Source organism: Protomyctophum parallelum (assembly GCF_964188405.1).
Source record: "Protomyctophum parallelum genome assembly, chromosome: 15".
Classification (NCBI taxonomy): Eukaryota; Metazoa; Chordata; class Actinopteri; order Myctophiformes; family Myctophidae; genus Protomyctophum; species Protomyctophum parallelum.
In genome coordinates, this window is record NC_139710.1 from 21,642,188 (window position 1) to 21,714,276 (window position 72,089).

A 72,089-nucleotide genomic window follows, 5' to 3' on the forward strand; every position below is an offset into this window, starting at 1 on the left:
GACGAGCGTCTAAAAAATGGGATTAAAACGTCTAAAAATAGACGTCTAAAACACGTCTAAAAATAGACGTGTTTTAGACATCTATTTTTAGACGTTTTTTATCCCATTTTTGACCATGGGCTATAGCTCATACCGTACAGCATACTATAGCACGCCATTTTTCATCATTTTTGAGGATTTGAAAAAAAAAAATAATAATAAAAAAACAATGGGCTATAACCCATCGTTTTATTTTTCTTCATTTTTTTCAAATCCTCAAAAATGATGAAAAACGGCGTGCTATAGTATGCCGTACGGTATGGGCTATTAGACAAGCGTCTAAAATGGGATTAAAACGTCTAAAAATAGACGTCTAAAAAACGTCTAAAAATAGACGTGTTTTAGACGTCTATTTTTAGACCTTTTTTCATCCCATTTTTGACCATGGGCTATAGCCCATACCGTACGGCATACTATAGCACGCCGTTTTTCATCATTTTTGAGGATTTGAAAAAAAGAAAAAAAAAAGAAAAGAAAACGATGGGCCATAACCCATCTTTTTATTTTTCTTCATTTTTTTCAAATCCTCAAAAATGATGAAAAACGGCGTGCTATAGTATGCCGTACGGTATGGGCTATTAGACAAGCGTCTAAAAATGGGATTAAAACGTCTAGAAATAGACGTCTAAAACACGTCTAAAAATAGACGTGTTTTAGACGTCTATTTTTAGAAGTTTTTTATCCCATTTTTGACCATGGGCTATATCCCATACCGTACGGCATACTATAGCACGCCGTTTTTCATCATTTTTGAGGATTTGAAAAATAAAAATAAAATAAAAAATGATCGTTTTTTTTTCTTCATTTTTTTCAAATCCTCAAAAATGATGAAAAACGGCGTGCTATAGTATGCCGTACGGTATGGGCTATTAGACGAGCGTCTAAAAATGGGATTAAAACGTCTAAAAATAGACGTCTAAAACACGTCTAAAAATAGACGTGTTTTAGACATCTATTTTTAGACGTTTTTTATCCCATTTTTGACCATGGGCTATAGCTCATACCGTACAGCATACTATAGCACGCCATTTTTCATCATTTTTGAGGATTTGAAAAAAAAAAATAATAATAAAAAAACAATGGGCTATAACCCATCGTTTTATTTTTCTTCATTTTTTTCAAATCCTCAAAAATGATGAAAAACGGCGTGCTATAGTATGCCGTACGGTATGGGCTATTAGACAAGCGTCTAAAATGGGATTAAAACGTCTAAAAATAGACGTCTAAAAAACGTCTAAAAATAGACGTGTTTTAGACGTCTATTTTTAGACCTTTTTTCATCCCATTTTTGACCATGGGCTATAGCCCATACCGTACGGCATACTATAGCACGCCGTTTTTCATCATTTTTGAGGATTTGAAAAAAAGAAAAAAAAAAGAAAAGAAAACGATGGGCCATAACCCATCTTTTTATTTTTCTTCATTTTTTTCAAATCCTCAAAAATGATGAAAAACGGCGTGCTATAGTATGCCGTACGGTATGGGCTATTAGACAAGCGTCTAAAAATGGGATTAAAACGTCTAGAAATAGACGTCTAAAACACGTCTAAAAATAGACGTGTTTTAGACGTCTATTTTTAGAAGTTTTTTATCCCATTTTTGACCATGGGCTATATCCCATACCGTACGGCATACTATAGCACGCCGTTTTTCATCATTTTTGAGGATTTGAAAAATAAAAATAAAATAAAAAATGATCGTTTTTTTTTCTTCATTTTTTTCAAATCCTCAAAAATGATGAAAAACGGCGTGCTATAGTATGCCGTACGGTATGGGCTATTAGACGAGCTTCTAAAAATGGGATTAAAACGTCTAAAAATAGACGTCTAAAAATAGACGTGTTTTAGATGTCTATTTTTAGACGTTTTTTGAGGATTTGAAAAAAAATCTAAAATTCAAAAAACGATGGACTATAACCCATCGGTTTTTTTCCCCCATTTTTTTCAAATCCTCAAAAATGATGAAAAACGGCGTGCTATAGTATGCCGTACCGTATGGGCTATTAGACGAGCGTCTAAAAATGGGATAAAAACGTCTAAAAATAGACGTCTAAAACACGTCTAAAAATAGACGTGTTTTAGACGTCTATTTTTAGACCTTTTTTCATCCCATTTTTGACCATGGGCTATAGCCCATACCGTACGGCATACTATAGCACGCCGTTTTTCATCATTTTTGAGGATTTGAAAAATAATAATAATAATAAAAAAACGATGGGCTATAACCCATCGTTTTATTTTTCTTCATTTTTTTCAAATCCTCAAAAATGATGAAAAACGGCGTATGGGCGTATGGGCGTATGGGCGTATGGGCTATTAGACAAGCGTCTAAAATGGGATTAAAACGTCTAAAAATAGACGTCTATTTTTAGACCTTTTTTCATCCCATTTTTGACCATGGGCTATAGCCCATACCGTACGGCATACTATAGCACGCCGTTTTTCATCATTTTTGAGGATTTGAAAAAAAATCAAAAATTCAAAAAACGATGGACTATAACTCATCGGTTTTTTTCCCCCATTTTTTTCAAATCCTCAAAAATGATGAAAAACGGCGTGCTATAGTATGCCGTACCGTATGGGCTATTAGACGAGCGTCTTAAATGGGATAAAAACGTCTAAAAATAGACGTCTAAAACACGTCTAAAAATAGACGTGTTTTAGACGTCTATTTTTAGACCTTTTTTCATCCCATTTTTGACCATGGGCTATAGCCCATACCGTACGGCATACTATAGCACGCCGTTTTTCATCATTTTTGAGGATTTGAAAAATAATAATAATAATAAAAAAACGATGGGCTATAACCCATCTTTTTATTTTTCTTCATTTTTTTCAAATCCTCAAAAATGATGAAAAACGGCGTGCTATAGTATGCCGTACGGTATGGGCTATTAGACAAGCGTCTAAAAATGGGATTAAAACGTCTAGAAATAGACGTCTAAAACACGTCTATTTTTAGAAGTTTTTTATCCCATTTCTGACCATGGGCTATATCCCATACCGTACGGCATACTATAGCACACCGTTTTTCATCATTTTTGAGGATTTGAAAAATAAAAATAAAATAAAAAAACGATCGTTTTTTTTCTTCATTTTTTTCAAATCCTCAAAAATGATGAAAAACGGCGTGCTATAGTATGCCGTACGGTATGGGCTATTAGACGAGCGTCTAAAAATGGGATTAAAACGTCTAAAAATAGACGTCTAAAACACGTCTAAAAATAGACGTGTTTTAGATGTCTATTTTTAGACGATTTTGAGGATTTGAAAAAAAATCAAAAATTCAAAAAACGATGGACTATAACCCATCGGTTTTTTTCCCCCATTTTTTTCAAATCCTCAAAAATGATGAAAAACGGCGTGCTATAGTATGCCGTACCGTATGGGCTATTAGACGAGCGTCTAAAAATGGGATAAAAACGTCAAAAAATAGACGTCTAAAACACGTCTAAAAATAGACGTGTTTTAGACGTCTATTTTTAGACCTTTTTTCATCCCATTTTTGACCATGGGCTATAGCCCATACCGTACGGCATACTATAGCACGCCGTTTTTCATCATTTTTGAGGATTTGAAAAAAAGAAAAAAAAACGATGGGCCATAACCCATCTTTTTATTTTTCTTCATTTTTTTCAAATCCTCAAAAATGATGAAAAACGGCGTGCTATAGTATGCCGTACGGTATGGGCTATTAGACAAGTGTCTAAAAATGGGATTAAAACGTCTAGAAATAGACGTCTAAAACACGTCTAAAAATAGACGTGTTTTAGACGTCTATTTTTAGAAGTTTTTTATCCCATTTCTGACCATGGGCTATATCCCATACCGTACGGCATACTATAGCACGCCGTTTTTCATCATTTTTGAGGATTTGAAAAATAAAAATAAAATAAAAAAACGATCGTTTTTTTTTCTTCATTTTTTTCAAATCCTCAAAAATGATGAAAAACGGCGTGCTATAGTATGCCGTACGGTATGGGCTATTAGACGAGCGTCTAAAAATGGGTTTAAAACGTCTAAAAATAGACGTCTAAAACACGTCTAAAAATAGACGTGTTTTAGATGTCTATTTTTAGATGTTTTTTGAGGATTTGAAAAAAATCTAAAATTCAAAAAACGATGGACTATAACCCATCGTTTTTTTTCTCCATTTTTTTCAAATCCTCAAAAATGATGAAAAACGGTGTGCTATAGTATGCCGTACCGTATGGGCTATTATACGAGCGTCTAAAAATGGGATAAAAACGTAAAAAAATAGAGGTCTAAAACACGTCTAAAAATAGACGTGTTTTAGACATCTATTTTTAGACGTTTTTTATCCCATTTTTGACCATGGGCTATAGCCCATACCGTACAGCATACTATAGCACGCCGTTTTTCATCATTTTTGAGGATTTGAAAAAAAATCAAAAATTCAAAAAACGATGGACTATAACCCATCGTTTTTTTTCTCCATTTTTTTCAAATCCTCAAAAATGATGAAAAACGGCGTGCTATAGTATGCCGTACCGTATGGGCTATTAGACGAGCGTCTAAAAATGGGATAAAAACGTAAAAAAATAGACGTCTAAAACACGTCTAAAAATAGACGTGTTTTAGACGTCTAATTTTAGACGTTTTTTCATCCCATTTTTGACCATGGGCTATAGCCCATACCGTACGGCATACTATAGCTGAAACACGCGGAAAACAGCAGACTTCCTCGGGTATGTGTAACGCTAATAAATGTCAGGCGGAAAAGAGCAAAGGTTTCGCCATAGAGAACTTTGGTTCCTACGTAAATAAATAACTAAAAAATCACGCGCTGACTGACACAGAGGCAGTTACATTAGTGTTAGAGCTTTGTAACATGATGGGTAATTATTTGTATATGCAGGTGTGATTTATTGGCGTGGGTGTACAGAGGCTATAGCTGTTGGGATTTATATTCAATTGTATGGAATAATTATGCATTCAACAGGGTACTGTAGATGTGCGCATGCTCGAAGAGCGAAGACCCGTTTAGTGGTTGTTGCTGTGAACCTCTGCATTTGATTTATGTTTGAATTTATAACACTGTTGTTTGAATGAGACTCATATTATGAAATACACTTTAGTATTTCATGTTCTAAGACAATGAATGCATGCAACTCTTTTCTCGTGCATTTTGAAACTGTCAAGTAAAAATCTACATATTGCCTAAAATCATACTTATTCAACAAGCATTTTTTTTTAACTTTTTCTTTCATTATTTAAAACATTACAATTATGCACGAGATCAAATAAAGTATTTCATACATTCATTTTGAATGTCTTCTAAAATGTACAACTTACACCAACATAAACAACAGCAACTCAATTGGCGAATCAATTCATATCAAATTCACATAATATTACGACAATGACTATTTTTTGACCGCAATGTAATTCAAAACATGTCACATTATATTTTATTAACCTTGAGACCCCCAAAGACGCCCCTGGGGGGGCGACACAATTCAAATGAGCCCACCCCCATCCAAAACGGTAGAGGAATGACAGAGTTACCATTTGGGGGTCCCTGGGGGTCCCTGGGGGTCCCCGAACCTTGAGACCCCCAAAGACGCCCCCAGGGGGGCGACACAATTCAAATGAGCCCACCCCCGTCCAAAACGGTAGAGGCAACGACGTAGAGTCTGTGGGGGCCACGGGGCCACAGCCCCCATGAAGATTCCCAGGGCCCCTTTAGGCCCCCATATTATATTTTACATTTACATTACATATTTTCTGGGAATTCCGAACATTTTGGACCTCTCCGCCGGCAATCTGAGAATCCCATCGTCAAATATTCGGGAAAACAGCGCCTCCCCTGTTGTTCCTCAATTGTTGCGACACCGGCCGTCCAAGAGGTGTTAAAAAGGCTTTCTTTTGTAGTTGTTCTTGAGGCGTGACATAATAACACTGATCAAGAATTCACCAAAGAGACCTAACCCTACACAGACTAGTGAGACTACACACTGACTCGAGAAAAGACCCATATCGTCCAAAATAGGCTGATCAGTCGCTCTGTCGCTGTCTGTGTATAGGCTAATTCATTGGTAAAAGTATGCTAAATAACTCATTTTTAGACCATTTGGGAAATAAAGAAATAAAGAAATCCGCGGCGGTCCCCCCCCAACGCAATTCTGTAGCCTACCCAAAGGTAAAACGCACCCGCCGCCTATGATCTCTCTCTCTCTCTCTCCCTCCGTATCTCTCTCTCTCTCCCCCTCTCCCTCTCTCTCTCCCTCTCTCTCTCTCTCTCTCTCTTTCTCTGTCTCTCTGTCTCTCTCTCTCTCTCTCTCTCTCTCTCTCTCTCTCATAATAATAATAATATAGTCCTGAAAGTCCTCACCTTGGCTTGGACATTGGCCTATAGAAGCTGCTTTAAAAGTACCAGCGAAAAAACAACTTATTTTTTTCCGCGCTGCGGCGGGGGGGAAGGACGGGCTGCGGGGAGGCGGGGCTGCGGGGGGGGGGGGGGGGCGGGCCCCCTTGAGGATTGATCAAACTCTTCGGCTCTGGGTAGAGGAATGGCAGAGTTACCATTTGGGGGTCCCTGGGGGTCCCTGGGGGTCCCTGGGGGTCCCCGAACCTTGAGACCCCCAAAGACGCCCCCAGGGGGGCGACACGATTCAAATGAGCCCACCCCCATCCAAAACGGTAGAGGAATGACAGAGTTACCATTTGGGGGTCCCTGGTCCCTAAGTAGCCATGTGCTTGTTTGGTTACGCATGACAAGTAGCCATGTGCTTTTGTTTGGTTCAAAGTCTTGCACACGAGTTTCAAAGTCGTGCGCATGACTTTGAAAGAGAGGTGGGGTTTTTTTAGGAGATGAATTTTTTTTTTAGATGATTTTTTTTTCTGCACAAAGTTGTCATCCCCTCCAAAAAAAAATATGTTTCCCCTTTAAAAACATTTTCATCTCCTAAAAATGTTTTTGTCATCCCCTCCAAAAAAAAATATGTTTCCACTTTAAAAACATTTTCATCTCCTAAAAAAAAAGTCACAACCTTGATTTATTTTTGTCAGCCCCTCCAAAAGAAATTCCCCTTTCAAAACATTTTCATATCCTAAAAGAAAAATGTTATAGCCTTCTAATGTTTTTCCATACCAGAAAACATAAACCACCAGCTCTTAAATAATCTACCTAGTAATGTCCCCTAAGGACATTCGTACATTCGTACATTCGCTCCGTACAAGTCTAATATTTTCTACTCAATGTCTTGCATGTTATACCATATAGCCTATTGTATAGCCTGACATACATTTTGTAGTTTGTAGTGTGTGTGTGTGTGTGTGTGTGTGTGTGTGTGTGTGTGTGTGTGTGTGTGTGTGTGTGTGTGTGTGTGTGTGTGTGTGTGTGTGTGTGTGCGTGCGGGCGTGCGTGCGTGCGTGCGTGCGTGCGTGCGTGCGTGCGTGCGTGGAGCTGCCTGCATGCGTACTGTAGCCTACGCATGGGTTTCTCAGCTTGTGTCGGGGGGGGCTTCCAAGAAAAGGTTGGGAACCTGAGTAATGATCAAAAGATGAGAAATGAATGATAAGAGATGTGTGTATTATTATTATGTGATTGTGTATTATTCATATTCTATCTAGAATGTTCTTGATGTCTTTGGTTTTATCTTCAATTTCGTTGTTTTCCTTGAATGTTTTGTTTCTGTGACAAATGCCAGTAATTTCCTTTGTAAGAATGGTTTAAACACTTTATTTTGTTCACCAGAACACACTTGTCCAGTCATAATTCATGACACATTGAAAGCATACACCAAAGGGCAATTTAGGTTGGGAAAAGATATTAGTGACCAGATTTGTCTGAGAGCCTGCCATCGTGCAAAATCCAGCTTTACACCATATGAGTTATGAGTTATGAGTTAATAGCACAGGCAGCATGTCTGAAATAAGTGTCAGAGCTGAAATCGACGTGTAAATATGAAATAAATGCTTAAACATGTAGCTAGGTGTAATGGTAGAGACCACAGAATTGAACCTTTCAAGCCTGTTTTCTCAACTCGCTGTTTTCTGCAAGACATTACTCAATAAGCCATATCTCCAAAACTGGTGGGTCAAACTGAACAATCAATGTAAATTTGAAGCTATGATTCCCTGCTTTCACATGACAAAAAACGAAAATTCAAAAAAAAAACAACAGTCAGATTTATAATAACAGAACATCACACATTTTCCAATGACTCACAGGTCATGACATGAAACATATAATACTATTAAAACTAATTCCTCATCTTCACAGATTGCAATTATATCAGAATGAAACAAGGTAAAGAGTCTAATTCAGTGGTTCTCAAAGTAGTGTCCATGGACCCTCATGGTTCCTTTTGAGGGTTTTCCAAATGGACTCTTACAAGTCTGTCACTCTTTAGAGTTAAGGGGTCCTTAAGTTTGAGAACCACTGCTGGTATAAAATAACCTTTAGCCAAGCAGACCAAGAAAGGAAGAGGCCCTGCTCTGCACTCTGCTCTGCACTCTGCGCTGCTCTGCGGCGACATGGGCATAAGGGCTATGCTTCCTTTGTCTAAGTCTCTAAGACAAATTTCTTCCTCGGGAGACAAATAATAAAGAACCTTGAAGAACCTTGAACCTTGCTCCACCTGAAATAAATTACACATTTCCAGCATACTGCAAAAATGCAACAGTTTGAAAAGGTTCTGTTCACATTATTCCAGCTGCATTTCAAGAAGATGGATAAGCCTTTTGGTCCCTTGGATGTTATATTCATGACTTCTTGGGTTTAGATTTTTTGAAAGTAACACATACAGTACAGTATGGGCCAGGATGGCTTCCTAAGAAATCTTTAACATTATGTATTCCACTGAACACTGAACTAGAAAAAGTGGAAAGAAATTTCACTAACAGAATAATTGATTCTCCCATCCTGAATAATACAGTGGTGGAAAGGAACTGCACAATTATTTGAAAACTTTAGTTACACGTTTCTTTGTAGATTTAGATTATTAATAGCCTACAAAACATACATTAACCAATTAAGCCCCATTTGAAATAGAATATCAACAATATCATAACGTGCCACAATATGATGCGTTGTGAGCTTGTATCAGACAGCCATGTTTTTAAAAGTAAAAGTAGAATACAGGTTACTTGTAACAGTGAATGCTATATGCACAAGATTGTTCACAAAGGGAGAAATACACCTTTTTGTGAGATTTCCATTGGTGCTGTACATTCATAACAGGATTGATCTTTATCCAAATTAACCTTTATATATCCCGTATCGATCTGACATGCCTCCTTGTGTCACAGAGCAAAGATCAATCATTCCAATTTCCTCAAAGAATATGTTGAATGCTTATCAATATTTACATGACTGCTAATCAATACCAATGCAACAAATTGTTTCCATAACATCTTTGGCTTTATCTAGTTGCCTCCTAGTTCCCTATAGCTTGAATTTGATTAACCCATTCAGGACATGCAGGAACCCCTTTTGGGGTTCTTGTTGCTATAGTTATGAGCTAAACGTTTATGCAATAATGGTATTTCATGACGTCTTAAAGTGTAAATACGGTTAAAGTGGTTGCATTGATTTTGATGCTATACTGTACAAATTTTGCTGGTCCCCGTCCGCCCGGACTGCACTTTAAGAAACACTAACAACATGCGTGGCCAGTTAAGACTCACCCGTGGCTCCAACATGCGTTGCCGGTTAAGGCACATATGTGGCCGGTTAAGACTCAGCTGTTGTTTGTGGTTTATCTTGATGTACCACTCACTTCACACTCCTGTGTGAAGTGAGTGGTGCAACTCTGTGTGGGGTTCCCCGGGGGGTCCCTGGAAGTTCCAAATCCACAGGTTCCGGCAAGCCAGAGTTACCATGTGGGGGTCCCCAGGGGGTCCTTCTACTGTACTGTACACTGTACTGTACTGTACTGTCACACCCGAAATATAATATATACAGTTAATGTGTGTGTGTGTGTGTGTGTGTGTGTGTGTGTGTGTGTGTGTGTGTGTGTGTGTGTGTGTGTGTGTGTCTCTTAGGCTGCACAACAGTGACACTTGGTGGTGAAAATCAACCAAACGCTATTTTCGTGGGGTGCAGTACTTTAGTTAGACTAGTCATTGGTCCGAAAAACGACAACCCACCTCAAACCCTAACCTAACCATAACCATAACCGCAAGCACAGGAGCAGGTGCTAGTCCGAGATGTGGACGCATGTCGAACTAATGCTCCGTCGGATTATAGTATGCCTCCCATTTGCGTGCTCGCCTGCTCGGACAGACAGACCCAGCCAGGGACCCAGGGACACACATAGCTGTCTATAGGAGTGGTTGCACCACTCAAAAAATGTACAAGCTCACAACGCATTGCATCGCCGTCATATGACAGAGAGTATCAAATAAGCAAAATGTTTCAAATCACGCCTTATTTTTAAAATGTGTTCTTTCGCAGGACAGGTAAACTTTTCTCCAACCTGTCAGAGCTGAGAAAACATGTGGGGTTTGTGCTGTTTCACCCGACCATGAATTGTCCAAACTCAGCATCTCATCACCTCCAGATGAAAATGTACTTTGCCTTAATTCTGGCACTGCACTATTTGACACAATTGCAGAATTGTTGTGTTTATTCTTTTATACATAAATACATTTCCAGCTAATTACAGTCCAGGGTAAAACTATGAAGTGTAGGGATGCTCTTATATGTTCTTGAAAACAGGATGCAAAAGGATGTTGAAATTAATTGGAGCTAAAACCGTCCCGCCACCCAGCACAGCAACACAGCAAGTACTATGAAATATTCAGTGAATCAGACTGTGTAAAAAGTTAATTAAGAGATTATTCATCTCCACAAAAACACCATCAATGTATGAGATGAGATTTTTTCACTGTCCAACAAAAAATGAAAAGCTAAATAATAATATTCATTACTACTTCAAGTATGCAGGTGCACTGTCTGGGAATGTAATTGATTGCGAGGTTACTGTGATCGGTAACATCGATAGCTATGCTTGAACTGTGGCACCAATCATTGAATTATTATGCATGCGTGCAGCAGGCTGGAGAGGAGAGCTATTTAAATGTAACCTATCAGTCTGCAAATGTAATTTTATATATATGTGCCAAGCAATTATACTACTACACGTTTGATGAAATTTTTATTCACTTAATTTATTATATAACAGATGGTGAAACTGGTCATTATAGCATCAACCTGGTTGTTCATTATGCCCAACACAGCAACTGAACAGAATCTCTTTCTACCGACTTTGTCATAAGATTTATTTCAGGGATGATAGAAGAGGTCCATGTGGCCTGCTCTATGGGTGTGCTAAACAACAAATACATGTATTCATTCAGTGCTGAATTAGTCAATTAAAACAATAACTCCCCTATTTACATGTTAGCTTTGCCTACACAGCGCATAAGATGTCGTCTATATAAGAAAGCTGCATGACAGCCACCACATCACGGTGCTAAACTCATAGCAGTAGGTGCAGTAGGTGTGCTTGTTATTGTTTGTTTTCTGTATAACTGAATCTTCTGTTTCTCTGAATCTCCAACAGTAAATTGGGAGGCGCAGAGCCTTCAACTATCAAGCTCCTTTCTTGTGGGACCATCTTCCAGTCTGGGTCCAGAAAGCAGACACGCTCTCAGTCTATATTTAAGAGTAGGCTTAAAATCTTCTTTAAACCTTCCTTCCAAAACTTATAGGGACTTCATGGTTATGCTGCTATAGGTGGGGGACTTCCCCGAGCTCACCAAGCTCCTATCCTCTCCTCTCCCTCTCATCTGCATGCATAGTCCCATCAATACATTTTATCTTACCCAGTTTATGTGCTTTCTCACAAACCCCCCCAACTGCAGATCAAGTCATTATTAGTGTGGTTGCTGTAGACACACTATTGTTCTAGGTCCGAAAACGTTTATGCCAGCTATAACCCTGTTTTTTGTTCGGTTTTTGTTCATTGAGTTCCCCCCGTCAGCTGGGTTATCTTTTTTCCTCCTCCCACGCAGCTCATCCCACTGGAGTAGAGCTTTTTTAGTACTTACAATCTTACTTGAAATGTGATGTCTTCTTACCCCCCCACCCCCCCACTATGCACCCCCCTCTCCCCCCACCTCTGTTTTATTTTATTTGATGCAAGAAAGATGTATTTTGGCGCTGCACTGCGGCGACATAGGCATAAGGGCTACGCTTGCATGCGGGCCCTTTGTCTAAGGCAAATTTCTTCCTCAGGAGACAAATAATAAAGAACCTTGAACCTTGAAATGGCAAGACATAATTCATCGAGAACAGAACTTTCTAGTATAAACCCATGAATTACAAGTGTGCTTCCCACATGAAGAAGACTGATAAAATGAAGACGGAATTCATTTCCCAGCAGGTTCTTCATGATCGCTTCATTGCAACCACAATTACAATTTTCCAGAATTGCACCTTTCTAGTTGTTGCTCTGCCTGCCTGCCTGCCTGCCTGCCTGCGTGCCTGCGTGCCTGCCGTTGTTTGATGCTGTTGATGTCTCTTCCTGTTAAAGTGGAGTTGCTCATGGGGGACTTGATCAGTTTCAGCATGCTCTACATGTAAAGTGTCATGAGATAACTCTTGGTGTGATTTGGCACTATGTAAATAAAATGTACTTTGTAAGTTACACCTCTCAGTCTACAGTAGCCAACATGTTCAGTCATACTATTTATTCCACTCGTATGTGGTTGCCATCAGGCAGGTCCTACAGTACAATGAGTATACATACCATTAGGGAAGTCCTACAGTACATAAAGCACAGAGCAATCCAGATTTCCCTTGGGAATTCTGCCCACAAGGAAACCTTACCATACACCTTCAGGCAACCACATTAAATCTATCTAAGAATGAAATTGTCATTGTAAAACGTCCCTCGTAAATGAATGATATGTCATAAAACTGTAACAATAACAATATCTATGCCAAGCCACCATCTTTGGTCATTTTCTTTTGTGTGTCTATGTAGGCCTATCTTGATCATTTCCAGTACTGTGTTTATTTTGAGTACTCTATTGTCAAATTTGCCAGTTTGTTAGGATAAAGCCTTGAACTTGCAGTGTACCTTTCTTAAGCATATAGGACTTCATTGTTGCATGGTGCAACTAGTGGGCTTTCTCAAAAATTAAAAATCATTTTGCCTATTAAGAATGCTGATCTGTTTGCCCTTAAATCGACACCACAGTGACGCCACCACTGCTCGGAGACACCTTATCCAAGTCCTCCATGACCAAGTCCTGCTCATTGACATGGTTAATTCGCCTGGAGACATTATTGTCCAGGCTGTTGAGGGAGATAGGTTCCATGTTCGCTTGAAGATTGGCGGGAAGCACCGAGTTCCCCTGGAGCCGGTGCGAGTAAGGCTTTCCGCGCTGGCCGCCGGCTGAGCATGCACCGAGCTTGAACGCAGCTTGGAACCCTCGTCGGAAATTCTCATTGAAGAAGCCATAGATGATGGGGTTAACGCTGCTGTTGAAGAACGCCAGCCAATGGGCGAAAGGATAAATGTAGATGTTGACAATCCTGTGCTGGTGCTCGGTTAGACTAGCATAGTCAGTCAACATCATGAGGGTCCAGAGGGGCAACCAGGACAGGATGAAAAGCAACGCCACTATCAGCAGCATCTTAATCACTCTCTGTTTCTTCTTTGACACAGTATGGCGATTTTCGTGGCCCGGCTTTCCCTCCAGAGGGACAGCAGTCTTGAACAGCGTAATGCCAATGCGGGCATACATGATCACGATGAGCGACAGAGGAGCCAGGTAGATGTTTGCAAATAGAACAGTGGTGTATATCTTCCGCATGTCCTGGTTGGGCCAGTTCTCCCTGCACCAGAACAAAGGCCTTGTCTTGTTGTCATATCCCAGTAACACCCGTACAGTTTGCTCTTTGGTCACTTGCAGCATGACACCGGAGGGACACATGATCGATACGGCCAGGACCCAGATGATGACTATAATCAATGTTGCAGTAGATATTGTCAGTTTTTGCTTGAACGGGTAAACGATGCATCTGAATCTGGAAGGAGAACAAAAAAAGAAGAATGTAGATGACTTAAGTCGAATCAAACATTACAATTCAAAAAGTCAAGTGCTCAACGTGTCAAATAAACTAAAAAAAAGCTGACGGAGCCATCAGCTGCTGCAGCGGAACAACCATCCTTCTCTTCCACCCAACGCATGTTGTGCTTCCACCCAACGCATGCATGCTTACCGTGCTTGCTGCCCAAGGCAAGCACGGTAAGACGTTGCGTTGCCATAATTATTCATCCAATTCATAATAATACGTTTGGGAAAGTCAAATCTCCCTGCCATAGAGTTATAATATCTGCCGCGGATCGATTGAATAGTCTCACATAATACGTGACGTAGGCCTATTCAATGTGCAACTTTCTCAGTCTATCGTTGCCGAAAAGGCAGAGCTACAAGCTCACAACGCGATGCAACCAGGTGCAATGTGAGCTGGTAGATTGGCTATTTTTGGTGCGTGACACCGTCGTACGATGATGTATACATTACGCTTTTAAAGTGACGGTACACAATGAACAGTTCCCTCTGTATGTTAGAAAGGTAATGTATAAACCGGTGCAGGTTGTAGGTTGGTTAAAATAAAGAGAAGATTATTAGATTAATAGAATAAGATAAAAGTATATATTCTGTTTCTGTGTGTGTGTGTGTGTGTGTGTGTGTGTGTGTGTGTGTGTGTGTGTGTGTGTGTGTGTGTGTGTGTGTGTGGGGGGGGGGGGTTGTCAGAAACAAACCTACTGTGACTGTCAAATGTGTCAAATGTATTTGGGTGATTAACTGAAATGGATTATTATTTTGAGACTTATTTTGAGTCCTGCTTAGTACAAGTAAAAAACACTTTTGTTAAACTTTTGATAATAAAATACTTAGTTTTTTTTGTCCAGCTCATGAATGTAGCCTGTGATAGTGTGATTAGTGAGTAACAAGTAAGAAGAAAACAAAAACAATCTTAACCCATGGTGCATGAATGCCCCACCACTATTGTGTCGGGTGGGTCCATCGTAGATCTACGATGAACCCACCCGACACAACAGTGGTGGTCCCCAGGCTGCTGCTAGTCAGAATGGTGGTCCCTGGGTCAAAACCAGTTGAAAACCCCTGCCTTAGAGAGCTGAAGCTTGTTCTAAATGCTGGAAGACAGAGGTTAGAGACAGATCACCTTGTAGCACCTCGTTGTGAGAGACGAAGATAATAATAAGATTATCAACACCACCTCCACCATGGCCTACAATAACATACAGGACGTTCAAACAGTGCAGTGTGACTCTGATCAGCCCATAGTGACAATCAAAGCAGATGGGGTGGGTTATTCTAGGAGCGTGGCAACAATCATGGACATTCTTAAGGAATATACCAGGAATGTCCCCATGAGGACTGCAAGGACAAGATTGTTGACCTTAAGAATGGAAATTACCGCTTTGAGAAATATAGACTCTAGCAGACTTTCGTGGCAAGAAATTGGTGTCATGCTCCCAGGAAATAGTCCTCCTGGCACAACAGTACTTGCGCGCTCTGCTTGCGCACTAGTAGGCCATGTATGGCCTACTTGTGTGTAACACGCAAGTATAGGCACTCGACAGAGTGCAGTTCTAGTTCATTAATTTTATTGATCGTTTGTCTTTCTTTTCAGACCTGGTTGTTTGTTCGTATGGGTTCCTTTCCTCATTCATTCCCTTTGAGATAACGTGCAGCCAGTGAGGTAAATGATTTGTTTATGTGTATTTTATTTCATTATGTTTATGTGATTGGTTTGCCGTTGTTTATTCTGATCCTTGTTTATTGTCTTTGTGTTTGTCAGTTTTTATGTGGGCTTTTGAGTGATGCTTGGCACAAAATAAAGCCGCCAGTATACAGAAACTGCCTCGTTCTTCACATCAAAGGGAGTGACAGTGAATGTCCATAATTGCGTTATTTAGTTAGCTGTGTGCATACTTTTCATTGTCTGGACTGGAGGACGGCAACATCTGTGAACCTGCGACATAATTAGTCAACTCTGATTCATATTACGTTGTCCGTGGGTTATATTCCCAGTTTTTAATGGGGCTTTTTTTGTGTGTGTGTGTGTGTGTGTGTGTGTGTGTGTGTGTGTGTGTGTGTGTGTGTGTGTACATGGACCAGGCATTCCAAGATAAACAAACAAGTATCAACCATTACTTGGAAGTATAACAAACCTGGGGTATCGCTGTAGATGTGCCATACTGATATTCAGAAGGCTGGGCCATGTGCATAAACTGACCATGAGTGGCCTAAGAATAGCTGGCATGACAAAAAGCAAAGCCAAACAACTTGCCAAATACTGTTCTGTTTTGGCTGTTATATGCAGTTTGTCTGTGTGGAGGAGTGTATCCTTAAGTTAACATGAACTGTCGACCCTGTTATATTTGTTTATTATTAAATTATTGTAATTTGTGGATTCAAATAAATAAATCGAAATGTGTGTATGTTGGTCGGTAAGAATGGTGGTGCCTTATTGGCTGTTGATGGTGACGTAACTAAAAGGTACACTTCAGGTAGGTATAAGGTCAATAACGGGTCTAAAACAGGTAGGCCATGTATGGCCTACCTGTGTAGGCTGTGTCCTTCAAATTTCCTAAAAGGTTAAAACATCCGCACACTGGTTTAAAGCTCCCAAACTATTTGAACGATGGCATTTCAACCTTATAGGTCTTCATCAGGCAAGTACTACTAGATATAATCTCCACACAATCTCCTTTTTGAACTTGAGATTTACACTTTGGGCATTGAAGTACATTATATCAATCCTTTTTGAGTGGTGCAACCACTCCTAGAAACAGCAATGTCTGTCCCTCCCTATGTCCCTCCCATATGTCTGTCTGTATGTATGTCCATATGTATGTTTAGGGTACCAACCTGGCGCTGTTGCACCACTCACTTCAGACAGGTCTGATTTTTAAGGGTCGCTAGCCCCTTCTATAAACAGCTTTTGTCCCCGTACGTCTCAAGATTAGCCATCGACAATGAAAGGGGAATTCCGGTCCTTAGGGCTTACCTTGAAATGAAAGCCCTGGGGATATTCTTTCCCCATTCCTTGGTTCTAGCAATGCAGCTAATCAAAAGGTGGGTATAAATCCCATTGCTTGTATGCTTGAAGTCTGTTTTACAATTGAAACACGTTTCTGATATGAACGTGTCTCAAGTAGTTATTTTCTTTTGTGTCTTTTCTGCTTTACCGTCAGTGAAAACCTTTTTAAGGATCCCATTAAAAATGTTCAACTAAATTGATTAGTCAGATTAACCACTTAAGCCCTACAGTATATGTCATAATTAATTGTGAAACATTATTGCACAAATAATTGCTGATCTACAGTGAGCTTCGATCAGGTTATTATTATTATTATTTTTTTTAACGTTTAAAAAAAAAGCTGGATCTGTCCGCCGCATCAGAAAGTGTCATCGGATGACACAAGGCCGAGTGGAGTGCAGTATGACTTCTATTATAATTGCTGCCTGCTTCATTAAACAGAATGTGATATAGGCACAACACAGCGATGAAATGTCATGGAATGCAAATTATCCCTATAACGATGTGCAGAAAGGTTTGTTTGTTTTAGCAAGAGCTTTGTTCCCATTTGAGCTTTATCATAAATAAGTAACTTATTACTATGTAAAATACCAACTATGTCATAAGTAGGGTGGCCAGACGCCCGGTTTCACGCCGGACAGTCCGGTTTTAGACCCACCTGTCCTCCTCCCACCTCAACCTCTGGCCGGACACATAATTGTCCGGTTGTTTGTGAAATACAGTGCTTGTGTCATAACTGTCATTTACGTCGTCTGCCTGGGTATTAAAATCTCCGCAGCGCTGCTCAGCTCCGCAGCGAGCCGGCCACACTGTCTTAAAAAGAGAGAGGCGAGTGGAGACGTTCAGAGTGTTGCCATGTCCGCTTAATTATAAGCGACTTTGGGCTTGTTTTATACTAGAATTTCGCGGCCGCTCATCCCAGAGTTACATTGCCGCGCACTATGGGAAGAAGGAAATTGCGGGAGTTGACTACACATGTAGTAACGGATGGCTTATTAGTTATTATTATGTGTCCTTTTTAGTGTAGTGTAGTGTAGTCAACACGTTATGGCTCATACACACTGCCCGGTATTTGCTCCGATTATGCTGTCGGGGAGCATTTTTGGCGCTGGCCGACAAAACCGCTGATCTGACGTTAAGCGGTGCCCAAAAGGTAGATCAGGATCTACCAGTATAGATCACAAAGGCTTTGCAGGTAGACCACATGACATGGCCCTAAAAATATATATAATTTTGATATAAAAAACGATTTTTGCATCTGCCGCTTGAGATGACCTGAGATGACTTGATTGATTGACATCAAAAAGTCAAGCCTGTCAGCTCAAACACACAATGCAATACTTGTTGTTGCGTACAATCATCAGTAGCAAAGTCAAATACCAAAAATAAAAACCCTACCATTTCCATTTCCCCCCGTCTATTTCCCATTCCATGTGCGTTTGTCTTATAGTTGCTCTGGCCTCTGTACTACTGCCACCTACCGTCCATTTATTGTATTACACTGCGTCCAGAGGTACCTTTGACATGACATTTTGTGTGTGTGTGTGTGTGTGTGTGTGTGTGTGTGTGTGTGTGTGTGTGTGTGTGTGTGTGTTTCGATGTGCAGGGCGTTGCTGAAAATGAGCACCTGTGCTCAGCTACTTCCCTGGGTAAATAAAGAATAAAAAATTAAAGGTACCTTTCAAAACCTATAGAGTCAGCCTGGTACAGACGAACGGGCCACCACTGTATGTAGCCTATGAAAGGCTCCTCAATTACATTTTGTAACTATTTTCAGCAATGGGATGATAGTTTTATTTGGTGGGTATATGAGCTGGTCGTTTTGAAAGTAGCTCTGAAGTAAAAAAAAGTGTGGGCAGCCCTGGTATAGATGATTATATATATATATTCATTCCGTGGGTAAATCCCTTATATTGGTAGCCTATATTAGCCCAATATTGGCGTTACGCATTTCACTTGAATAATGTTGTGTGCGCACGTGTGCGTGCGGAGAAAGACAGTTATTTAATGAAACTCAAGATTATAACGTCCTGTCTCGCTGCCGCCGTGTATAGCCTGCACGGCTATTCCTGTGTGTGTGTGTGTGTGTGTGTGTGTGTGTGTGTGTGTGTGTGTGTGTGTGTGTGTGTGTGTGTGTGTGCATGCGTGGCGAGAGAGAGAGAGAGAGATCGTGGCTTCCAGGCGTGCGTGTGCGTGTGTGTGTGCGCGCAATCAAAAGTACTCGGCAGTATGGCTGGCAGGCGAAATGGCGAATTTGAACGGTGTAATTGTAATAGTTTGGCACAAACCAACTACTGTCAAAGAACAATGTTGATGTAACTAAGAGATTCGCTGAGTGAGCGATATTTGATATACAGAGATTTAGAAGGAATAAGCAAAATCGTGAGGCGAAAATTCCTCTCCTTCCTTGTTTTTTTCTCCTGCGGAGTCCGGACAGTGGACAGGACTGTCAGGGAGACTCAGATCAGAGCAGCACAGGCCGAGAGCTAGTAGCCAATTAAAAGACGGAGTAGTAGTTGCCAGGTTCGCGAATTGTAAGCGAGTCGTAGTGTGTGTTGAATGGCATTTGAATGGCATTTGTGGGCTTGTGAATGAATTTTCTCACATGTAATTTGTGCTCACTTGCATAGACCTGGCGAATTTAGCGTGGTGAAAGGGCAACAGTGTTCCAGGGGTGTGGGTGCTTGGGGCGATAATGTTTGTAGGGTTTCTTGCCATGTGTTGGGTACAACTTCTCTAATGTTATAATAGATAATAGGCTACTAAGCCTATAGTCAGGCTTCTTTTGGGCTTGTTTTCATAGACATGGTTGCTTGGTTCTCTTCCAAAACCTGGCAACACTGACAGTGGGATGGTCGGTTTCTTTGTTGTGCTCTCACAATCATTTTAGTATAGTTAATGCAGAGATAAATAAACCAAATATGCCGAAATGAAAAGCTACATTTAATGAGCAATGGAGCAAGGAACTCGACATCATAAAGAAAGGGAGGCTAAAGCACTGTGAACATATAGGCTACTGGCATCATTCTATGTCCCACACCGATGACCATAAAACTGTATAAAAAAAACCCACAAGAAAGAGATTAAACATAAAACATATCTAAACATGAAATAAAATAAATTGATTATAAAATGAATGGCCTTTGTGGTACCCTATAATTTAAAAAGGTTAATTTAATTAGCAAATATATGTTCTCTGTGGACATAATGCTGGAGATGATGGTGGTGAAAATCAGGTGCAATAGTAGTAGACTAGTAGTAATAATATTAATATCTGGGGGGGGCGGGAGAATCTGGGAGGGGGGGGGGGGGGGGTCGGGGGAGCAAGCCCCGCAAAAGTGTCCTCCTTTCTGAGGTCTTGCAGGTGGCCACCCTAGTCATAAGGGCATAATGAGGGCTGCTGTCACTAGTCCACCCACCTTGGCACCATTTTGGTCGTCATCTCTAAGATCAGTGCCAATCACTAAGTACCTACTCATCATTAAGCCTTCCCACCGTTGTATGATAGAGGTGAATCATCTTCCACATCGCATGCTAATCATGTCAATAAAGGCAGCAAGATTAAGGTTATAGGTCGACAATGGAGTTGATTGCCACAGATCAGGTCTTCGACTATACGTACTTGGTCAGTAATGAGTGGAGACGGGCAATAAATCATTAAAGGGAGTGTTTGATAATGTGGTGGATGAAGAGCGGCACAACATGCTGTGTGAAACATGAAACTATATTACTGTACCTGTCCACTGCAATCGCAACCAGGGTGAAGACAGACGCAGATACGGAGATGCCTTGAACCATGCCGCTCATTTTGCATACCAGGCTTCCAAACGGCCATCCTGTCGAAAAAAGGGGCATTCAGCTGTTCGTAGAGGAGTATGGCATTGGTGCTCATTTATTTGAGCCAAAACAAGTCATAAATACCATAATGGTGACTTAATTACACAGGGAGGGAGAGAGGTTTGCCATGCATCCACACTAAAGTAACCAATAATAATAATAATAATAATAATAAATAATAATGGTCGTCATATAGAACAGCCTTTCCATTATAATTCTTTGACAGAGGCAGATTGCAGTCTGAATTGTAGGCCTATAGTCAGTTAATTATCCCTCTCTCAGTGCAGCTATAAACAAAAGCAGTGTCTTTCTGACACTATTATTTATAAGATTGTAAACAAATATACTGTGTGTGTGTGTGTGTGTGTGTGTGTGTGTGTGTGTGTGTGTGTGTGTGTGTGTGTGTACTCGCGCGCGTGTGCGTGTGTGCGTTGTGAATATGTGTACCGGTATATATTAGTGATGTGCGGGCCGACCCGTAGCCAGCAGGTTGAACTGCGGTGCAGGCAGATGGATTACAGATTCTGACGCAATTATCGCGGGGTGGGCGAGGCGGGTAAACCCATGAAAAATTTAATCCCGGTAGCTTCTCTCTCTCTCTCTCTCTCTCACTCTGTCACTCCCTTTCTCCTCCTTGTCTTTTTCTCCTCCTGGAATCACCTGATCTTGCACTCAATGTGTTGCTTATTTTGCCACACACTCAGTCCTAGATCAGGCTCATTGGACCAGCTTCGTGGTCATGTATCACAGCAGGTGACTGCCGCAGGAGGTACAGCTGGCACGGTTATTGGCTTAATTATTATCCCCCTGCCAATGTCTCCACATAATGTACAGTTACAGTTTTTCACGATTGTTAACACACAAAAATCTAAAACTTGGCACAATTTGCACAACCTTCACTTCATGTACCTAATCGCTCGTCACAATTTGCACTACATCACACTCCCTTATCTGCATTACACTCTGACTTTCCTGCTTTACACTCTGATGTCAATTACACATTGCCTTGTTGTCTAACACTACACACAATGTCCAGTTGTTGCACACACTTCTCACATAAAATCTCAAAGCATCAACCTACAACACACAAATAGTCAAATCTCTAAACATTCAGATCTGGTGAGCAATTTGCAATCAGGACTGCAGCATAAAAGGGACTTGAGAGCCTCTGCTTTGTTGGGTGAACGAGAACCTTGAAGAGATCGACAACCAGAGAAGGAGAGGGGAGAGGAGGACGAGGTAGAGGAGTAGGTGGACAGAGAGAAGGGGGAGGAGGAAGAGGAAAAGGAGAAAGAAGGAGAACGGTCATATCTAATGAGATTCGGGCAACTGTGGTTGACCATGTGCTCAATCATGGTTTGACCATGAGCCAGAGGATCCAACCCAATCTCAGCCACTACACTGGCATCATTATAGGAAAAAAATCTGTTCTATTCCTTCCACCTTATTCTCCTTTCCTGAATCCTATTGAGGAGTTATTTTCAGAGCCGGCTGGTTTACAGTAAAAAAAAAAAGTAGGCCTACACGTCATTTTACAAAAGAAGAAATAGCTCATTCTCCAGAGTCATTGTCATTCATGTGTGTTCCATTTCTATCTTGTGTTCTCAATTTTTCACTTCATTGTGCTGTAAATGCTTGGTAGTGTGTAGCCAATGCTTAGTTGTGTGTACTCAATGAATGGTATGTGTGTCATTTGAAAATATATATGGTTGTGTCATGTGTACCAAATGAAAACACGAGTTCCATTTTGGGAACAGTTAAGAGATTTGATGGCAAAGAGTCATCATGGAAAAGGAGAGTCAGGGTTTAGAATTTTGTGTGTGAGGTTTTCAGTTTTGTGTGTGGAGTTTTGAGAATGCCGTTTGTGTGTTAACAATCGTGAAAAACTGTAATATAAAACCATTTTATTCAGGCACCTTGCAGCCACCTCGTTGGGCCATTAGGACCCCCTGACGCAACGTCATCAAAACAGCGACACGCTTCTGAGACGCTACCATGGTTTCATCTGCGGGTTTGAGTAAATGGTGCGCTGTGACTGGCCAGTCGCTGTGATTGACAGCCTACACCTAAACCTAACCCTAACCTCAGTAAAGTACACATTTGTTACATACACATATAATGGACACATGTTTCTTTCTCACTTCAACATTTAACACACAATTTCACATATATTGAGGAAATGTGGGTGGTTGGAAAATGCAAACATGCATTATATTGGAAGGGGTCCTTGGGGCCTAAAAGGATTAACCTTTAAAATGGCTTTCATATACTCTTATCTTTCTAAGCCCCAATATTTCCACACATCTTCATAAGCACAGACACACGCAACCAGTGCCTTTTTTCCTCTTTTTTTAAGCAATTCTACAGGCCACGGGTTTCTGTATTGCACATTTTTCCCCCCCATGACATCGAGCTTCTAGTTTTATCAAGGATATGCACAGCTGCATCTCAACTCAACTCAACTCAACTTTATTTATAAAGCACATTTAAAAGAACCATAGCTGCCACAAAGTGCTGTACAGTACATAGGTAAAACAGTAAGTAAACACATAGACTAAAAACACAGAATACAAAGACAACACACAAAGCAAGAAAAGGAGGGGGGGGAAACAAGTTCAGGAACAGAGGTCTCATGCGGTGTTAAAAGCCAAAGAATAAAAGTGCGTTTTCAGTGAGGTTTTAAAAATGGCCAGAGAGGGGGCCTGCCTAAGTTGCAGGGGAAGGTCGTTCCAGAGCTTGGGGGCAGCGATTGAAAAAGCTCTGTCCCCTCTAAGCTTCCGCTTCGCCCTCGGGACCTCTAGCACAGGGGTTCCCAAACTTTTTTGGACCAGGTACCCCTTTTGGGGTAGATATTTTTCCAGGTACCCCCTCATCCTCGCAACACAGATAACAATATATTTACAACCACAAGCAGTGTTTCCTGCAGGAAAAAGCTTTGGCATGGTGCTGGGCGCAGGCCGCAGGGGGGCCTTCTTGCGTCGAACATTTTGATGAATTATTTAATTTGATTCAATAATTAATTAATAAGTATTTGTATTATTGCTCTTGTATTGCTATTGGAGACACTGGGGGAACACTGGGGGACACTGGGCAGGCACTGGGGAGGCACTGGGGAGACACTGGGGAGGCACTGGGGAGGCACTGGGGAGACACTGGGGAGGCACTGGGGAGGCACTGGGGAGACACTGGGGAGGCACTCGGGAGGCACTCAGGGGGACACTGGGGAGGCACTGGGGAGGCACTCAGGGGGACACTGGGGAGGCACTGGGGAGGCACTCGGCTGGGCACTGGGGAGGCACTCAGGGGGACACTGGGGAGGCACTGAGGGGACACTGGGGAGGCACTGGGAAGGCACTGAGGGGACACTGGGGAGACACTGAGGGGACACTGGGGAGACACTGGGGAGGCACTGGGGAGACACTGGGCAGGCACTCAGGGGGACACTGGGGAGGCACTCAGGAGGCACTCAGGGGGACACTGGGGAGGCACTGGGGGGACACTGGGGAGGCACTGGGGAGGCACTGGGGAGGCACTGGGGAAGCACTGAGGGGACACTGGGGAGGCACTGGGAAGGCACTGGGGAGGCACTGGGGAGAAACTGCAGCCACTGGGGAGACATTGGGGAGGCACTGGGGAGACACTGGGGAGGCACTCAGGGGGACACTGGGGAGGCACTCAGGGGACACTGGGGAGGTACTGGGGAGCCACTGGGCAGACACTGGGGAGGCACCATGGCGGACACTGGGGAGGTACTGGGCAGACACTGGGCAGACACTGCAGGGCAGACACTGGGGTGGCACTTGGGGAGGCACTGGGGGGGTACTGGACATTTCATATCACACACACACCATGATTCACTAGCCACTTAAAAAAAAAAAAAAAAAAAAAAACCCTTTTTTTTATTTATTTTTTATTTTTTTTGAGGGGGCTTGGGGTACCCCCTGGCTATGCGTCGCGTACCCCTAGGGGTCCGCGGACCCCACTTTGGGAACCGCTGCTCTAGCAGCATCAGGTCAGCTGACCTGAGGGAGCGGGCGGGAGAGTAGGGGTGGAGGAGCTCAGAGAGGTATGGAGCTTTAAAAGTAAAAAGCAGAACCTTGAACTGGATTCTAAAGTTCACTGGCAGCCAGTGGAGAGAGGCGAGGATGGGAGTTATATGCTCTCTCTTACGCGTGCCAGTTAGTAGTCGGGCAGCCGCGTTCTGAATTAACTGGAGCCGAGCAAGGGAAGACTGACTGGCTCCAAGGTAGAGGGCGTTACAGTAATCCAGCCGAGATGTAATAAAGGCATGGATTACTGTCTCAAGGTGCTGAGTGGTTAAAAAGGGTTTTACCTTTGCCAGTTGTCGCAAATGAAAAAAGCTAGACTTCACCACTGAGCTAATTTGGCGATCTAGCTTAAAGTCGTTGTCCATTTTAAAACCTAGGTTGGAGACTGTTGGCTTCACAAACTGTGCCAGGGGGCCTAGATCAAAGGGAGGGGGGTTACCAGAACCATTTGGGGCAAACACCACCACCTCAGTTTTCTTATCATTGAAGCTTAGAAAGCTTAGGGCCATCCAGGCTTTAATGTCATCCAGGCAAGAGAGAAGAGCTTTAGGATCAGCGTCTTTCTTCTTTAGGGGAACATAGATCTGACTGTCATCAGCATAGAAATGGAACGAAATGCCATGTTGTCTGAGGATGGACCCTAGCGGCAGGAGATATAGGGAGAAGAGCACTGCGGCTAAAATAGAGCCCTGTGGAACACCATACGACAACGGCGCCGGGGAGGATTCTGAGCCAGCAGCGCTGACGGACATGGTTCTGCCCGTCAGGTAGGACCTGAACCACCCTAGCGCAGTTCCACAGATACCCACTAGGTGCTGCAAGCGCCAGAGCAGGACGTTGTGGTCGACTGTGTCGAACGCAGCCGTCAGGTCCAGCAGGACAAGAATTACATAGTCGCCTGCATCATTAGCTATGAGGATGTCGTTAAATACCTTAACTAGGGATAACGTCGTGAGGCGAACCTGAGGCCTTTAAGTGGCTGACTACATCCTCCAAAAAGGACAATGTTACAGGTTCGAACGAGCTGAGCACGGCGGGACATGGGACACAGACAGAGGGGTCAGAGGCAGGAGCAGAGATGAGGGCCCTTGTATTTTCCACCTTGTCAATGAAAAAGTGCAGGAAGTCATTACATATGTCAGATGATTCAAAACAGACAGGCTGAGCGATATTAAGAACAGAGTCAATGGTTTGATAAAGTACACGTGGATTAAGACGGTTAGACTCAATAATATTCGCTAGGTGATCTCTTTTTGCCTCTTTGACAGTGTTCTGGTAGAAGAGCCAGGATTCCTTTAAAATCTGAGAAGAGACCTGCAGCTTATCCTTCTTCCATTTACGTTCTGCTTTTCGGCACTTTGCCCTGGGCAGCTTGGATTTCAATGGGGCCACAGAATCCATTATAGTCCCACACGAAGAGTTAAACCAAGAGCACAGTTCCTCTGTGGGAACAGCCGAGACAGACGGGGCACACAACTGTTCAAAGGCAGCTGAAAAGCGACTAGCAGTGCGGGGGTTAAGAGTCCGACAGAGTCTAGCAGGAGCCCTAGATCTATTCTCCGTACAACCTACACCTACATCTAATGATATTCTCGCTGTATGTCAACTTTATCTTTGAATGTGCCATAGGACACTGAAGGCTATATGTTGTAAGTGCTGTTTGGCAGCTTTCAAACATTTCAATGACTAACCCACTGATGCACCCATTCTATGGGTGTAGGTTTACGCAGGCATGAAGAACTTCAATGTCCACAAGTTGCATTCATTTTGCTTTGCTTTTACTGGAAATAAAGTGCATAATACAAACATTTACTTATTCTTCTCTGCTACCATAATTAAAGCCTAGGCCTGGGAGGTGTGGCCGTTTGTGCCCAAAACAATAGAGAATAGAATATACTCAAAATGAATAAGGCTAAAATAATAACAGAAATAATACTAATGGCTTCTACACTCCAGCCCCTAATTGTGCATAATATATAAACACAATTACTGAAATTCATTTCTAAAGAAACATTGGTGTGTGGTATGTGTCGTGTAATTAATCTTGAATGATTCTTCTGATTGACACTGCAAAAGAAAGAAATAAGGGAAAGAGTAGTGAAAGAAAAAGTCAGTTATCAGTCTTTATTCTTCGGTCTGTTGCCTCCAGTAGCAAACAGAGAAGGTAGATAGGGCTTTCGGTTTACAGTATTCATACACTGGTACAATGGTACATGGTCAGATGTTTGTGTGGTTCCATTTATTTTTCCACCAGGAATTTGTGATGGGGAAGGATAGTCTTTGACTGCCCCATAGTTTGCAGCATAATGTTGGTCCTTCGTTTTCTGACATTCAATCTTTGGGCAAGGCTCTCTGTGCAGAATGTTCTGAGCTGCCAGGATCCAGAAAGGCATAGGTTTGTATGATTGTGTCACATTTTTTGGACTTTACCTGGACTGGCACAATTGAAAAGGTACAATCATCGTTTCCGGCCCCAATATGACCACATAATGTTGGTGCATTATTTGCATCGCTAACTGCTGGTTCAGCGTCCTTAGATGGCTCAGCTTGTTCAGGGAATTCTCTTTTGTCCTCTTTTTCAATGTGGAGAATTTCTGGGTGTTGTTGGCTGCACACATTGCAAGTCAGTCTATTGACACATGTTTTGCTAATGTGGCCCTCTCTTTTTAGGCAACCGAAACATATCCCCTTCTCCTTAATGAAGTCAATCTTTTCCTTGTGTAATTTTCTTTTGAACATGGTAGCACTTTTCCAATGTGATTGCTCATTTTGCCTTGGGGTGGGGGAGAGTGTACCTTTTTTCCTCCACCACAGCAACATTAGTGGCAAAACTTCTGTGGCTCTTCAAACCCTGACTGGGGATGCATGCACTTCTACTTGAGGAAGCGTCGCGAGTGGGGTGTCCTGTAGGTTGCCAAACAATGGATCTGTGGATTCTGACCTGCTTTTCAATGAATTGGACGTAAAAAGAGAGAAAATGCCTGTAATGCCTGGACATCATCACTTTTAATGGGTGCCCAACTGAAAGCCATTTCCATATTATGCAGAAGTGATTTTTTTGTTCATTACCAAAGTGCTCTTTCAAAAGACCTTTTGCTCTTAGATATCCCTGTTGAGGAGGCAGATGCTGACAGCTATGCACTATCTCCTTTGGCTGACCCCTGGTGTATTGTTCAAGGAAGTGCAAGCAATCACCAAAATTGTTAGTTTTCATTTCAACCCCATTTTCAAAGGCTTGCATAAAGGCATAATATTGCAGAGGGTCGCCATCAAACACAGGAATTGTTCTCACTGGACGAGCAGATGAAAGGTTAATTCTGTTGAACTAATAAAGAGGTTATTTCATTCTGTTTTTGCATTATATTGACAATATCATTCTGACTGTGGTCATACAGCACTGTGGCTTGAGAAACACAACCTGGCACTGGCTGTGCTGGTGTGGTAGAAACCCTGGGCAACATTTCAGTGTCATTGGTTGCAATTGTTTCTTGAGCCTGGGAATAAACAGTTTGTGAATTTGTAATTTGCATGTTGGGTCTTTCTTTGGGCCGGACAACCTGTGGGAGAGCTACAGAGTCAGTTATTAGAGTCATGTTGTAATTCACCTTTGCAGAATTATAAACTGTTGCATTATGATTGAACTGTTTTGTGGTTTGACTTTGAACATTATTGTCATAATAAGAGTGCATTCCATTCGATGCTCTTGAGCCACTCCTTGATCCATTTTCTCAGTCTAAAACATAGATGTTTGCATTAAATGCTGCCAACTCTGTATAGTGTATCTGAGTATTAATTGTTCCCTTTTTCTCCACAGATCCTCCTCCTGTCTCCTTAAAATGTCCTCCTCTGCCTGCAGCTCATGTTGTTTCTTTAAGGCAGCAGCACGCTCTAGAAGGGCTGCCTTTTCAGCTTGAGCTTTGAGAAGTGCAGATGATGTTGTTGATGAAGTGCGTGAGGTTTGGGACTTGGAGCGGGACTTGGCCCTGCTTGGGACATTGGAAACACTGTCGTCTGGTCATCATCAATTTCTGTCACATGACTAGCAGCAAGGGTTTGTGACATAGCTATTAAAGTTTTGTGATGATTGACCAGCCTCATGAAGCCACCTTTTCATATCCTCCTCAAATGCACAGTATTTTCTTTTTTCGTTCAAACCATTCCTTTGCTCATTAACCTCCTCCTCAGTTAGAGGCAACCTAAAACATGCATCATACACATGGCTCATTTGAATTTCATCAAAGCATGTTTTCAAAGTGTTCATTTCAGATAGCATTTTTGTGACATTCTCAGTAGAATTCATAAGCCCTCTGACTTTATCAATGCACTGGCCAGTGGCCAGTGCATGTGCTTTTTGTCTTCAGTGTTTTGAGACTGTTTTCTTTATGCAAAGCCATGCCCTTTTCCGTTAATTTTTGGTTCCTTTTTTCCGGTAGTTGCGCACCATTGCTGCTCACAGGCTTCATGACATCGGACATAATTGCAAATTCCCCTTTTATCGCACAATTAAGTGCGGTGCAAATGTAAACTTCAAAGAAAGTGCAAATCGCAAAGAAAATGTCCAAAATAAATAAAGGCAGTGCAAAACAGGCGTCTGTGTAATAAAAGTCCGGCAGTGACAAAACATCAATAATAAAACAATGGACGGCAGTGCAGCAATTGTCAGCAACGGTGTCACCAATAAAAGGTAGCAGTGAGTGACACACGAAAAATAAAATAACTCATAACAGTAGTTATATTTGCTGTTTTCCTGTACAGCCTTTTCAGTGTTTCGTTACATACCATGGGCTTGATATTGATGAGGCTTTTTGCTGCGTCGTGCTGCGCGTCCACTTAATAGTTTGAGTTTGTCTCTCGTCTTGTCCTTGAACTATCCTCCCAGACTCCAATCCTCGATCCTCTTGTTCCAGTCCAAATGGATAGGTTTGTACGGTTGTAGTGCTGTTTGTCAGCTTTCCAACATTTCAATGACAAACCCTGATGCACCCATTCTATGGTTTACGCAGGCATGAAGAACTTCAATGTCCACAAGTTGCATTCATTTTGCTTTGCTTTTACTGGAAATAAAGTGCATAATATAAACATTTACTTATTCTTCTGTGCTACTGGTAAAAACCATGTATCCACATAGGTGCATGAATTCTCCCTCCACACCTGTCCATAATTAAAGCCTGCCTGGGAGGCGTGGCCGTTTGTGCCCAAAACAATAAACCAATTATCCAATAATCAACAATATACTCAAAATGAATAAGGCTAAATAATAACAGAAATAATACTCAGAAAATACAAAACACAGTAAAATGGCTTCTACACTATCTATCTATCTCTAGCGTTTAATGTTCTCTCATACAATTACAAAGGGCAGGAAAAAAGATGAATTGACTATATATAATTTGGGGGTGCATACGTTGGTTACAGTCTGTTACAACTAACCCGTGGCTTCCTGTGAGGTTAGGTCAGACTGTTTGGTCAGACTGTATGTCGGACCAAACTCATGCACCCATCTAAACCGCACTGCTGAATATGATTTGCGTCGCTGTTTCCTAAATGCTGTTTCCTAAATGCTCTCTCTCTCTCTTGTGCTCTCTCCTAATAGTAATATGAGTGATTGATACAACTTCTTGTAAAGTGAGACAAGACTGCAGCCCCTGATCAAGAACAAGCTCAAGAAATGTCATTGTGGATTAGCCTATACTACAATATGGCTTGGAATGGCATTGAAAATGAACTAGAATACTAGATAGTAGGCTACAATGGAAAATTATAAATGAATGAAATGCTGTGCTGATATAGGCTATATGAACTGGACCAACAGTGCCGGAGATTAACTGTACACGGACGGACGGACAGACAGACAGGGTGCAAAACATGCTCGATCCCAACCTCCTGAGCCCCAATCCCCCACGGGCGGGGGCTAGATTCTGTCCACCTCATGAACAGCTCTCAGCGGGTAAATGGGGCTGGTCAAGGTCTCAGGTTCCAACTCCGATATTTTAGATTTTCCCTCCCGGACCCCCGTGGGGTTTAAAAGGTTTTAAAGGGAGTGCAGGCTATGAGCAGGCTACATGCCTTCGGCCTGGTGGAGACAAAAACAATTAAAGTCTGACAGTATTCCTGACCGTGGGAAGTAAGAGCATAGCAATTCTTTACTGTTTGTAGCCTCAAGGCTACAAACTCAGAGATACAGTATACAGAGGTGGAAAAAGTACTCTGATTTGTGTAAAAGCAGCGTAGAAATACTATGGTACAAGTAAAAGTCCTGTATTTAAACATTTACTTGATTAAAAGTACAACTATGTTGGCATCAAAATATACTTACTAAGCTTGTAGAGATATATATATCTACAAGATATACATTAGGTCTTGAAGGTTAATGAATATTTTGTAATAATCTAAATCTACAAAATATCTATATTTTCCAAATAATTGTAGTGGAGTGAAAAGTGGGCCTACAACATCTGCCACTGAGATGTAGTGGAGTAGAATTATACTAAAGTAAATTACCTCAAAATTGTATTTGAGTAGGCCTACAGTACTTGTATACTTAGTTACTTTCCATCACTGGACATATACATCTAACGATTCCCTCAGAAGTAACTCTGCAGTTTGTCTCAAGGCCTCAGAAATGTACACATTACAGCAGAGAGGCAGCCATAGAAAACAGGCCATGGCCATTGTTATAATCTGATCGCCCATGGCTGTGTACTTGTACGTGAGTACACAGTGTACTTGATATGTATTGTGTACTGCCTGAACTGTAGCATACTTTTAGTTAGGCTACAAGAGACATCTCAGACAGCAAGGTCAGCCTTGCTGCAGTTAGCGGTTATGTTAAGGCCAGCTCTATGTTCATGTATGTGTAATAAACTTTGTGAACCTTTAGCGTGATACAGTCTCGTGTCGCGTTATTGTTCTCCCGGGCCCGCCGCCACTGTCGCCGTACCAAATGTATACTTCAACCGGATTGTCACACACCACCCAGCCGGCACACACTACCTGTCTGTCAAACCAGACGAGGGTCCAGTACTTAGAGTTTACAACAGCCATGTGTCCTGGTGTCCATGATCAACTTGCGTAACCCCTAACAGCTCCACTTCAGCCTCTAGCACTCCTCTGTCCCTTCTTGTCACCTTTTTGATAGATGCTATTATGCAGATGTTGTGTACTTTTTCACATGTTTTGTTTTGAGGACCACAAATGTTTTTTTTTTTTTAAGATATTTTTTTTTGCGGCTTACGCCTTTATTGATTTTTTAAGGGATAGAAAGTAGGCTGACAGGAAACGGGAGAGAGATGGGGGGATGACATGCGGTAAAGGCCGTGTCGGGTCCGGGAGTCGAACCCGCGGCACACCGCGACTGGATCACCAGTCCGGTGCCCAGACCGTTACGCTACGGCCTGGGCCGACCACAAATGTTGAGAATGACATTTGATAGCATGTTGTTGGACAGAGCTTCCAATGTATACCTAGTTTCTTTGAGGCACTAACTTGCTCTCTCTCCACTCTACTTATTGAATTGTTGCATAGTTGTGGGAAGATGTTTAGACTATAGGTGTTGCAGGCGGTGGATGACAAGGGCTATATCTTGCGCCACCCCTTAACCCTTATCCCTAAACGTATTTGCCATTTGTTTACTATTTTGAAGAACATTTTAAAATAGTTTAGCCCATCGACATGTTGTGATCGGCTATTTTAACTATTCTAAAGGGGATTTAAAAATTGTAAAAAAAAAGGGATAAGGGGTAAGGGGTAAGGGGCGCAACATCTCCCGCCCTCTGAGGCGGCAGACTACCGGTATGCCCTCCAGAACCATGGACAGCGACTGTGTTGCAAAGATCACTCTGATGAATGAACTAGGGAATACATGCAGGGCAGGCCATGCAGTTATCAGAATATCAGAAACAATTTGTATTTAGTTCATAAAGTTAACATAACTATAACTAAATTAATTTGAAATGATTTTTTTTTTAACTTTTCAGGATTCCAATTAAAAAACATTCAAGAGACGTAAGGTAAATAGCACATTTTGCCTCTCTTTCTTTCTCTCTCTCTCTCTTTCTCTCTCTCTCTCTCTGGTGTGTAGGGAGCGAAAAGCAAGACACATTTAAAAATGTACCCTTTGATTGCCTTGACACTATCACCATATGGCGGCCCAACAGAACATTATACAGCATGGCATGGTGGACTATCAACATGGTGGACTATCAACATAATACAGCATGGAATGGCAGCCCATCAAAACATAAACATTGCGAGCTATATGGCCCATAGGGGCACTCTACGCTCCACTGTGGGTTTTACAAATTATTTAACCACTTAAGCACCATCTTGCACTTTTTGTCTATAATAACATGCCCAGAATAGGTATGCCAGGTTTAAAGTGGTTAACCAATGTAAGGTATTAGATGACTCCATTTGATATTGGAACAGGGTTTTCTTTTAATAAACTGTGACAATACTGTCCTTTTCTTTGTTGTAATGTTTTGTTTGTCCAAGAGCAAAGCCCACAATGGAAATGGAAAGTCTTTGACTTTATTGTTTTTTGATAGCCTTGACATTTCTTTCTGTGTGCTTTTCTTTTAAACATAATGTCTAATACAAATGTGTTTAGAATGTTTTTATTGTGCACTTCCCCTCAAATAAACTAAAGGCAGGTCTCTAATGTCTCTAATGAATAATAGTGTACACACCTACCTTACCACTTACTGCCAATTTGCCAAATGTAAGTCTTTAAGTATTACAGAGGCTTAGTAAGGATTAGAGAGTCTGACCATGGACGAATTATGGCTTGTGCCAAGTGTGCACATGCACAGGGGCCTTTTGATTTTGTGCACAGGGCATGCTTTCACTTTAATCCGTCCATTGGTTCTGACTCAAGTACTTTTGTAAAAGTAGCAATACCAATATATAAAATATAATATATATATAAAATACTCTACTCTACTCTAGTAAAAGTATTATTACATTTTTAACTTTGATACTTTGGTTTCCAAATGTGCAAAGTGGTTACTGTACAGTAGTATGTTTTGTAATTATGACCAAAATGTACAAAGTAACTATAGTAACTATAGCTGTCAAATAATTGTAGTCGAGTAAAAAGTTCATTATTTGCCTGAGGTGTAGTGGAGTGAAAGTGTAAAGTATAAAAAATAAAATAAATTTTTAAATGCTCAAGTAAAGTAAAAGTGCCTCAATATGGCCATGTATAGTATACTGTATACTGGAAGCAAGCATCTCTAATCATGCAGCAAAGATTCCTTAGAGACATGCGTGCTCACCTGTTATTATGTTGTCAAGAAGCGTTGTGGGCATACAGAAGATTCCGACTAAGAGGTCACTAACGGCAAGGTTTAGGATGAAAAGGTTGGTGACTGTTCGCATGTTCTTGCTCCTCAGTACAATGAAACACACTACTCCATTTCCTACCATGCAAACCAGAAAGATCAGCATGTAGGACACAATGAAGATGGCAGCTATGGACGGCTGATGCAGGTAAAATCCAACATAAGTGACGTTTGTCTTGGGTGTGAAGAATTCATTTGAGGAGTTCGAAAACATCCAGTCATCATACAAAAAGGTGACGTTGTTCTCAAATCCTTCCTTCATCTTAGACCTATAGAAAACAAGAAAAGAAGTTGATTGACTTTTTCACTTCATATACCACAACACTTTCTGTTAGAATGCTAGTCGGTTAAGAAAGAGGGAGGTTTAAATAGCTTTGGGCAAATGTAAATGGTGACTTTAGTGCTTTTATCCAAAGCGCTTTACATAGATTGTCATTACATGCACGCATTCACACACACGTTCATACACCAATGGCAGAGGAAACCATGCAAGGCACCAACCTGCACATCTGGAGCTATTAGGGGTTTAGAGTCTTGCTCAAGAAAACTTCGACACGTACCTGGGGGAGCCCAGGATCGAACTGGGAACCCTCAGCTGCTCTACCGGCTAATCTACCACTGAGCCACTGCTGCCCCAATGGCTTATGAAATAGTTTATATCTTATCTTTGATGTGATGTTTCTAATGCATTATTACAGCACATTGTGAATTTGTAGATTGCCTATTTGTGGTGAAGAGAAAATAGAAGGGGGAAAAGAGGGGACCAAGTATAAACCCCTGGGGACCCCATAATAAGTGTATACCCAGCCCAACTATAATTTCCCTTAATAAATCAGCCTTATCAGTCAAAACTACAGTATAGTTATACCTGTTAATAAATAAGACATGTGTCCTATACACACCAATAGAAGTTTAGTGTAATCTTCAAACTTTATCAAGCTAAGGGTTTGCAGAAATTCAACAACAGTGATAACTGATAAGTTATTGAAGTGTGACATCACATTCATCACTACTGCTGCCAAGCCTGCCATCATAATCATAAATTGTGAATAATGACAGGGCTACAAGACATGTTGTATTATTCAGCTGGTAAAAATGACAGGACTCATAATTAACATGTCCTGCATGGGTAAAAATATATATAGCCAATATGAATAAGGGCCAAAGATTCCCTGGGAAAATGAAAGACATATACCGTATATAAATTGTGAATGTTGTCTCATTGCATCTTACATTCCGTTACATGTTCATGTGTGTCAAAGGTATAGCATTGAAGAACTATACACCAGTTGTTTGTTATTTCAAATCACGCTCTTGGTAGAACCATTCAGAAACATAACTGTTTATCTCACAATGGATTGACAATCTCTCGCACCTTAACCCATTTTGGGCGGGAACCCCTTTTGGTGTTAGCATTATGTTGTGCTTTAGCTATTGAAAAATAGCAGATCTACAAACTCACAGCGCGCCACCAAGTGGCGCGCTACGAGCTTGTATAGGTCTGGTATTTTTGAAAAATTCAGAAAACTGTCATTTTCAAACAGACATTTTTAGAATCTGATCTCAGGTCAGGTTAATGTCGGATCTCATACCTGCTGTTACAGTTTATATGTGGACCTATCGAAGTGCTGCCAACGTTGTGTCTATAACCTTATGCACCTTGTCTAACCTTGTGCACATAATGTACCAATAATTATGTGTTAATATGCAGATATTTTATCCTTTACTGCATGGTTTTTCATTTTTACTGTTTGATTTAATTTTGCCTCCCTGTCCACCCCATGCCCGCTTTTCTTTTTCTCTTCATGAAAACAAAATGAACGATGGAGCTTGTGCAAAAACAAATGTCACACTGACTTCTTTGCACCTGTGATGTGACAATGAAGTTCATTCTGCATGATTCAGAGTGAATTCTTTGATACTCCTACACTTGTCAAATTGCAATACATCGTGCTCACACGCTTTTCAAACCATATTAAAAACCTATAACTTCAATATACAAACGGGGAATAAAAATAATGGACCAGAAATCAATAAAATGGCATCATTGTGATATTTTAAGAAAAGTGGCTATGATGGGAATGTCCTCGTTCATTCCTTTTGGGGACTATTGTGTTTAAAGTGTTTAAAAGGATTCACGCTGCAGCAATCTGTTCAGATCTCCTCCTCGCCTGGGACATTTTACATGTTCAATCCCCTGATATCTGAGAGTGGCCACAGTGTGTTAATCTTAACATCAGTGCTTACATGTCTCCCTGTGTCTCTCCAGTTCTTGAGTGCTGAAATAAAAATGTCAGGCACAGTACCTATTTTATCCAATCAGGAGAGAGAGAGCCTCAGCCCATTATAGTAGCGGCGAGTAGCCTACAGGATAAACAATTTAAATTGGAAGTGGTATAGGGGGTAAAGAGCCAATTAACAAAATGGGAATTGGAACTAGAATTGAAGCTGAGAAATGTGTGGGGGTGGTGAGGGACATTCTACATCACTAATCAGAATATAACATTTTAATAATAATAATAATAATATATATATATTTTTATTTAACAAAACATGGCACCACATTTTAATTAAATAATAGCCTATCCTTTCAGAATGGAAGAGAATGACCTTCATGCTTAATAATCAAATAAATAATTAAATAACGCATAAAGCATTAATCGTATTAACAGCACATGCACGCACGCACACACGCTCGCGCACACGCACGCGCGCGCGCACACACACACACACACACACACACACACACACACACACACACAGACACACACACTGTCTCACACACACACGCACACAATATCAAATCACTCACTTCTAAAATGTGTTGGGCTATAACTTAACCGAGCCGTTTGCGACATCTTCTGTTGGGGAATTTATGCTTCAAAAATGAATTTGACACTATAGGCTGCATATTGTACAGCGTATATCAGATCATATAAAAGTGATTAGGTGAGATTCTCATGCACTTTCTATTCGTAGGCTACTTCGTAGTAGGCTTATTTGATTGGGATGTATCCGTGCCTATACTTTGTGGTCAACAACAATAGCCCAAATGCTGTTATTTGAGAAATATCCATCCATATTTTATTAAAAATCGGCCTACATCCAAAACGGGAATGTGCGTAAAGACGCATTATCTTTGGTGCGCTTTGGCGTTCAGGAGTTAAACTGGGAGACATGCAGCTGCGTCTACTGTATATGCGAATGGCACCAACGTTAAGACAAGCGGGAATCAAACATTCCGCTAAGGGAATTGAGTTGCAACTGAAGTCTTTATCGAACTCAACACACCGTCCTCAAGTCAAAAATAAGTATAGTCTGCATGGTCCCTATATTTATATCGTTTAACTATACCAAGACCGTTTTTATTGCAGATTTGAATTTAAAGAAGTAAAACAATCACTCTAGGCATAATTTATGCTCAGTTGCAAATGTATATCCACATAATTGCATAACTTTGCCTTACCTTATCTAATTTTAAATGTGCCAGTTGTTGGTGGTGACAAGTAGGCCTAAAGCATGTAGGCTGCACTTTCAAAAATCAGACGGGCTTCAAAAATAAAGGCAAAACCCATAGTTTACTCCGAGGATGTGCGTCGCTGAGAGGCTGCAGTCCAATTAGTATAGGCTATCTATACAGTCATGCAGGATCCAAAGCCAGCCGTCTCCGCTCAGTCTGCGCGCAACTGGAGAAAGCTGTTGTATTTAGTGCCGTGACGTCACGAAGACATGTGGGCGGGAGGAACACGTGCAGCAGGCTAATGGTTGAAAGAGTGATGGAATTCTACTACAATACTACTACTACTGTATTATGTATACGTAGGCTATATTCCTATAGCTGCATGCTGACTCTAAATGTTAGCACACGTCAATTCGTTGACGTCAATCAAGATTCGTTCCTCAAGCCTTGGACTTACGGACCCAAAAGCATTGATTGATTGATTGAAATATTTATTAACAGTTTGCAGAATTTACAGTACATTTCAAGCACAAACTCAATACAAAGACTGTTAACTGTGAGTGGACGACCCAATTAAGCATTACACTTGTTTACAACAGGGTCCACATTGTTCAATTCATCAAAACATTTAGAGACATACAAATAGACATTTCTATGTAGCTAAAGAACAGAACAGGAATTCATCATATAGGAAGCAAAAAGGGAAAAGATACATATACAGTGAGGGGAAAGGGGGGGGGGGAGGAGTCCTCTTGCTTTTGGGTCCGTAAGTCCTCTTAGAGGACCAAGGAAGTAAGGCCACAACTCAACTCAACTCAGGAGTGAATAGGCTATAATGAACTTGCATACAGTCCATGACCATGAAGGTTCTCGGGAAGCATAAATAGATACCGTAAGTACAAAATCAAAAGACGCCAAATAACTTAGAATGATGACCTGACTTAGAAATGCAGGGACTAACAGGACACATGATGACTCCACTGACAATCTAAACACAGGGATAGGCTAACACCAGAAAAATGGTATTCCATCCCTCCAGACTATATGGTCCATAGCTCTAATGCATTAGAGCTATGGACCAGAGCTACCTCCAGACTATGCCAAGCCAAGGCACTAGGGTTGTAACTTGCCCGGGTTGTGCTTATAACCACGCCCCCGGCAAGTTAAGTTTACTGAGGTTAAGGTTAGTGTTATAGGGTTAGGTTTTTACTGAGGTTAAGGTTAGGGTTAGGGCTAGGTTTAAGCTGTAAATCACAGCGACTGGCCAATCACAGGGCGTCCTTGCACAACCCGTGTAGGCTTTGGTATGACGCTGCCAAGGCACACGGTCAAGGTAAACTTTATCGCCCACAAGGGCTTTCACCCCTTCACACATTAAAGGTGTTCTGACAGTGACAGCTCGAGGTGGCCCAACATGTTATCATTAAAGGTGTTCTGACAGTGACAGCTCGTGGTGGCCCAACATGTTATCATTAAAGGTGTTCTGACAGTGACAGCTCGAGGTGGCCCAACATGTTATCATTAAAGGTGTTCTGACAGTGACAGCTCGTGGTGGCCCAACATGTTATCATTAAAGGTGTTCTGACAGTGACAGCTCGTGGTGGCCCAACATGTTATCATTAAAGGTGTTCTGACAGTGACAGCTCGTGGTGGCCCAACATGTTATCATTAAAGGTGTTCTGACAGTGACAGCTTGGCCCAACATGTTATTTGATGTTGTTTTTTTCTTTAGTCGCCCTCCTTTATATTTAATTGTATTATTATTCATTCATGCACTGGTGATAGATCTACAGTATATATAGTGATATATGTGTGTGTGACGCCCGGGATTCAAACTCAGGTCTCCCACGTGAAAGTCCAATATATATATATATATAGTTTTCAATAATATTTTAATTGGTTTTTTGATTTTAATGACAAAGACAAAACAAAAAACAGACAGCTCAGCTCAGACATGTTGTGAAGGACACAGATATATGCATACACATACCTGCATCGGGACATAAAATAAAAGCACAACATACACAGTATATGGACACATTGTTTGGTGCTTGACAGCTAGTCTAGATGTGTAAACAACTACCCTGAGAAAATGTAATAATAATAATAATAATAATAATAACTAGAACTGCACTCGAGTGCATACTTGCTTGTTGCACACTAGTAGGCCATAAATGGCCAACTAGTGCGCAAGCAGAGCGCGCAAGTCCTTTCGACCGCTGTAAACTGTCAAATCTCAGTATCTCTGTGAAGGAACGTTTGAAATGTATAATTTTTAGATGTAACTATTTGCTACCTACCTATTTTATGCATATAAACACCTAGTATTATTAAGTATAATAATAATAAACTTTATTTGTATAGCACTTTTCATACATAAATGCAGCTCAAAGTGCTTCACAGGGCAGGACACAAAAATAAAATACAATAAAAACACAAGTAGTTAAAATGATAAAACAATAGCAGAGAAAAAAACCGAATATAAGAACATAAAATAAATAAAAAGACATAAAATAAAAATAAAACTCAACTAAAAGCAAGGGTGAAGAGGTGAGTCTTGAGTTGAGATTTAAAAATGTCTACAGAGGGTGCGTGTCTGAGCTCGAATGGAAGTTTATTCCAGGCTGTTGGGCCATAGAAGCAAAAAGCTGCCTCACCGTACTTTTTTGTGCACTTTTTTTTAGGCACTTCAAGTAGGCCAGCATTGGAGGACCTGAGGGGGCGGCTAGGGACATATCTAGGTAGGCAGTCACGGAGGTACGGAGGTGCGAGACCATTGAGAGCTTTATAGACAAGTAACAGAATTTTAAAGTCAATCCTATAGACAACCGGAAGCCAGTGCAGAGATGCCAAAACTGGAGTAATATGTTCTCTCAACTTAGTTCTAGTTAAGACTCTAGCTGCTGCATTTTGGACAAGTTGTAATCTGTCAGTCGTTTTCTTAGGGAGTCCTGAAAAAAGTGCATTGCAATAGTCAAGCCGAGAAAAAACAAAGGCATGGATTAGCGTTTTTGCATCGTCCAAGGACAGATAGGCTCTGATTCGTGCAATATTTCTAAGGTGAAAAAAGGCAATCTTGGTAACATGATTAATGTGTGAATTAAAATTTAATTCAGAATCAATAATAACCCCCAGGTTCTTTACTGTACTGTTACTTTCTACAGTCAGGTTGCCAAGTCTGCTAATTATTGATTCTTTTTGCTCGCTAGAACCGATTATGAGAACTTCTGTCTTATCCTCATTTAGTTTGAGAAAGTTCTCACTCATCCAACATTTAATGCTAGACAGACAGGTCAACAGCGGGTCTAAAGCACAGGGATCATCTGGGGCCACAGAAAGATATAGCTGGGTATCATCAGCATAGAAATGAAAATTTACTCCGTGATTGGAAATTAGTTCACCCAATGGCAAAATGTATAAGGAGAACAGCAGAGGACCAAGGATCGAGCCTTGTGGGACACCAGAGCTGATGTTGTGTTTGTCTGAATCAAACTCGGCTAGATTGACAAAGTAGCTTCTGTTTGAGAGGTAGGAGGAGAACCATGACAGGGCCGTACCAGACAGGCCTACCCAGTGCTCCAGGCGCTGTATTAAAATTGAATGATCAATTGTGTCGAATGCAGCCGTTAAATCTAGGAGTAAGAGAACCGATACATGTTTCTTGTCAGCAGACACCCTAAGATCATTCATTACTTTTACCAGTGCAGTTTCAGTGCTGTGACTTTTCCTGAATCCAGATTGGAATTTGTTGTGCACATTATTGTTCTGTATAAATTTATCCAATTGATGACAGATGCATTTTTCTAAAACCTTGCCCAGAAAGGGTAGATTTGAAATAGGCCTATAGTTACCCAAAACAGAGGGATCCAGGTTGTGTTTTTTGAGAAGGGGCCTAACAACGGCCGTCTTCAGGGTGTCTGGGAAGATGCCAGATTGGAGAGAGCTATTTACAATTTTTAGGATGTCTCCAATCACACTGTCTAAGACCTCTTTGAGAAAGGTGGTGGGAATTGTATCCAATGAACAGGAGGAGGATGTCATCTGTGATATGGTTTTGCGGAGTTCGTCTTCATCAATTGCGCAAAACGATAATAGGCTCCCCCTGGAGAGATCTACCCTGGGACCATGAGCTGCTGTTTGAAGGTTTGCGCTAGCAGCAGCACCATTCATAATATCAGCTCTAATGTTAAGGATTTTGTTATCAAAAAAGCATGCAAACTCATTACACTTAGCTTTAGAGGCCGGGAATGACTGTTTGTAGGACTGGGGGGGGTTTAAAAGTCGATCAATGGTAGATTCAAGTTTCTATCTATATAAGTTTGGGTGAAGAGCTAGTCATACATATACACATGCACCACGTACTCTGGTCCCAGCAGATCAGGCACAACTTGCTATTTTATTTTTACTGATTATGTATATAGTATACGTATGACTAGCTCTAAATGATGACGTAAGATATATGGTCATTTGTGGTCGTTTGGTCCCAGCAAAGCAGCCATATACTATATAGGCATATACTATATATAGTATATAGGCATATACTATATACATATACATATACTATATAGAGTGTGTAGTTGTAAGTTGATTAGCGGTATACTGTGGTTACTTTGCGCCAAAAACCGTGACAGCTGTCCCGCCATTTGATGTTTATGCAAGAAAACAGAAAATCTGTGCCTGGTTTGCTGGGACCAAACGACCACAAATGACCATATTTCTTACGTCATCATTAAGAGCTAGTCATACATATACACACCACGTACTCCTTGTCCCAGCAGATCAGGCACAATTTGCTATTTTATGTTTACTGATTATGTATATAGAATACGTATAGCTGTAAATGATGACGTAAGAAATATATATAGTATATATATAGTATATAGGCATATACGTATACATATTATACTATATAGAGTGTGTAGTTGTAAGTTGATTAGCGGTATACTGTGGTTACTTTGCGCCAAAAACTGTGACAGCTGTCCCGCCATTTGATGTTTATGCAAGAAAACAGCAAATCTGTGCCTGGTTTGCTGGGACCAAACGACCACAAATGACCATATTTCTTACGTCATCATTAAGAGCTAGTCATACATATACACACCACGTACTCTGGTCCCAGCAGATCAGGCACAATTTGCTATTTTATTTTTACTGATTATGTATATAGTATACGTATGACTAGCTCTAAATGATGACGTAAGAAATATATATAGTATATATATAGTATATAGGCATATACTATATACGTATACATATATACTCTATACTCTATACAGTATAAAGTGTGTAGTTGTAAGTTGATTAGCGGTATACTGTGGTTACTTTGCGCCAAAAACCGTGACAGCTGTCCCGCCATTTGATGTTTATGCAAGAAAACAGCAAATCTGTGCCTGGTTTGCTGGGACCAAATGACCACAAATGACCATATTTCTTACGTCATCATTAAGAGCTAGTCATACATATACACACCACGTACTCTGGTCCCAGCAGATCAGGCACAATTTGCTATTTTATTTTTACTGATTATGTATATAGTATACGTATGACTAGCTCTAAATGATGACGTAAGAAATATATATAGTATATATATAGTATATAGGCATATACTATATACGTATACATACGTATATACTCTATACTCTATACTGTATAAAGTGTGTAGTTGTAAGTTGATTAGCGGTATACTGTGGTTACTTTGCGCCAAAAACCGTGACAGCTGTCCCGCGGAAGAGACCGGGCGAAAACATTACTTGCGCGCTCTGCTTGCGCAAGTAATAATAATAATAATAATAAGACAATAATAGTATCAACCCACAGCAGAAGGTAAACAGTAAATTAAAATAAAGTAAATAAATAAAGAATGATGATCCTATCGATCATAGTTAGTGGTATCGTTTATGTCAAGGAACCCTTATGGTTAAGGTGGCAGCTAATTGAGGGCAAATAAAACGAAATATGGGTCCCATATTTTATAGGCATCTGTTGTGGAGCGTAGCAGGCATGTTAAGAATTCCAACGGCATGCACTGCATGATTATGTTGTGCCAATCTTTCTTTGTTGGTGGTTTCTCATTAATCCAAGACAGCAGAATATTTTTCCTATAGCAGCATAAGTTAAAAGATTAAACAAACGTTTATTGAACTTGTTAACAATCTTATTATCAGGCAGTCCAAGAATCAGACACATAAGGGTCAGGTTCGAACTCCATATTGAATAGCTCATTCAACTGCTGTGCTGCACAACACCCAACCAATTTTGTTCAATCATGGAAAGTCCAATATCTTAACTATAGATATAGACCAAAGGGATATCATATGGACTGGAGGAGATATTAGATTTTTAAGTCATCAGGCTGATACACTGGCAGTGAGTCACTATGAAAACATGTACATTTATTCACTGTATTGACAGACTACACATAATTATGTTATAATAGAGACCAAATGGAAACACGCACATCCCAATAATAATGTTTCACAGGTGCTGAACAACAACACGAAATCCACAGTCACACAGTGTAATTCACTCATTCAGAGATCCATTGCAGATATCTAGAGCTAACAGCTCAATATATATATATTTTAAATCTATACACTCGTTCGTATCTGTCTCTTTTGTATATCATTCTCACTGCTGATGACACCTGAATTCCCCTCAGGGATCAATAAAGATTTATCTTATCAGGTGTTGCATCATCTCAAGGCTTTGACAGCTTTTGACATCTTCCAAAGATTGTTATTCACAAGTCACTTAGCATCATTTAGTTGTCAGGCAGAGTGGCAGTAGGTTCAAGCCGTCGAAGTGTCCTGGAGTATGACAGAACTGCTCCAGTGAGTGAGACAGTGAGTCCACTACATTTTCCAAAAGGAATGCATACTGTATTTATTCAGTCTGACCAGAAAGTGATAAAACACATTATTGCCACCGATGATCAAAATAAATGACCAGATCGAGGTTGTTGTTGAGATTAAATACAAATAAAGTGAAACATTTCTTTTTGTTATAACCATTGTGCTTCTTTTCTGATATCACAGTACATTTTTGTACTCATTATTTTTGACAGTATGGCCGATTCACACCTTATCATCAGTGGTGGAAAGTAACTAAGTTTACATTTAATCAAGTACTGTACTTAATTTAACATTTCGGATGTAATAACACCTGATGTTTTAAACTTTAGAACATCATGTGTTATTCCATCCAATGTGATATTCCATCCACACATCTACTTTAAAATCTAAAGTATATCTACTTTAGAATCAAAATTATATCTACTTTAGAATCTAAAGTAGGCCTATATCTACTTTAGAATCTAAAGTAGATATGTGCCTGTAGATCACTGGTTCTCATAGTCTGGATTTTCGGTGGTGAGCTGACCAAGCTCACCACCGGAGCTGAAATAACGTTGCGCAGTGGTGAGTAAAAACAGAGAGAAGGGCTGGGGCGGTGGCGGTGGTTTGCTCTTCAGCGCGGCTCGTGACGTCATGTTGTAGTTCGGTGGTCACCTAACCACCGTAAATCCAGACTATGTAAGAGCCTTTACAGGTCTGTAACTCTGAGAGATGTACAAATTGGTTGCATATGTCCTTGAAAAAAACTTTGAGAATCACTGCTGCAGATGAAGTCCTGGAATGTATCAACCAAACATACATACAAAGCTGCGATGAACAATGATCATAACTAAGAAGGATAATTAACCACCCTCTCTCTCTGCTGTCTTAAGGCTCATACATAGTCTGGATTTTCGGTGGTGAGGTGACCACCGAACTACAACATGACATCACGAGCCGCGGTGAAGACCAAACCACCGCCACCGCTCCAGCCCTTCTCTCTGTTTTTACTCACCACCGCTCAACGTTATTTCAGCTCCGGTGGTCAGCTCACCACCGGAGCGGTGGTCACCTCACCACCGAAAATCCAGACTATGAATAGGCCTTTAGACCAAGGGGCTCTTGGAAGGATACTGAAAGGTGTCAGGGAGCAGAACCTGTCAACAGTTGTGATTTGCAGGCCTATAGTATTCCCGAGAAGATGGTGCACATGATAGCAGCAAGCTATTATAGTTGGCTTCGAGTCAAGGTTCTGACCCACAATGGTGACACTAAATATTTTTGAGCTACTCGCAGGCATCCCATACAGGCTGATATCCTGGCCCTCCTCCTGTTTATTGTGGCGATGGACCATGCCGCCTAATTCTAGACTATGTCCGTGTCTGGACTTGGTAAAGCAACACCTGCCTCTGATTGGCCCCCCTCTGACTAGTAGTCAGGGGCTATAGTAAGAAGTATTAAGTTCCCGCGGGCGGAGCATTCTTCTCACATGTACTACAGGCTCGACACCAATTTAATCGGCCAACTCGCTAGCATAATGATTTAATCATTACACTACGGATCCTGCTGCCGCAGCTATTTTTCCAAGAACCCCCGCAGACTAGTTTCCCTGGCTGTTAAAGGATAGTTTTAGACCACGAAAGGGGGCGCCGTCTCTAGCAAACATGAGCCACGGCAGACACCACCGAGCGCCCCAGGAGGCACGAGTTGCAGTGTTGAGTGTTGTGAAGTTCTAATTTCCTAAGCCCCATTTGAGTTCCAACCCAATATGGACAGAATAGTAAATTATTACCCCCCCCCCATGGCAATGCTAACACAGAGCAATACTTATTTCCCACCACGGAGTAACCTCACGTCAGTGTCACCAGACACAGAGAGACAGTCGTAGTATTGAATCACGCGACCATGCCTGTGAGACATGCAATCAGTTGGCAAGAAGGAGACACTCCTTGACCTTGACTATCTCTGACACATAGTAAAGAAAAGGAGTCGGGGTACATACGTCGGTTAGACATACTAACAGTCTGACAGGCATTAGTCCAACAACACTGTTGCTTCCGACATGCGTGGCCGGTTACAATTTACCCGTGGCCGGTTAAAACTCACCCGTGGCTCCCAACATGCGTGGCAGGTTAAAACTAACCTGTTGCCTCCCTGTGAGGTTAGGGTTAGGTTAGGGTGTTGGTCGAATGCCTGTCGGACTGTTAGTACGTCGGACCAAACACATGCACCCCCAGCTGTCATGAGTTGGTGTAAGCTAGTCCACATCCTCGCTTTGCATCTCATCACATCGGAGACCATCCATGCCACCCATGTGATTCAGGTTTCGGGGGTCCATCATCTTGAACATCTGGTTCATGTATCCACCTTTAAAAAGCCCCATGCTGCCTCCAATCAGAGAGAACTTGGTCAGTAACTCCTGAACATCACTGGTTGCAACCCCTGCCCCCCGAGCAACCCTCTGGATCCTGTTGGGTTCTTTACTGAAGAGCTTAGGAACATCCTTGTCATCCAACTCTTGGTCATTCATACTATCCATGATTGTCATGTGTTTCTTCAGTTTTGCCGATATATGCTGTTCATTTTGTTTGCTCATGAAGCCAAAACCTGGAATCATTTGCATAAAATGTCCAAATGGTCCCATATTCTGAAACAGTTCATACATGCTACGCATGGTGATCTGACCATGTATCAAATTATTCATGAGTTCTTCATTGTCTTCCAGTTTCAATTCATTAATTTTGTTGAACAATCCTTCGATGTCTCCCATTCCCAGCAGTGTTTTGATGAAGTGTTGTGATTTAAAAGGCTCAAAATCATCTATGTGTTCACCTGTTCCAATAAAGATGATTGGACTCTTAGTGGCAGCAACAGCACTGAGGGCCCCTCCTCCTTTAGCGTGTCCATCCAGTTTAGTAACGATGACTGAGGCCACGTCTACTTTATCTTTAAAAGCTTTCGCCTGAGATTCACAGGCCTGGCCAATAGATGCGTCCATCACATACACTATGTTGTCTGGTTGCACAGCGTTGGAAACTTGCAGCATCTCTTCAAAAAGAGATTCTTCTTGTTTGTGTCGTCCACTCGTGTCAACAATGATGATCTCAAAGTTCTCTGATTTAAACCTCTTTACACCTTCTGCTGCAATGACAACCGGATCCACCTCTGAGTAACTTCCATAGAAAGGAATTCTGGCTTTTGTAGCATTCTGTTTCAACTGATCAAAGGCACCGGCTCTGTAGGTGTCAGCACAGATCAAACAGGTCTTCCACCCTTTTCTTTGGTAGAAATACGCCATCTTAGAGCAGGTCGTAGTTTTTCCACTGCCCTGCAGACCAACAAACATGATGACGTTGTTTTTCCCTTTGGTTGGATTCCAAGCATTCACGCCTGGATCGACCAGCTGAACCAATTCTTTGAACACAGCACATTGGATCATCTTTTTCTTGTTCAGACCAGAAGCCATCTCTTCCAGGACAATGGCAGACTTGACATTCTCTCGTAGCCGTTTGACAAGTTTAATGTTGACATCAGCCTCTAACAAGGCAGCGCAAACCTCCTTCAACATGGAGTTTAACACATCCTCATTGATAACAATGGCATTACTTAGAGACCTCAGCGACGAGGTGATCTTCTTCCCCAGGTCGGCTAGAACCATGGTGACGCATTAATGTCTCGTTGGAATAGTGGTCTCTGTGATAGTCGTACTGGAGAACTAATGGAGATATGTGTGGTTCATATACTCTCTGAGAATGCCATTTTATACTGCGGGATGTCCATGTCATCCCAATGATGTCACCATGTGTCAGACAGCTCCATATATATGGGCATGAAGACGTATTAATGTCTCTCCAGTTGAATTGATCCCCACAAACTGAAAAAACTGAAATTGATGACCGACCGACCGACTGGTGACTAGTAGCAGAACATGTAGTATGGTTTTGGATCAAAGTTCATAAACTCTATGAGAATGTGATTAATTATATACTGTCTGGTGGGGATGCCCATCCCATCAATGTCATGATGTGTCTGCCAGCTCCATATATGGACATGTGCAAATTTGGGCAAGGCTAGGTCAGCCACATGGAGTCCATGATGGCAGACTTAGAGTACAAGTATCATGACTATCAAACACAATCTGGACCGACTCAAACATATTGGGTTACTATGGCAACCTAGTATCAACAAACCTGGGTTCTGCGAAAACCCAATGATGTCGCAATGGTGTCAGCCAACTATACACTTTGTATGGAGTTCTAGGTCAGCCATGCCTAATTATACAGCAGTCAAAACATGAAGTTGGCTGTTGTAGAATGTAGAGGCACCGTGAGGAGATTTGAAACATTTGGGATGTGTGGCATTTTGTACAAAATGTCTGATTTGCTCAAATACTTTAGCATCAGTAGTAGGCCTACTTAATTCTATACTTCCACTACTACTGCATGCACATTAAGCTGTGAAAGTATTGTGTTGGGCAAACTATGTATTCACCTCTGCGTCCAATGTGGGCGCGCGCGCACACACACACACACACACACACACACACACACACACACACACACACACACACACACACACACACACACACACACACACACACACACACACACACACACACACACACACACACACACACACACACACACACACACACACACACACACACACCCTCCTTTATTCCCTCCTTTATTCTTTTACACAGCTCTTGGCTGTCCTCTAGTGATTAAGAAGAAGAACAACATGTATGACTATTGGAACCATTCTCTACTCTAAGCCCATGTCATGGTATTTATAGCAGCCCACCCTTGTTTTGTTCCTTACTTTTATTATATTTTATTACATATTTTGTTTTACTGCAGTTGTTTATGTTGTGCAGTGAGTCAAGATTTTTCTCAGCAGATTAAAATTGATTGATTGAGTGAAAATTGTTTGTAGAATTAGTACATTTCAATGAAGGTACAGGTCAATACAAAATCTGATACAAGGATACAACCAGAAAAAGCACTATGCCTAGTTTACATCAGGTCCTCCATTTTCAATTCATCAGAGCATTTAAAGACATACCAATATACACTTCTATGCAAAAAAAAGAAATCAGAACATACACAGTTAAAAAAAGAACAGGGAAAACGTGTACAGTATGGAAAAATATGGGGGGACTTTACACGTAATTTAGGGTTCCACGTATGCAATGCTTAGGCACTCTATTGTATCAGTTCAATGAACTCCTATTGTCCTAAGGCCACATTATACTGTAGTAATCAATTTAAATTGAAAAGAGATCTATGTTGGGGATTTTTACCATTTATGCGGTGTGCTTTCCCCCCTACAGTATATGCACAGCTTTGTGTGCGTGTGTTTGTACACGGAATGTGATGATTTGATTGGCTGAGCACGGAATGTGATGGTGACAGTGTCATGATGATAAGAGCGCCCCTGACTTCACACAAGTGTGATTCTTTATGTGATGAAAAACACTTAAATAGTACCCCGGCCCGTTTGATCTAATACAGCCATGAAACCTCATTAGGCTTAAACATATACAGTAGAGGACTCTTCTCATGAGGAACAAAGTAACTAGCCTGGGTTCCAGCCTGAATTCTCTGAGAGGTCTAATTGTTCAGACCAGGAGGTATCTCTTCCAGTACAATGGCAGACTTGACATTCTCTCGTAGCCGTTTGACAAGTTTAATATTGACATCATGCCTCTAACAAAGCTGTACAAACCTCCTTCAACATGGAGTTTAACACATTCTCATTGATAACAATGACAATTACTTAGAGACCTCAGTGCAGAGGTGATCTTCTGCCCCAGGTCGGCTAGAACCATGGTGACATATAAATGTCTATCTACGGTAAATAAATAAAAACAACTGATCAGACCTTAACCAGAGGTAACAGCATCTAATGCATGTAACCTCTTGACCCTGGTTCGTTTTGGGAGGTTAATGTTGGAATCTGTAGGCTGTAGGGGATGAAGGGAGGATGAAATCTGATGGGCGTGAGTCTTTTTATGCTGCGGGATGCCCTTGTCATTCCAATGATTTCATGTGTCAGCCATATCCATAATTTGAGGGTGGACATATTTGACTATCAACAATGGTAACCATAACAACCTGTACTCACTCAGGCATAACCATCAACAAACCTGATATGCCCATATACGTATAGGCAGGATTTGCCATTGTTAATGGCAATTCTTGAGACGTGTGGGGACAAGATTTAGTGGACATTTGAAATGAAATTCCCCTTTCATTGTCAATGGCAAATCTTGAGATGCGTGGGGACAAAAGCTGTATATAAGAGGGGCTAGCGCCACCTCAAAAATCGCACCTGTGTGAAGTGAGGGGTGCTCTAATCAATTGACCTTATACCAACCTACGTAGTCAAGGAATGGTGGTCCCTTATTGGCCAAGGGTTTCCACTGACATACCGACAGCCGATTTGTTCAAATTCTCCATTAATTACTTGTGCAAGCAGAGCGTGCAAGTAATGTTATCAGTCAGGTGCTACGATGCGTATGTCCGGGGCCAGCATATGATATGATGTCATTATGCTGGCATGAAGCTGACCGGGCAGGTATGTTTTCCGTCATGCTACGAAGCATTATGTCCCATGACGTGATGAAGATATGTACCAATGTCCCTTAGAATGCATATGATATGATGGCATATGCTGGCCCCGGACATACGGAAGCAGACCGTGCAGGTAAGTTTCCCGCGGATGTCCCATGACGTGATGAAGATATGTACCAATGCCAGGGACATACGCATCAAACCACCCGAGTAACCACATTATACCACAAGTAAGACGCGCAAACGCGGGAAGCGAACGCAGCTCGTAAATGGCAATAACAATTAGAATAAATTACATACTTTTTTAAGGTTTTCTTTTTAAACTTCACTTTTTTGTGTTTTTTTAAGATTTTATTTTTAAGTTAAGTTTTTTGAAGTTTAAGTATTTTTAAAGTTTTTTTTTTAAGTTAAGTTTTTTTGTGTTTTTTTAAGTTTTTAAGATTTTATTTTGAAGTTAAGTTTTTTGAAGTTAAGTGTTTTTAAAGTTTTTTTTAAGTTAAGTTTTTTTAAGTTAAGTTGTGTGTGTGTGTGTGTGTGTGTGTGTGTGTGTGTGTGTGTGTGTGAGTGCGTGCGTGTGTGTGTTTTGTGTGATACAGCTGTGCCCTCTGGTGGCGGGCGGGTGGTGTAACAGCGGGACACACACACAGACATTCAGCCCTTGCTGTCATAGTTAGTGCTCATACAGCTGCGCCCTCTGGTGGCAGGCGGGTGGTGTAACAGCGGGACACACACACAGACATTCAGCCCTTGCTGTCATAGTTAGTGCTCACTGCATTCGCAATCACTGCGTTCGCAATCACTGCGTTCGCAACTAATCACTCAGAAATTACATATACAGACATATACACATATATAGACATATATGACGTGATGAATATATGTACCAATGCCAGGGTATAATTGGTTATCGATGGTGACGTAACGATGACATGTTTCAGTGTCGGGTGGACTAAAGGTAATGGCCCTATGTATACATGATGTAATCTGACACCACTGCCATAACAGGCATAATTAATCATTACCATACTTCAATATACTACTTTTTTTCCTCCAAAAGCAAGGTACGTAGCAAATAGCTAAACCTAATAATTCAATATTGCAAACGTTCCTTCACAGAGAGGCTGAGATTTGAAAGTTTGTAGCGGTCTACAGTACTTGCACGCTCTGCTTGCACACTAGTAGGTGCAACAAACAAGTAGGCACTCGACAGAGTGCAGTTCTAGTTGTCAATAGGTTTGTCTTAAGACAGAATCAACACTATAGCTCTTCAAAAATGTCTATTGTGTAATTTTCTCTGTCGCTGTGTAAATTAATATAGAGAATGATATATGATCCTTGTGAGTCCTTGAAAAAGCCAGAATGGCTAGATGTGTTAAACTCACCCCTCAGAAAAAATCACCCATTACTACAATCCCCCAAGGGATCTACCTCTCTTGCAATTTGCATTGTGTGATGTACTACTGTGGAGAGTGTGGCAAGCCCTTCACAGCTGCACATTCTAGTCTAATGTTCAGTTTCCTTATCTCAAAAGTTTCGAAGAGCATCTACACACCCAGAAGAATCCGCAGCTGCACCTCCTTGCTGTTGGGCGTCAGAAAAGACTGGCAGCTTCTAAATTTGTCATGGATCAGCATCTCATCCCATGCCAGGCAAACCGCTCGCCTGCAGAGTGTATTAACATTGATGTGGGGGATATAAAGGAGACACCCAGTTAGGGAACTGAACCAGACCATAACTGCATTCTTGAGTAAGTGGCTAAAGCACATTTCTTGTCACAAAACTTTTAAATAAAAAAATGTACATACACACACACACGCACACACTGTAGGAATGACCGTGTTAGTGGCTAGAGAAACAGTACAGAGGCATTGGTAAAGGTTAACCATTGGTATGTTTATTCACAAAAGGAGCACTACAAACCGGCATAAATACAGGAAGCTCTCTACTCCCAGCACAGACTTCAGTTCACTGGCAAAATGGCAGCCTTTTATAGAGGGAGGGCAGAATCCATTTCTAGCGACCGGCCGTCCTTACTGTTTTTATACCCAGCTGGAGATAATGAGAATGGACTATCCCATTTACAGGGGTGTCTTCAAATGAGAACATACCATAAATACATACATAAGCATACAATAAATACATCATACTATAATTCTAACAATCATCATACTATCATACTATAATTCTAACAATGTCTGAATGAATGTCAGAAACACCGCCGTATCTCCTCATTGCCTGCACCAATCACTCCCACTTTTCACACAGGTATTGACCATATGAATATGTTTTCGATTTGACACATTAATGATTAATAATGAATTTATTAGTGAATTAACCTCGCACCCTCACACACCTCCGCCCCTTAGCGACACCTGCATCACAGGCCACCGTTCTCACCGTTACCCCACTGGCATGCTTCCTCTAGCTACCGCCGCAACACAACAAAGAGTGCCCTATACAATTTGGCGCCGCGTGTGTGTGTGTTGTGCATCCGTTGGCTGTCTTCTCCTACTAAACCACACCATTTGCACACATCTCACCATGCACAACACCAACAGCTAGCCTGTCCACACCTCAACCACTACTTTACATTCATATTCATGTCATATTTACAGTACTATACCCATTTATATGAAATAATCCAACCGCACCCAGGGCGCAGTATCTCCCCGCAAATCACGTGTCACCAGTGTCACCAGTGAAATGTATGTTGGGACGGACACAGATTAATACTGGGACACAGTTTCCGGCGCAACATTCCCCTTGCATTCTCCAACGCACTTCCCCTTTTTCACACCACCCCCAGGCAGGCATCAGACCTATGCATCAGACCCACACGAGGAAAACAACTCGGACCCATAGTAGGCCTACAGCTACTCTTGCGTCAGTCGACATAACTTCTTCTTTGGGGAAGCATCGCGGCCGGGTTGAGTGGCACAGGCACCTGAAAGCTCCGAGAGTTGGACGGAGGCATGTTAACGTGAACACACACACACACACACACACACACACACACACACTGTTTCGAGACCACACTGTCCGCCCCCTCCTCAACCACCTCCTTCGCCGTGTCATACACATGCCTGGACACTGACAACGACAGGTTACAGCCCTGCGCGCACCCAGCGTGGCTGCGTGACACACTGAACAGCACGATCACAACGGAATGCTTATCTGTCGGGGTCTCGGGGTGGCCAAATGGAGACGTTTGGGGAAGACAGATCCCGTGCCGTCGGAAACAACACAATGACAAAATACATACAGACAGATGCAATGACAACGACACGTTCCTAAATCACACAAAACATCAAATTATTATCCTGATTATATAAAGAACAAACTACAACTTGCTTTGAAGCCCAAAAAGCCAACCACAGCGTTCACCGTTTTATTATCTCCATGGGCAGCAGACGGTGAGTGGTTAGGGACCGTCTACAAAGTGCAACACCGAACTTGAAAATATTCAATAACTTCCATTTATAGGCAGAATATCACCACCATATTTACATCACACATCAATGGTGTACTTATGATTGTACTACAGCATTTAATTAGCCTATACTTTTGTGCCCAACCCAACTTCCCAAGACCATCTGTAAACAATTCCCCCCCTATCAGTAATGTGATCTATTACATCGCACACTGAACATGATTTGCTGTTCATATATTCAGAACGGGTAAGGACTAGTATACAGTATATAAATAACCTTAAACCATACAAATGTTACAAGTTTCTGTGAACTACATGAACTATACAAGTTATATAATAAGTCCTTCACACTACAACATAAATAATCAATCACAACAGCACATCTTAACCCCCCCCCCCCCCCTGCTATCCTGACATGGTCCAGCCCAATCCTCACTGAAACCCATCACAGGCAATTGTTAGGCATTCAATCAAACCTCAACAATAGAACTCCACATTATTGCACTTCCCAAACATATTGCATCTATAACCCACATTGCACTTGCCCCTCATGTTTGTTAATCACCAAGCATTTCCCCATGCAGGTGGCCATCTCAGCTAAACAGGAAACGGTATTCAACAATAAAACCATGACTGCAAAATACAACTGTGCAAGTTAATAAAGTGCCAATATGCTGTGCAGAATAAGTAACAGAGGACCACTCTGTTACACACGCACGCGCACGCACGCACACACACACACACACGCACACACGCACACACGCACGCACGCACGCACGCACGCACACACACACACACACACACACACACACACACACACACACACACACACACACACACACACACACACACTAAATTATCAAACAATACCAGTGTGTGTGCTTTGAGCTTTTGAGGTCAGCGAAATATGAAATATTTCCAACAGGACCAGCTAGTCAAGGTCACTCTCATTAAACCCTGCCAGCTCAAAGACCGTTGGAATGCTGAAAACACCACACAAATTCACAGGAAGTCTGTCCCACTAAAATAAAAACTATAGCATCAGTATACAACAAGAAAAATAAGTTGTTAAACTAAGCCAGTTGTATTTTAAATAGTGAAGAGAAATATGTGAATGCATTCGCACGTCTTCTTAGCTATAATAGTTGTATGTAAATGGGTGAATTTAATGCACAATCTATTTAAAGCAGGGGTGGAATGGCCACAGGACGTACCAGGCATATGCCCGGTGGACCGACCCTCTGGTGGCCCGTGGGCCGGTCTGGGCCAAATGAGAAATTAGTTGTCTGTTGGTTGTGTATCATTTTTTTATGTATTTACTGTAAATGTAGTAGTGTTAAGGGCTTGTATTTCAAATAGTTGTATGGGCCTCGACCCAAAAAGTCAGTAGAGTATCTGCACGCTGGTAGTGGTGGGCCTGTCTGGATCAAATTCCGCGAAAATGTCCAGGCCGAATTTTTGTCTCAGTCCAGCTCTGATGTAAAGCGCTTTGGATGAAGGCTCGTCTATAGGAACCACTGCAGCTATTTCTCCATGTCTGAACAGCTGCTTTCAGAGCTGTCTCCACTTATCCCTCCATCAGGCGAGGAAGCAATGACACAGCATTTGAGGAAAGATGGATAAGGGAGTAGGAGTACTGCACTGCTGTGATACAGGGTGGGAAGACCTGCACCCACACTGACTACAATGGCTTCACTCATACTTTAACTTGGCTAACACACAGCTCTGCAGGGGCAGGTTCGCCTCTCCAGCCTAAACAGACCAGTCACACTGCAACACATTGGTTCTCAACATGGGGTCCTTGATGGGGTCCGTCCAAGGGCGTCCACAGCAAAATGAGGAACAGTTGAAACACTTTAGCCCTTATTCTTCAGCTATTTGAGAATATAATCTAATCTCATGTAAATGTTTGAGAATCACTCACTGAAAGTCTCATAATTGCATTGTGAGTGACAAAGGCACACATCTGTGGTTAACACACTGTCAAAACTATCTATCTTCACAAATGTCTCTCTTCACATGGTTATTATAAAAGAGTTAATCAATTTATTTTTTTAAATATTTTTTTAAATACACATCCACATGAGTTGAACATGTTATTAGCAAAGAAAATGTGTAAATAGACAAAGAACTAAAAGATTAAATTTACATACAGTAACATACATTGACACTTAAAACAACAAATACTTCCAAGCCAGTCTCAAATTGTTTAAGAGACAACAGACATTCATGAGACAATCATTATGGTCAAAGAAAGAAAAAGAAAGAAAAAGGAAATCACACCTGGGGCACTACAGCGGTGTTTGAAATTTAAAATGGCCATAACTCATTGCCAATTTTTTAGGCCACATACAGTAGCAGCCTGACAATCTAGTTTCCTACAATAGCGTGATGGGGGTCCTCTCTCTCAATCTCAACATAGGCCTACACTTTATAGATAGTTTAGATAAACCACAGGACTTAATGGACAGTATATTCAATGTTTTCTCTGTTTCCCACACAAAACTGGAAACTGCTTGTGCTGAACAGGCTGTGTAAAAAACAGCATGTACAGTAGGCCCCCTATTTTTATTATTATTTCCAACCACAGGCAGGTAGGCCTACAGAATAATCGGGTATTGTGTAGACTATCTGTGTTTGGTCGGAAACATTAAGACGTGTGCCAATTCCCTGCTAGGCGACACCCACGTACAGGACGGCTCCTACGCATTCCTCCACAGGAGGAAATTGTCCAGAAACAGGCGAGCTGAGAAACAACTCGCATCTAATTGTCCGGAGGCATTATGACACCTTTATCTTTCTGATGGTGTGCGTTCAGGCAGGCCAAGGATCAATTGCTTTGTCTGTCAAGTAATGATGATGAGCAAGGAAGAGTAGCCCCAGCAGATGGACTGTCCCAGACCTACTCCGCCTGGAGGCAAGATGTCCACAAGAACTCTAAAGTGTTGTCGCTGCAGCAACCACACCCTGATGAAGGGACACAAGGGTGTCCCTTCATCAGGGTTTCTGTGTCCAAAATGCAAACCGATCTCACAGAGACAGAGAGTTCATTCAGCAAAGGTAACACTTTATTGTTCTACCCTTGTACCATTTGAATTGATTCTGTCTAGTGTTCATGTATTTGCTTTTCCTACAATGAGGGCTATACTTTGGGGAATGACAATGCCAGTTTGTGATTTCATCCTAAATTGTAATCCAGACATGCAGACACAACAGCATTGCTTGAGTCTACTTATATGGATTTATATTCATTTGGGATTAACCCAGAGGGAGGTAAAAAAATGTCTGGCCTTCTTTGGCCCTTGGTCGTGGAATGATCTACAGTCCAGACTAAAATTGGCTTTGAAAGTTCCTTTGAGAAGTTTCAAAACCTGTTTCAACACCTGCACAGCTACCCTATGTTCATGCCTATATATTTAGTATATCGGTTCAGATCGTGTAGATTGTGATTATGGTGTATTTTGCCCTGCTACTAAAAAGTAGGACAGGTGACAGGTATTTATTCATAGGTACTTTAAGGTGTATTATGGATGTTGTATTTGCTGGTCCAAAATGTAACATTGACGATGTGGTATTGAAGTATAATTTTATTTATGCCTCTTGGCCAGTTCCCACTTGTAAAAGAGACGCAGTCTCAATGTGTTCTTACTGGTTAAATAAAGGTTAAATAAAAAATTAAATTTCACGTCCTCCTATGGGGCCTAACAATAATTATGTCATCATACTTGAAAATGAGTAGGCATATGCCTATAATGTTAATGCTAACAATAGCAACGCTAGTTTATAAATAACTCACTTCTGTTGTAAACCACTTGGGATATTGTCAATCAACTGATGAATTGTAAAGTGTTGCAAGCGCTATATGCTCAGTTTATACACAAACAATACAGTTGATTCAGCTATTTAGATTATGCGATATTGTAGTAGCAGGAAAGGTGACACACACACCAAAGGTTGTGGTGAGGTGCTGACACCCAGAAACATAAAGACAGGGGGAAAGTGTTGCAGACCCTGTGTGACGGCACTGCACCTCTGCCTCCACTGCTGGCTTGCTGGCAGCCTCAGTGAAGCAGGCCATCAGAGCTGGGTGAGGGGTTTTGGGAAGGTATAAAGACTTCTTACAATCTCTCATGCTCTCTCCCTTTGAAGCAGTTGCCTTAAACCTTTTTTATTTTATACAACACAGAACACACAACATGCATACATCCATAAACTCATACATACATACATCCATAAACATGCAGACATGACTGATTACTGACTTGCTCACATCTCATATACCAGTTTATGATTATTGCATTATTGTAGTTAATATAGATCAATACGTTTAAATGTTTGACTTGTGTGTGGACTTCCTTGTTTTGCCATGTATTTCCTAGTGCATGACACCTGGCTCCATAATGGACACTTTTTCCCTCTCTTTAGACACATGTCAGCTCTATCTTTATTGAGTTTGCAAACTATTCAATGTTTAGTCATGCCAGGCAGTTTCTCTGATGACAGGCACCAGCATGTGACTTTCTGTCAGCCATAAACAGTACTAACAATATGTAAAATTATAAAACAGTCGTCTTTCTTTTTTTTTTTTTTTTTTTACAATAGTTTTATTGACATTTTCCAATCATGTTTTTTTTTAAATATCATACAACAAACAAATGAAAGGATTTACAAAACTGTGGTCTTTCTTGAACTCCATTCATAATTCCAGGTTGCCGTCCACCGACAGCACACTCAGGAGGAGAAGATGGGCTTGATTAGACCTGTGACTCTGACTGGATCCGACGTGGCTGCCAAGAATGAAGTCTCAAACTGCTTGTTCCCTGGGGTGGGACACTTCTCCACAACTCACAGCATCTCAAACGCCAGCATCTTTTCTCCCTCTGTCTCAGGTGAGCACTCACTCATAAAAACAACAATACTCACTCACTAATAGTCAGTCACTCTCATCATCACCTCATCATGCCACATGAATATCTCATGTCACACGTCAGCATGCATAAAAGTGCGTGTTTGGACAATTTATTTTCAAGCATTATTTCAGATTGTCACAATGACCTTGCAATAGAACAATTATTATTAAATATTTAACAAGATGAACAATGCTCTGTAAATAGTGCTTCGCAACTTAAATCCTATTATGCCTCAATGACCAGGTCCTGGTCTGCAATCTCTGGAAAATAGCAGATCTACAAGCTCACAACATGTTGCAATTTGACACAAATGTTTAGCTATTTTGAAATACCCATGTCGATGCTAGGAGGACATGCAGGCATATACCCAAAATTGGATGCCAAACAATTTGTTTTATCAGGCTTAGGGTTAGAGCTTTAATCACAATGTAATGTATTAGTGAGTACTGGCAGCTGTTCCCAGGCCAGTATGAATGGATGAGTAATGAAAGGGTAGGCACAGTGCACACATTCTAAACCTTTTACATTTCAAGGACTCCCAGTTGGATACAATTTGTTTTTAATCTCTGGCACAATAATGTACTGTACACTTGCAAAGCCCTCGGGGTACTGTTAATTTAACTCAGAGAGGGTCAAAATGGAACCTATTCCTCTACGTTCCATTTACACGCTCTCAGAGGTGTAGACCCACGAGGGTCCATTTGGTGGTCCACGTTGAGGTCGGAGCAGGGAGCGGTTCCAGTCTGTCAGTCCTGGTTGTGACAGGCCAGACGTTTCCTGGCCCTCCTGTGATAGCTTCTTGGCACAGCAGGCATGGAGGTACATTTACAGTGACACACTGTTCTCTGCTGCTGTGATAGCATTGCAGGACTTCAATACTGACCCGGTCAAGGTTGTCAACATGTGCGTGTGTGAATATGTGCACCCGCAAAGGGGAGTTACCATACCTTAATTGGTTCTTGTAACCAAAGAAATTATAGCAACTGAAAGGGGAGTTTAGCACTGCAGCGACTCCATGATGACAAGTAGCAGGCTGAGGACAGCTGTTTTCATTATGTTTCTGTTCCATGACCCTTGTTATCTCTTTCATGATGGGAAGAGAGTCCTTTTGATTTGGAAAGTCAGCTGACTGAGCCATCCACAGACCTGCTGACCTACAGCTTCCACCAGCCACCCCGATACTCCGCCGACAGAAACGCACACACCTGGCAGCAGTACCAGGTATAACCAAATATCCAGATGGTGAATTATCAGGTCTAATTTCACTTACGTTCTAACTCATATAGTCTTCATCCTGCTGGTATAGCATTGTTCAAGGGGTAACAGGTCATGTCGCCCCAATTCCATCTCGCCCCAGCTTTTTTCCGCCGACCTCACGCCGACAGCTCGGTGCGGTGGTTCTTGTATTCTTTATTTTGTTTTACTGAGAATAAGGTTAGAAATAAGTTAGATAGATAGGCATAGTTTTACTGGGGTTACGTTTAGGAATAGGGTTAGGTTTAGGCATCGTTTTACTGAGGTTGAGGTTAGGAATAAGGTTAGGTTTAACCGTTTAAGCATAATTTACTTAGATTACTTTAGGAATACCAGGCCACGCTGTTCCCCCGGCTGTACGCCCGGGGCGATTTGGTAAAGGGGTGAGCAGTCTCGTATTCGTTCAAGGTTGGTATGAAAAAAAAACGTTTTTGGGAAGTTGCTGACCCGCTTAGTGCAGGGAGTCTGTGTTTTACTTGACTTGTTTCAGGAGATGAACAAACCATTGTGGGGGTGGAGAATGGCACGGTACTGCTTTAAGCTGGGTTACAATGTAATAACTCGTTTTACGTTGTAAGGGTTAGCAGCTGATTTAGTTGGCCATCCCTCTGGCTCTGGCACACTGTGGCACAATGTGTTTTCTGGTCAGTTTCATTTCAGTATGGCTTAGGAAGCTTACTTACTTATTGGTCTTGTTCAAGAAAGTGGTACTTAGTTAACTTTTGTTTACAGTAAAGTGTGTGTGTGTGTGTGTGTGTGTTTGTGTGTGTGACCTACGAGGAGGTCAAGGACATCAAGAAACAGGTGATAGCTCAGCACTGCAACCAACAGCAGTGGGACTGTGCAGCCGAGGTGCTGAAAGGACTCAGTCTATGGAGCCAGGCGGAAAAGCTGCAGAAGGCCTTCAAATACGCCAACCACGAGAAAACAGATCATGAACTGGAGCCGACGGGGTCTTCCTCGACCCACGTCTCGCAGCTGCATACCGAGATCCTCCTGAGACTGTTCCACTACCTGAGCCCTGAGGATCTGTGTCGCTGTAACCAGGTGTGCAGCAACTGGGCAGTGCTGGCCAAGACGGGCTCTCTCTGGAGGCACCTCTACCCCGTACGTTGGGCCCGAGGAGATTACTACAGTGGTCCTCCTGGCGACCTGGCCCTGGAGCCAGATGAGGTGTGGGTGAAGAGCAGACAGGATGCCTACCAGGAGTATGACAAGGACGAAGACGTGGATGAGACTGATGTGTCCAGTCACACAGAGGGCTCCCAGGCCATCAGCACCGCTCAGAGAGAGAAGAAACTCCTCAACGGGATGATCCACCACCTCCTCCCAACAGTGGGTCCTTCTGTCAAGTCCATTGTTCTGGCGTACAGCTCCACACTCTCTAGTAAGATGGTCCGTCAGATCCTCAGCCTCTGTCCTAATATCACTCATCTGGACTTGACCCAGACTGATGTTACAGACTCTGCATTTGACAGCTGGTCTTCTCCGGTGTTCTGTCGCTCTCTGCAGCACCTGGATTTATCGGGCTGTGAGAAGCTCACCGACCTCACCCTGAAGAAACTATCTCTGGGCCTCGGGGACTTGGCGTCCCCCTGCTCCTCCTCCACACCGCTGGAGAAACACTGCGAGCGACGCACGGTGCTCCTGAAGAGCTCCCCGATGCCCCTCTCTCTGCTGGACGAGAGGAGCCTGCGCCCGGCCGCCAGGAGACGCCAGGCCCTCATCTTCAAGCAGCGGCCGGGCCACCGAGCCTCCACCGCCCGCACTGTGGCGGCCCAGGTCTGGGTGCTGGACCCCCTGGCCCTGGACATTGAGGACACGGCGGGGTGGAGCCGCCGCCGCGGCGGGACGTCCCTGTACCAGCACACGCACAGGACTGAGCAGGCAGAGGCCAAACGCACACTGACGTTCCTCAGCCTCTCTGGATGCTATCAAGTCACAGACCTGGGCTTGAGGGCTCTATCTCAGTGTGGGGGGCTTCCGCTCTTAGAGCACCTCAACCTCTCTGGCTGTCTGTTCATCACTGAAGTGGGCCTGCACGAGCTGGTGTCTGCCTGCCCTGCTCTCAACGATGAGCACTTCTATTACTGCGACAACATCGACGGTCCCCACGTAGACACGGCCAGCGGCTGCCAGAACCTGCAGTGTGGCTTCCGTGCTTGCTGCCGCTCCGGGGAGTGACCTCGTGTAGTGGTCGGCCGGTCGGTCTGTCGCCACTGCTCCTTCCCTAACCTGTCAATGTCTCCTTATTGCACTTTAACTTTGGGAATACCATTCGCTGTTATTTTGTCACAGGTGAAACTGTATGAAGGAGCGCTGGCTGTCGGCATTTCCTTTTCTACCTGTATTTCTAGGAAATACTGCTCGTCAAAAAAAATACATACAAAAGGAAAATAGTCACGGGTGTGTGCAAAAATGTACAGTCTTGTTTCTTTTTTGGGGGGCTTTGAAAAAGCTGTTTGTTTTTAAGTTTGGTTTATTTTGTTCCTAAAGATTTTGAGAAATATAAGCACCAAGTATCTGTAGTAAATCAAATGAACTACGTGGCGTGCTGTAGTTTCCCATAGGTTCCCCTCACCCGCTCTCAACTGTTTTTCACTCACTTGTATTATAGTTCCCATAGCTTAAGCTGAGTGAGTAACATACCAATGATACCATCTCTTTATTGTCTCCACCAGGCCGAAGGCATGGGGGGAGAGTATGTTTTGCACTCCGTCCGTCCGTGTGTCCGTCCGTCCGTCCGTGTGTGTGTCCGTCCGTCCGTGTGTCCGTGAGCAGCTAATCTCGGCCACCGTTAACCCGGTCCATGCCACATTTTGCACACACACTCCCTGGATGCCAATGATGAACCTCTGCCCCAAACTTTCCAGAACGGCCTGTTATAGCGCCACCAGGAGGCCGCTTTGTGCAAAACAAGTTTTTGCACAGTACACCTACAGATTTTGTCCAAACATCACGCAAATTGGTACACAGTCTCTCTAGAGCCATTCAACGAAACCGGTCTTTCACATTTCTCACACTCCATCCTGATTGGTTAAGATTGGCTTCCAAAGTTCAAAGGAGTGCTCAGTTTCAAACAAAATGCTGCAAATCATGAACACATCGCGTGATTTCCCTGAAATTGTGCACCCACATTACCTCTAACTGCACGGATCTGTGGATAACTTTGTATGCCAACTCCCTAGAGGCCAAGGAAAAACCTTTGTCTGGAATTTTTCACATCTGCTCTTTATAGCGCCACCAGGAGGCCGACATATGTAAAACACATTTTCTATTATTACTCCTTCAGATTTTATCCAAATTTCACGCAAATCGGTACACATGATCTCCATAGTCATGTGATCAAGACAGGTTTGTTTGATTTCTCATATTCCATCCTGATTGGCCACGATTGGCTCCTACAGTTTTCAGGAGTAGCCCGCTTTGTACAAATCGCCACAACTCCTCAACGCAGCGTCCCATTGCGATGAAACTGTGCACGCATATTCCCACTAGGCTGAGGAAGAATCCTGGTGGAGACCTGTGCCCAGAAGGGCACTTTTTCTAGTATGCCACTGTTTTCACGTGTACACTATCATCCAGTAGATAGAGCAGTGTGGCAAACCATTGATTATTTCTTAGATCGATAACGTTTTTTGTTTTTTTTAATCTTTTTTTTTTTTTTTTTTTCGGCTTACGCCTTTATTGATTTTTTAAGGGATAGAAAGTAGGCTGACAGGAAACGGGAGAGAGATGGGGGGATGACATGCGGTAAAGGCCGTGTCGGGTCCGGGAGTCGAACCCGCGGCACACCGCGACTGGATCACCAGTCCGGTGCCCAGACCGTTACGCTACGGCCTGGGCCTATTTTTTTAATCTAACAGTCAAGAATTGTATATATAAATGAATCAACATTGAAAAAATTACAAAATTGATTAGTCTGATTAACCACTTAACTTTATATATTGTCTCTGGTGGGTAGAAACTTGTCATAACGCTGTTGTGTGATCAAGAACTTACTTCACCTACTGGTTTTGAAGTTGCAACAATGGTTTCTCTGAAGAGCACTAAGCATCTGGTAGACAAAGCTTGCAGCTGTATTTGCAATTTCTTTTGTATATTATGACTTGAATTTGATCCATCAACTTTTCCAACTTTTCTCGTACACCATGTTAGATATGTTTGATACTCAAAATGACACTTGGTCTAATAAATATTTGTATTCCTACTGTTCTTAAAAGTTTAATAATTTCCTGTTTTTGGAACTTTGTCTCAAGTCCTTCTAAATTAACTTGCATTTGTTGGGGAACCCAGTTTACTGGTCTATTCTGATAATTCCTTGAACGATCTCAAGGTGGCGCAGTCATAGCTATAAAAGTAAATTATGGTGTGTGTGTGTGTGTGTGTGTGTGTGTGTGTGTGTGTGTGTGTGTGTGTGTGTGTGTGTGTGTGTGTGTGTGTGTGTGCGTGCGTCTGTGCGTGCGTGCGTGCGTGCGTGCGTGCGTGCGTGCGTGCGTGCGTGCGTGCGTGCGTGTGTGCGTGCGCTCGTGTGATGGCGCAGTGATGGCCATCTATCGGGTCACAACATGTCCCGTCAGGAGGAGCACTATGACCCAGACGCAGACCTCAATCAGATTTATGTGCAATATTCTCCCTGGGCACCATACAGTAGTTGACTATAGAGCAGTGGCCTAAAAACAATTATAACAATTATAATGAGATGTCTGGCCCTTAAATTTCTCCCAGATGGAGTATGTCAGCTGAAGTCCTTTGTGGTGTCTTTCAGGAGCTGGACAGAGTGACAGGCGAGAGAGTCAATGTCCTGCCCAGCATCCAGAGCTTTTTGTCGAAATCTCAACAGACGGCAAGAGACACAGCAAAGCTTTCTTTGCCAGCTATGCACCAAGGATTTGGAACCTACATATCAGACTGGCAACCTCTGTCGATGGCTTCAAGAGGCAGCTAAAGACCCATTTTTATGACCTTTTAACTGACCTTATTTTAACTTTATTTAACTTTTTTCTTTTCAATTTTAACTAATTGTCTTACTTCTACCACTGACCAGATTTGAACCTATATACCGGTACCTTTGTTTTTAACCATTGTTTCTTCTTTTAATTTGTATTTGTATGTAAAGCACTTTGAACTGCACTTGTGTCTGAAAGGTGCTCTATACTATAAAGATTATTATTATTATTATTATTATTATTATTATTATTATTATTATTACCCTTATCATTATTATTATTACCCTTATTATTATTATTACAGCCAGGGGAGACCATGGGTTGTCCAATATTCAGATCTCTACAGCCAGGAGAGACCATGTCCTGTCCAGCGCTCAGAGTTCTAGAGCTAAGAGGGGAAGTATCCTATACAAAACTCTGAGCTCTACGGAGGAGAGCTTTACAGTTATGAGGGACAATCCCGTGTCCAGAACTATGAGTACTACAAGGAACATGGAGAAACTGGTAAGAGAAATATGACCTCCATGTGATCTATGACTGTATTTACACCGGAGTCCAGACTTGTGAATGAAGCAGTTAATAGGGAAGCACCATAGCAATTTAGCAAATGTCAATTTTGGAAAATGATGGTGTGTGTGTGTGTGTGTGTGTGTGTGTGTGTGTGTGTGTGTGTGTGTGTGTGTGTGTGTGTGTGTGTGTGTGTGTGTGTGTGTGTGTGTGTGTGTGTGTGTGTGTGTGCGTGTGCGTGTGCGTGTGCATGTGTCTATAGCAGATAACCATACCCAATAGTGACAGCCATCTATCCAGTCACAGCTTCTCCCCTCAAGACCACGGGCAAAGGGCTGCCTGTCCGTCTGTCTTTTCCATGGTTGACATGGAACAACATGGTTGTTGCAACAGCACTGAGACTAATAAGGCAGACTGTGAGTCACATGCACACATTCTATTCTGAATTCGATATAACCATTGTTTATATAGAGTGTTTAGAGAGTAGTGTAGTTGTCTCTCAAGCGCGTTATTAAACAGAAAATAAAAATGTTAGGCCGGGATACCAATTTTATCCATGCATTTGGGGAGAGAGAGAGAGAAGAAATAATAATTGAGCCATGCAGAGCCAGATGTGTCCCATCATTGGAAAGTGAAAGGGGCTTTAGTAGACTTCGTGTTGCCAATATATTGTTGTCCTGTGTCCAGGGAGTGGCTCTACACCAACATCCAGCCCCCCAAGCAGCATCCAGAGACAGACTGAGTCCTCTGCAGACCTGATGGGCAACTCCCAATGCAACCTCAGCTATCAGCCGTCCCAATTCTCTGCCTACTACTTAAACATGCATAACTGGCAGCAGTACCAGGTAACCTAGAACACAGCTGGTTCCCAAACACTGGGTCGAGATCAAAAAAGGGAAAAACAAATACATTTTTAATTAAGAAGTAAGAAATGTGGTGCAAAGCGACACGTCGAAACTGATGAATTTTCTGCTGACATTATGCTGATCTGTATTGTATGACATATACTGTAAGACATTGGAGGGATTTTGGGTTTAGACCAGACCATTGGTCTGTATGGAATATCAAAAATCAAAATGACTCCAGAGATCATGTAAAACAGTTTGTGTAAGTGAAATCTTAAACTTTTGTGTGTGTGTGTGTGTGTGTGTGTGTGTGTGTGTGTGTGTGTGTGTGTTTGTTTGTACATGTGTGTGTGTGTGTGTGTGTGTGTGTGTGCGTGTGCGTGCATGCGTGCGCTTGCGTGCGAGCGTGTGCGCGCGTGTATACGTACAAAGCAGATGCCGAACAGTGATGGCCATCTATCGGGTCACAACATGTCCCGTCAGGAGGAGCACTATGACCCAGACGCAGACCTCAATCAGTCTCTGAGCTCTGTTCTGGGCTGGCCGCCCCCAATGCCTCTCTTCACGCTGCAGGATGTCAGCAGCTGCACCTGCACTGAGACCAAGGCAGGCAGTGAGTAACACACGCCTGCTGTGTACCTCATTTGTCACCTATAGCTGTCAATCTGGCAAGGTGGACCAACCGATGTCCTTCACTGTGGGAGAACCTGGGAGTCAGCTTGTCCTACATTGACAGACTAATCTTGTGTAGAGTTTGACGAGACAGATGTGCACCATCATAATATCTCTTGGCAAGTGAATGGGACTTTATTAGACTTCGTGTTGCTAATCAGCTGTTGTCTTGTGTCCAGGGAGTGGCTCTACACCAACTTCCAACCCCCCGGCGAGCAACATCCAGAGACAGACTGAGTCCTCTGCAGACCTGATAGGCAACTCCCAATGCAACCTCAGCTATCAGCCGTCCCAATACTCTGGCTACTACTTAAACATGCATCATAGGCAGCAGTACCAGGTAACCTAGAACACAGCTGGTTCCCAAACACTGGGTCGAGACCCATTTGTTGTTCACGGACCAATTTTGATGGGTCACGACTCCAGTAAAAATCCCATTTCCTTTTCCTACATTTAAACAATATAGGCTATTTTTTTATTTTATTTTATTTTTTCAAAAAATGAAAAATGTATTTATAATTCTATTATAAATCTAAGAAAATTCCATAAAATGTAAAAATAATAATAATTAAGGTAAATAGTGAAAATAGCTGATCTACAAGCTCGTGCAACGCGGTGCAAAGCGACGCGACAAGACTGATACAATTCTGCTGACATAATATGCCGATATCTGTATTGTATGACATAATACTGTATTGACATTGGAGGGATTTTATGTTTATACATTTTTTTGCCCCCCAAAAGTCTGTTTCTATGGGCATGACACCACTGGACTGTATGGAATATAAAGAATCAAAATTACTCCAGAGATCATGTATAACAGTTTGTGTGAGTGAAATCTTAAATTTACACTGTGAACATTTTGTGTGCGTGCATGCGTGTGTCTGTGTGTGCGTGCGTGCGTGTGTGTGTGCGTGCGTGCGTGCGTGCGTGCGTGCGTGCGTGCGTGCGTGCGTGCGTGCGTGCGTGCGTGCGTGCGTGCGTGCGTGCGTGCGTGCGTGCGTGCGTGCATGCGTGCGTGCGTGCGTGCGTGCGTGCGTGCGTGCGTGCGTGCGTGCGTGCGAGCGTGCGTGCCCATCTATCGGGTCACAACATGTCCCGTCAGGAGGAGCACAAGCATGACCCAGACGCAGACCTCAATCAGTCCCTGAGCTCGCTGGGCTGGCCGCCCCCAATGCCTCTCTTCATTCCGCAGGATGTCAGCAGCTGCACTGAGACCAAGGCAGGCAGTGAGTAACCTATAGCTGTCAATCTAGCAAGGTGGACCAACCGATGTCCTTCACTGTGGGAGGACCTGTGACTCTGGGAGTCACCTTGTCCCACATATTGACAGACTGATCTTGTGTAGAGTTTCACAAGACAGACAGAGGTCTGGCTACGTGTTAAATTATTATTGACAGTTCGACAGGAGTTTCTCCTACCACTGCCATGGCGAGGAGAGATCAATAGTTCAGATCACTTTTAACAAAAAATGAATGGCAGCCAAGTCTATGGACTTTTAATGTTTGTTTAGGGCACTAACACGACGACGTGAGACGGCATGTGCAAGTATACACATAAGTATACACTTCACACATAAGTATACACTTCACACATAAGTATACACTTCACACATAAGTATACACTTCACACGAGTGTGATTTTTATTTTAATTCCATGTGTGACTATACTGATTTCATACTGTAGCTGAATGCCAGTATTAGAATTTCAAGGACCCCCAAAATGTATATATGCATTTTGGTGAAAATATTATAAGAGAAGATTTGTGTTAAAGACATTTTCAAGAGTATGAACTAGTCTAGAGTTAAAGTGGCTAAACTAAATGTGGTGCTTTATTAACACATTTTGGTGGCGACCATTTTGAGAACAACTGTTATAACCACTGTTATAAGGTACCCTTTTTTTTGGCGATTATTATCAATTATTGTATCTTAAATATGTCTATACTTACAGTAGGTCCTTCTACTCAAGCTGAGCCAGTGACAATCCAACCGGAACCATTATCACATTCCAAAGTTGTTCGTGCTACTGCCGGTGAGTGAAAATGTATGCTCCATTTACACTACAATATTTGTGTAAACTAAGCCCTATTTTAGATAACTCCATACATATCACACTAACAAATATAGGTTCTTCAGCAGTTCTTCTTTGGTCTGGTTGAGGTGCTATAGCTCCTCTGCTGTACAAAGAAACTATAACATGCACCCTATTCCCTATTCTTGTGGCAAATGTTCGGCAAAAATAGGTTTGTCTTGATATTGAACAAAGGTTCAATCACAACCTTTAAATAAATAAAAGGCACAAGGGGTAATGGGCAAATAAACTTAGATTTCTGTATAGAAATACCAGAAATGCATATTTGAAAACAAAGGTGTATGGGTGTGTGTGTGTGTGTGTGTGTGTGTGTGTGTGTGTGTGTGTGTGTGTGTGTGTGTGTGTGTGTGTGTGTGTGTGTGTGTGCATGTGCGTGTGTGCGTGCATGTGTGCGTGCGTGCGTGCGTGCGTGTGTGTGTGTGTGTATGAATAAAAATGAATGAGCTATAGTCTGGCCTAGTCTTGTTTATTATTATAATTTTTAGCACTTTCAAGAAGTTAAGAATTAGAACATTTAAATAATTTGTGTATGGAGTAATCAAATTAGGAATGGTTAAATGAAAAGATTATTATTATTATTATTACAATTATAGCTGGGGTACTAATCTATTTCATTGAACAATGCCTTTTCCTTCAGTGAGAAACACTAGAGGCATCCTGTGCAGATACATGAAGGCACTTCAAGCGTTCCAAGACAGACGTTCCATGAGGAACGTGTTCGACGACATTGGTGTTGACCGGAGGAGCATCACCAGAACGTCTCCAGTCGCTGAGCTGAAGATCGCAGCTCCGGAAGTGTTCAAGACGCTGCGTCCCTGGAACGAGAAGGTGGAGAAGCTGTCCACTTTTGTGGACAGATGTCGGTCAGCAATGACTGCCGAGATCAAAGACAGGATCGCAAAGATGAAATGTGGTCATGAGCTGCTACCCTTTGACAGCTAATTCACTGTGAATGTGTGTAGGCCTATTGCCTGTGTTTGATTACATAGGCCTACACTACAGCCATCAGACATAGCCATCACATTTTGTTCTCCCATGAAAATAACTCGAATTGAAACTTTAAATGAGACCAAGCTTGAAACATGCCTTTACATTTATTTTTCATTTATTTTTAAAATATTCTGTTTCCCTTTGACATTATACATGATTTTTTTTCTGATGTGCTTAAGATGCTCAAGGAATCAAGGATGAGAGAAAATCGATACTCTTAATAATGACAGCAGAAAAACTAATTATATTAACCAATTGGAACGCAAATCAAGTGCCCACACTCAAACAATGGTTGGAGAGAATTATTATCATACAGCACACAGCTGTGTGCCTGTGTGCATTCTGGGGCACTAGTGTATATTTTCTTTTTTCTTCAGATGTATATTTATAGATATTACTCCAAAAACTGTTTATTAGGTGTGTATACTGTATGTGCACTTCCAAAACATGTGTATGAGGTCCCCATTATCTCTGTGGCATCATGGGCATGTAGGTGGTGTGGTGTGTTAGGGCTAAATCGATGCATCCCCTCTGGCGTGTAATACACACAATGGAGTATTTTAAATTGTATGTAAGTCTATGTTTAGTATTGACCATAGAGTCTTCGTGAGCTCTGTAAAAGATCTTTCAACGTATATTGATATCCAACAACGTTTTCCCATTTCAGTTTGTGCCTTATTGACAATTTGTAATCTTTACTCCATGTCCTCATCCAAATGGTGTGCCTTCCATATTTATATACATAATGATGTGCAATACATGCAATTATGCATGCATGTAGATGGTCTGGAATAACTAAGTCAATATAACCTAACCAATATACATATATATAATACATAATACAGGTAAGAATATTTTACTGCCGTTTACTCTGACTCAGACTTAGTTTATTATCATAACGTCAGCAGTATTGATCTTGACTTCGCCAATGTATTCATGCTGCTGAGGGGGTTCTGTGACATAATAGTAAAAGATAAGTCAATATGACAAAATATTTTCCTGATTGAATATGTGATGTGTCGAACAACATGTATTATAAGTTATAAAGTATAGATCCATACAGGTGGGTTGCGCACATCCAGTTCCTTGCTAGTGCTGGACACAAAATGACAATATGAAAATATAAAAGTCTGCACATAACTTTGTTCCTCAGTGGTTTATTTTAAACCACTGAGGTTTAGGTTTACCATACAGGGTATACACAATATTGTCGTGTGCCCTGTAATGAAGGGCACACATGAAATAAACA

The 72,089-nt window shown here is 41.9% G+C and overlaps 3 protein-coding genes across 3 annotated transcripts; 1 reads left to right on the forward strand and 2 right to left on the reverse strand.

Moving 5' to 3' along the window:
• Positions 1-13,196: 13,196 nt before the first annotated feature.
• On the reverse strand, positions 13,197-34,586 carry npffr2a (neuropeptide FF receptor 2a; the record flags this gene model as incomplete). Its single annotated transcript, XM_083783238.1, has 3 exons — positions 13,197-14,046; positions 20,834-20,933; positions 34,259-34,586. 3 exons carry the CDS (start codon positions 34,584-34,586, stop codon positions 13,197-13,199), a joined length of 1,278 nt encoding a protein of 425 aa, XP_083639364.1.
• Positions 34,587-46,871: 12,285 nt separating this feature from the next.
• LOC310871727 (signal recognition particle subunit SRP54-like) lies at positions 46,872-48,272 on the reverse strand (the record flags this gene model as incomplete). Its single annotated transcript, XM_083783366.1, has 1 exon — positions 46,872-48,272. One exon carries the CDS (start codon positions 48,270-48,272, stop codon positions 46,872-46,874), a length of 1,401 nt encoding a protein of 466 aa, XP_083639492.1.
• A 3,007-nt stretch (positions 48,273-51,279) lies between these two features.
• On the forward strand, positions 51,280-63,079 carry LOC310871729 (F-box/LRR-repeat protein 5-like; the record flags this gene model as incomplete). The annotated part of the gene is made up of 9 exons (XM_083783368.1): positions 51,280-51,322; positions 57,297-57,360; positions 57,438-57,679; positions 58,612-58,724; positions 59,328-59,508; positions 60,629-60,750; positions 61,101-61,191; positions 61,274-61,311; positions 61,552-63,079. The coding sequence occupies 9 exons, from the start codon at positions 51,280-51,282 to the stop codon at positions 62,965-62,967; spliced, it is 2,310 nt and encodes a 769-aa protein (XP_083639494.1). The 3' UTR covers positions 62,968-63,079.
• Positions 63,080-72,089: the final 9,010 nt, after the last annotated feature.